General features: G+C 33.4%; 5 protein-coding genes across 9 annotated transcripts in view; 3 read left to right on the top strand and 2 right to left on the bottom strand.

Annotated features, from left to right (window-relative positions):
* The window catches only part of LOC7485240 (formin-like protein 18), a 17,659-nt gene extending 4,443 nt beyond the window's left edge, over window positions 1–13,216 (bottom strand). Inside the window, 13 exon segments of the mRNA XM_024604002.2 lie at window positions 1–17; window positions 5,844–5,925; window positions 6,031–6,081; window positions 6,170–6,250; window positions 6,742–6,783; window positions 7,150–7,248; window positions 8,006–8,077; window positions 8,579–8,702; window positions 8,793–9,691; window positions 9,694–10,218; window positions 10,309–10,530; window positions 11,610–12,310; window positions 12,802–13,216. The exon segment at window positions 1–17 is cut by the window's left edge and continues 78 nt beyond it. Coding sequence (XP_024459770.2) covers window positions 1–17; window positions 5,844–5,925; window positions 6,031–6,081; window positions 6,170–6,250; window positions 6,742–6,783; window positions 7,150–7,248; window positions 8,006–8,077; window positions 8,579–8,702; window positions 8,793–9,691; window positions 9,694–10,218; window positions 10,309–10,530; window positions 11,610–12,310; window positions 12,802–12,874 — 2,988 coding nt within the window. The 5' untranslated portion in view covers window positions 12,875–13,216.
* An 18,508-nt stretch (window positions 13,217–31,724) lies between these two features.
* Window positions 31,725–37,322, top strand: LOC7485241 (omega-6 fatty acid desaturase, chloroplastic). Of its 3 annotated transcripts, none has more exons than XM_024604470.2 (10): window positions 31,725–32,124; window positions 32,212–32,263; window positions 33,276–33,514; window positions 34,148–34,291; window positions 34,398–34,549; window positions 35,052–35,174; window positions 35,292–35,469; window positions 36,038–36,156; window positions 36,686–36,800; window positions 36,915–37,322. In XM_024604470.2, the coding sequence occupies exons 1-10, from the start codon at window positions 32,083–32,085 to the stop codon at window positions 37,074–37,076; spliced, it is 1,326 nt and encodes a 441-aa protein (XP_024460238.1). In that variant the 5' UTR covers window positions 31,725–32,082; the 3' UTR covers window positions 37,077–37,322. The 3 variants fall into 3 exon arrangements, with proteins under 3 accessions (XP_024460238.1, XP_024460239.1, XP_002308396.2); XM_024604471.2 differs by having other exon boundaries at window positions 31,726–32,124; window positions 32,212–32,268; XM_002308360.4 differs by having other exon boundaries at window positions 31,727–32,124; window positions 32,212–32,268; window positions 33,272–33,514.
* Window positions 37,323–39,263: 1,941 nt separating this feature from the next.
* Window positions 39,264–41,609, bottom strand: LOC7465954 (BTB/POZ domain-containing protein At2g24240). Its single transcript, XM_002309308.4, has one exon. The coding sequence runs from the start codon at window positions 40,961–40,963 to the stop codon at window positions 39,623–39,625; it is 1,341 nt and encodes a 446-aa protein (XP_002309344.3). The 5' UTR covers window positions 40,964–41,609; the 3' UTR covers window positions 39,264–39,622.
* An 8,035-nt stretch (window positions 41,610–49,644) lies between these two features.
* LOC7465955 (ubiquitin carboxyl-terminal hydrolase 23) lies at window positions 49,645–57,980 on the top strand. 3 transcript variants are annotated; one of them, XM_052453951.1, is made up of 12 exons: window positions 49,652–50,179; window positions 51,247–51,361; window positions 52,403–52,513; window positions 53,014–53,186; window positions 53,505–53,831; window positions 54,672–54,797; window positions 54,926–55,507; window positions 55,610–55,783; window positions 55,867–56,539; window positions 57,301–57,391; window positions 57,550–57,758; window positions 57,818–57,980. In XM_052453951.1, exons 1-11 carry the CDS (start codon window positions 49,859–49,861, stop codon window positions 57,707–57,709), a joined length of 2,853 nt encoding a protein of 950 aa, XP_052309911.1. In that variant the 5' UTR covers window positions 49,652–49,858; the 3' UTR covers window positions 57,710–57,758; window positions 57,818–57,980. The 3 variants fall into 3 exon arrangements, with proteins under 3 accessions (XP_052309912.1, XP_052309911.1, XP_002308397.2); XM_002308361.4 differs by having other exon boundaries at window positions 57,550–57,980; XM_052453952.1 differs by lacking the exons at window positions 57,301–57,391; window positions 57,550–57,758; window positions 57,818–57,980 and adding an exon at window positions 57,062–57,259 and having other exon boundaries at window positions 49,645–50,179.
* A 3,347-nt stretch (window positions 57,981–61,327) lies between these two features.
* LOC7465956 (probable LRR receptor-like serine/threonine-protein kinase At2g24230) lies at window positions 61,328–64,665 on the top strand. The gene has a single exon (XM_002308363.4). The coding sequence runs from the start codon at window positions 61,884–61,886 to the stop codon at window positions 64,446–64,448; it is 2,565 nt and encodes an 854-aa protein (XP_002308399.4). The 5' UTR covers window positions 61,328–61,883; the 3' UTR covers window positions 64,449–64,665.
* The last annotated feature ends 7,424 nt before the right edge of the window (window positions 64,666–72,089 follow it).

The raw sequence follows: 72,089 nt of genomic DNA, 5'->3' as shown, positions 1-72,089 counted from the left end.
AAAACCAATAGCTGAACCTAAAAGAAAGGGGAAAGAATTTTCCATTCAACTATAGGAATAAAAAGCAGTTACCAGCTGCAAGGGAAAACAGTGTTGCAAAATGAATATCAGGTCACAGGACAAGAAACTGCAAAGGTTTACAACAAGATGTGCACAATACCATGAAAGCAAAACCCTCTTAACTGATATCAAATGTGAGTACACATAAAGCCAGCATCAAGATGCGAAACAACTGGATAAATAGGGTTTAGTAACCCAAGATTTATAAAAAGGTAAAAAAAATAAAAAGAACTCTCAAGTGATCACAGGGTATGAGGTTGAGGAAATCAATACACAAAAATGTAGAATAAGTGGTGGGGATACCAAACCTACACAACTAATTACATGAGTATATGGACGAAAATGACAGAGGATGGCTCGGCCCGTCACTCTTTGATTGGGAGACTGGGCTCATTCAGATATATTTCATTGTATTTTTTTTTTTTTAGTTATAATTTAGGCTTTATTTATATTGGACAGTCTTATTTAGTGGGCTGAGCCCCATAGCTGTTTTTTTTATGGCTTATTATTTATATGTAATTTTTAAAACATTACATTCAGTTTTTTTATGATTCGATAAAATGACAAACTTTTCCTTCTCTAAATTCTCTTTCTTTCTAGCTTTTCTCTTGCTTTTAACTCTTAACTTTTAATCCTAGCACCTTTCTCTAAAAGTTCTTTATTTCCTTGGTTTTATTTTTTTAGTTTATTTCCCCCCGCATCAACTTTGATATCAAAATATAGGCTTTCAATTGTTCTTACAATTAATCGATCTACTAAAAAGATTGTGCAAATATTCAAAATTCAACACATTTTCTAGATCATAAATCATCATCAATCTTCAAATTTGTTTCTTTTAGCCTTTCTTTTACAATCCATATCTTTTTTAAAAAAAAAGACTATCCAAACACACTCTTAGTTTTACAAAAACCCTAAGCTAGTGTTCACCTTCCTCACACCTCAACAGACCCAAGCCCACTACCAAGTCCATACAGATTAGGCCAACACAACAACAATAATCACCCACACCAACAAATCCTCCATCTGTGCCATATCAACAAACAAGGACCTATTGTCACAGTCGTCGTCCAAAGATTCACTCCAATTCATTCCATCAAAGCAACTGATCATCTTCTCCACCCTGTGCAACCAGCACAGAGGAAGATCCTCCAACACCACCACCACAAAAGACAAATTGTCTTTATTTACCTTATTGTATTTAGATTTTTTTTCTATTTAGCTTAAGACTTTTAACTTAATAAGTATTTTACTATTTAGAAATCCTAATGTTAAAAGAATTCTATTAATTAGATAAGTTTTAATTATAATCCTTTTTTTTTATAAAGAATTTTAGTTTTAATTAAGAATCATTTCCCATAAAAGATTTTAAAACTAATATAAATAGACATGTCTAGTTTATTTTGATATGAGAATTATTATTAAAACTTTTAATAAAACACCAGAAAGTTTTCTCTAAATCTCTCTACAACCAAGGTCTATAATCTTAAAGCTTGAGAATCTTAATTTTTAACCACGCTATATACACCACATCAATTGATATCACAGTAGTTTAGCCTCTTTGATGGACGAAGATGACAACAACTCACTCCGCAGTGCAGGAGTTGAGGCCCTCTAGGGCATTATGCGGGCTTAGAAGCATACACTAGATTGTTTGGAGCAAACCATAGCAGATCTAGCTTTGCTAATGGTTAACAGAAACATGGATAGTGAAAAGAAAAGGAGCTTTCCCGGAGACTTACCCCGAGACAGGCCAAACCCCAGACCTATTCCTGAATTTGATGAGATTTCATTATATGATGAGAGATTTTTAAAGAAAAAGGTTTATTAAGTGGTTGATACAGTTGGAAGTTTACTTTTATTTCAACAAGGTTCCTTATCATAAAAAAGTACGACTTGTTGTACACAAAATTTCTTATAGTGCTTGAGAATGATGGTTTGAATTTCTAGACTTTAAAACTCGTATCGGTATACCTTTAATTTCATCTTGGCAAGATTTTAGACGATCATTGATTTTGGAGTTTATACAAAAATGATTATGAAGAGATTTTATATTGGGCAAATAAACAAATAGATAATTATTGTTATTATTATTATTTGTCTTATGTTTAACCTTCTCGAAAAGCAAGGAGAAAAAACATGGAAGAGTTTGGTGAAAGCAAATTATCTAATCATATTGAAGAGTTTGGTAACGTGATCCGCATAGGCTTAAAGTTTATTCCTCACCCTAAATCATACAATGTATCATGGGTTAACAACACCTCAATAGCAATCAAAGATAGATGTTTTTTCCCTAGATGAAAGTTGGTGTGAAGTGTTTCCCATTGATATAGGACATGTCATTTTAAACAGGACTTGGTTATATAATTTAAATGTTACCATCTTTAATCAGTCAAATTCTTGTTCATTCACTTTTCAAGATAAAAAGATTAAACTTATTAGATTACCATTAAGGCCTAACAACAATAGCAAGAAGCAAGAAAATGTGAGAAAATGAACTTAACATAATAAGTTCTAGGGAGTTTGAAAAAGAAGTTCACGAGGAGTATGTTGTGTTTGTCCTAGTTGCCAAGGAGGTTATAGAAAACTCTTCAGATGAGCCACCTAAAGAGTTAAGTGTAGTGTTGAAAGAATTTCAAGATATCTTTTCCTTTGAGCTTTCTGATGCAATACCTTCTATGCATGACATTCAACACGTCATAAATTGTCCCTGGTACTACTTTCCTAAACTTGCCCCACTATAAAATGAATTCTAGTGAACATGCTAAATTGAAAAGACAAGATAATGAGTTATTACAAAAAGACTTTATAAGAGAAAGGTTAAGTCCTTGTGTAGTACCTACCCTCCTGAAATCTAAGAAAAATGGTTCTTGAAGGATATGTGTAAATAATCGATCTATCAATAGAGTTACTGTTAAATATCATTTCCCTATTCCTAGATTAAATGACATGTTAGATATGATTGTAGCAGCTCAAATTTTCTCTAAGATTGACTTAAAGAGCAAGTATCATCATATTAGAATCTGTCCCGAGAATGAATGAAAAACTGCATTTAAAACCAAAGATAATTTGTATGAGTGATTAGCCATGTCTTTTGACATTTCTAATGCACCCCGTACTTTTATGAGAGAGATGACACAGGTGCTTAAACCTTTCATGAAAAAGTCTTTGGTGGTACATTTTGATGATGTCCCCATTTATAGCAAAATCAAAGAGGGGCATTTGGATCACCTCATTCAAGTCTGCACCGTCATAAGAAAGGAAAGTTTGTTTGCTAATGTCAAAAATTGTTCCTTTTTCATTAACAAAGTGATTTTCTTAGGATTCATAGTATTGTATGAGAAAATCTCAGTTGATCCTAAAAAATCCAAGCAATTATAGATTGGCCTAAGCTCGTGAACATTCATAAGGTTTGTAGTTTTAATGGGTTTGCTATCTTTTATCGTCAATTTATCAAAGGATTTAGCACTATTATATCTCTTATCACAAATTGTTTGAAACAACATAGCTAACAAGGCATTTAAAAAGATTAAAAGGAGGATGACAAAGGCCCTAGTTATGCAGCTTCCTGACTTTATTAATGTGTTTGAAGTAGAGTGTGATGCGTCGTAAATTAGAATCTATTTGTTTTTTCGTTTCAAAAGCGCTTTTACAAAAATTTGAAATTTTTTTATTTTTTTCTTGGATTCAAATTAATATTTTTTTGATGTTTTTAGATTATTTTGATGCGCTGATATCAAAAATGATTTTTAAAAAATAAAAAATATATTATTTTAATATATTTCTAAGTGAAAAGCAACCGCAACCACACTCCCAAACAGGGGTGTACTTAATCAAGAATGTCACCCATCAGCCTATTTTAATGAGAAGCTTAATGAGACTAAACAAAAGTACTCAACTTATGATAATAAATTTTATCTTCACCAACACCCTTCACGTAGACAAGTGGTTGTCTAGGTAGAATTTTAGAAATAGGTCTAAAGTAAGGTCAGCCCCAAGTTAAGTCTCCAAGCACGTTCCTTTCTTTGTGATTCATGTATATGCCTCCCATCAGTCAAAATAGACCATCATATGAATACCTATAGTCATACTGACCAAGGGGATTTGCATGAACTAGTTCAAAGAAAGGTTAGTTGCGGGCTTCATCCCCGCCACTTGCCTCTCTTCTTCCCCAGTTCATGTTTCCGCGCAACCCTATCATCTCAAGCCTGAAGGTAAGATCATCAAATCTGGTATTGATGTCGCCAAACCCAGTTTGCATTCGCGCCTTTAAAGTTGTTATCATTTTTGAATGACAATCTAGCTAATTAATAGAATCTATCTAGCATTAGGATATTTAAATAGTAAAATACTAATTAAATTAAAAGTCCTAAGCTAAGTAGAAAACAAATAATTAAAATCCAAAATCAAATAGGAAAACAATTAAAATAGTAAAACAATAACTTCAGGCTTTATATAAGATGCTTCTAGGTTTTGTTGCGAACTTCTTTTCAGGCTTGACCTTGTTAATCTTGTCCATAAACTCTTGGGATAATTATTCTACGCCAATAAGACTCTAGCATCTTCAAATAAGGAATCCTATTCTTGTGAGTAAATGAAAAGCACCAAAATGTCTTATTTCTAATCATCATAATCCATGAACTCCGCAAAAGTAATCCAAAACCTCATTGATAAGCATGATTTATCTTAATGGCTGAGTACAAAGGAGTGCTCATTGAATAGGGCTTAGATAATCTTAGTACAAAGGAGTGGTCCATTGTTGGTCACCCATGCATTTTTTGCATTTCATCAAGTAAATAACCGATTAATAAGCAAAGGTTAGAAGAAATGACTAATTATTACAATAATAATAATAAACTTGCCTTCATTAACTACTTTAAAGAAATAGATAACTGCCTCAAGGTGCTAGTAGAAGCGTGGGATGAAGTGAAGTAACGAGCTTTCAAGAATAATGTTAGAAGAATACCAATTAGCAAACCTTCCTATTTTATGGAAATGAATTAGTCCATAAGTATGAAAGGGTTTTCTCTGATCAACGAAGAAATATTTATCGATAAAGGAGAAATGCAGAAGTATGACAATACAGAGTTTTTATCAGGAATCCTTCTATATAAAAACAAATGCAAAAATAGAGTTTTTCAAATCCAATTTAATATCACAGCTAAAACGATCCTATAGGAAACAAAATCAAGAACTCCTTTCTGTCCAAATACACCAAATAACCAAAATCGGTGCATGTTTCCCAGAAATTTACAAGCTTTCTCCATTTCGAAACCTATTAATGACCTAATAACAAAATCTTCTAGAGTTTGTGCAAAAACCCACCATTCATCAACTACAGATCTCATTGTTTTTATGCTAGAAAGAAAAATCTATTATATATTTTTTTTGAGCACCTACTGTTATGTTTTGAGGCTGCTTTGGATGTTATTGAAATTAAGCTTTCTCATTTTCTCTATCCCTTGTTTTTTTTTTTTTTATCTCTCATCACCTCTCTTTTCTCTCCCTCTTTACTGTGCTTTTCCTATCTGTCATCAGCAGAAAGACTATTCCACATGTTCCAAAAACACCAACTGCATAATTCACCATCTAAAATTAGCAAATGAAATGTACTTTAAAAATTTCCACATGCAGAGGGAAGCCCTCACAGGACCCTTAATAAGTCTACTATTTCCCATTAACATACGCGCCCACATGCAATCATTGGACCAGAAAATCTTTATAGCTCCAAGTATATGAGAACTACTCCATAGCAAGATGGTAGACCAATAAAAGTTTCTGCTTACCCCTTGCAGTTCCCTGATTCAAAGCATTTCCTAGGGAAAGAATAGTCTGCATGATTCTCTTCAATTTGGCAGAATTCTTTATCTGATAAAGAACCGTCAACAAGAGTGGTTCCAACATTTAGAACATGTGAAATAGTACCCAAAAAATAACATAAATAAAGAGAGAGAGTACTATAGTAAAACTTGCCTCTTCTGCTGCAGAGTTCACAACATTCAGGCTTCTTCTTAGGTCAGAAACCTAATATTGCAAACAGAAAAGGATAGGCTCAAATCAAACATGAAACCAAGCACAATAAGGTAGCGAGCACTTGAATGCATTTTTAAACCTGGGAATGAAACTGCATCTTGAATGAGAAAACTCTGAGTTTAGATTCTACTCTTGGCACCTTCATCAACTCTAAGAAGAACTGCCAAAAAGATCCATAAACTTACTAAAAAATAAATACATGCCAAAAACAATTATTTCAATTAAACACAAATTCTCTCATTCTCTGGTTAACTCTTTCTCATGGAAAACAGTGGGTACCCAGGCATATTTAACTAAATAATGTAGCCATGCTAATTGAGAACATGGAGATAGATTTGAATCATAGGAATTGTATCAACAATGCAACCTTAAACTCCTATGAATGTTGGTTTTGATGTAATGAAGAAAAAATATACATTTAAAACATACCCAGGTTACCCTCTCACAAATCTAAACACTGTCAACAAAAGACATGACATCAATACACAACAAAAAAACATTGAGTCCATCCAAAGTTCAACTGAAAGAAGTAGCAATTTTGAAGTATCATAAATATCCATGTGTGATGTAGTTCTGAGAAATTCTTGTTCAACCTTTCAACGAGAGATAATAACTGACAATTGTAAAGACAAAAACAACTTTACTACTGACCTGTTCACATTTTCCTAACTTTTCCTTTTCTCCAGTGTATCCCTGGACATAGAAATGAGAAGGCAATTATAGCCCAAAACACATGATAGTTTCATCTTGAAGCCCCTGACTGTTTGTAATCAACTAGAGCCCAAGGGACAGTCAGCAAAATTATTGAGTGGAAAACTATGATTATAAAATACAGAGCGAAAAAAAGTGCTCTCCCAGTTATGAACCCGCCAAAATGGAGTCATAGAAAGAAGTGAGTGAAGACAATCCTACTTGTGAACATTTTTTAATGGATGGCTGGCCCAAGATTTGAATATGCACCCTCGTGGTTGCAAGTGCAAACCATTATACCTAGCAATAGCCCTAAATGATACATGATAGAGCATAATACTAAACTTTTTAAAAAAAAAAAACACTCACCTTAAGAAGTTCCATCTCCTCTTTTGTTGGACAGAACTTTATGAGGTTATCAACCTGATCAACGTCTAATGCTGAATCCTCGAGGACAAGTACTAAACTCTGTCAATGTATCATGCAATGGAATGAGGACAGTGAAATATTATGTTGTATGGTTGTGACTGAAAGCGATAACTAGCAGAAAATAAAGAAAACCATTGCAGACACAGAAACATTTTATAGAAAGAGCAAGAACAAGAAGAAGGAGAGGACAGGCAATGACACGAATGGAAATTTCAATAATGCTTATTGTGTGATTTACAATTCCTAGATCTCAATAATGCAATCTGACTGTCATTGCAAGGGATAGAATTTCTTTTTCAAAATTGTAAAAGAGATTCCAAATAAATGCGCTGGCATAACTATTGAGAAGATATTAAGCAGGATGACAGTAATGAAAGCTATAGAAATGCTAGTATTGGCATCAGGAGAATCATGATTTCTTAGGAGAACATGCATTTGAGTTCTCTATATATTTTATTTAAGGTTCTTTTATGGCTGCATGAGTAAATAATTGTAGCTACAGTAGTTACAATGTGTTTGGTGTTGTGGTCTTGGTCCACAAAAGCCAATCTGGGTAGTTTCCCCCAAAGCATCAATGGCAGTGCTTTTCCAAAACTCCTAAAATGCATTCATGGTCTTGGAGCATGCCAAACACACGTTCAGAGAATGGCATAATTCACAAACATTATCCTAGATATAACAGATCATTTGTGTTGCTGAGCATATATGGGTAGAGAAAGAGATAATAAAGTTGACTTCTGGATTCATTCATGTCAAAAGTGCTATACTAGTAGCCTTACTCTTACATTCAGCTTACCATTAACTCATGTGGTGGCACTTTCACCTTTGAAAGCATGATTTCACAATTGTATGCTCGTCTATGGTCAACCTGCAAGAAAAGAATAAAAAGGAGAACACACAAATACTTAGATACACACATACAATATACCCCCTCAGTTCCATTTCCATGATACAAAAACTGAAATGCTGAAACTTTTCATAAAATAATATGTTATCGGTTAGCAAAAGAAAATATTACTTATCTTGTATTATGACCCATAACAGGAGGTTGCTTATGTAACCTTTAAACCAAGATGCTTCAAACACTAGAATGACTAATAGACTCTTACAACAAAATTGCCAAGAAGTCTGGATGATAAAAGCAAAAGGTAAACGTAGATAATTTGAGGCAACAAAAAGAAATTGTAGCAGTCATGCATTACACCAGTTATGGGTGAAGTATTAATTTTGATCTTAGGACTGTCAAAAATTAATAAATGACAACAGCAGTCTGTGGATTGAAAGAAAAGGATTGATCTACACCTTTTCAACTGAGAGAAAAAAGGTGGCGATCATGCATTGCATCACTTAAGATAACATATTAAATTACCAGTTGCACTTTTTCAACTTTAGGTCCCCGTGAGCCCCGCACACTTGATTTCCCGCCATGATCTGTATTTGAAACTGCTGCAGAAAAAAGATTCTCGAGTTCTGACATGTCGATCTCTGGGGCCCTATGTGAAGAGATCACAAAAGGAAAGGTGTAATACTTAAAGAATATGAGAGCATGGTATAACATAAATTGTTTGGAAAGCAGCACATACTTGGAGGCTTCACCAGACTTTTGTGCCTCAGCCCATAAGCTTCCTTGTACAGCTCTTGTTAACTTCAACCAATGCAATGGCTTCAACTTTTTTGTTTGACTGGTCCGTGAACTTATAGTACGAGATAAACGTCCCTTGGGCATGGAGGGGGAACCTAAGGGTGGTGCAGGAGATGGAGGCCCGGGCAATTTATTATCTCCATTGGTGCTTGTATTTAAAGTTCCCTTACCATAAGGAACAGAAGGAGGTGCAGAAGGAACACGGGAGGAATTGGTTGACATAGTAGGAGGTAGCGGCGGCGCTAGTGGCATCCGAGATGAAACTATTGGCCCGGTAGTTGGTCCTAAATGAAGAGGAGGGGGAGGAGGTGGAGGTGGATGAGGTCCAGCTCCAATAGCATGATTCTCCTTCAAATGTGGAGGTGGAGGTGGAGGTGGAGGAAAAGCTCCAGCTCCAATGGTGCCATTCTCCTTCAAAGGCGGAAGAGGTGGTGGAGGTGGAAGAGTTCCAGCTCCAATGGTTTTATTCTCCTTCAAAGGTGGCGTTGGAGGAGGTGGAGGAGGTCCAGCTCCAACAGTGTTATTCTCCTTCAAAGGTGGCATTAGAGGAGGTGGAGGAGGTCCAGCTCTAACAATGCTATTCTCCGACACAGGAGGTGTTGGAGGTGGAGGAGATCCAACTTCAACAGTGCTATTCTCCTTCAAAGGTGGTGTTGGAGGAGGTGGAGGAGGTACAGCTCTAATGGTGCAAATCTCCTTCAAAGGTAGCATTGCACGAGAAAGAGGGGTTGGACATTCAGTTTTGACAGTGGAATTATCCTCCTTAAAAAGTAGAGGTGGTGTTGTTGGTAGAGCAGTTGGTTGGAGGCTGACTGATAATGACTTACCTCTGCCTTCTAAATGGTTTCAGTCTCTTTGACTGTTGAAGGATCTGATGGTTCTGAAGCTGAAAGATGAAGAGTTGGTGGTGGATGAGGATGAACTTTTATGACACTAGAAGTCACAGCAAGTCCCAATGGTGGAGGCTGTGCAGGTGTTGATGGTGAGATAGAACCACCTTTGGGTTCCATGAGTTCAATTCCAGCTGAAACTGTCAAAGCTTGTTCTGAGGAAGCTGTAGATACTGTGGCATTAGTGACTGTAGATTGGCCGGCAAGTTCCTTTCTAGGAATCGTTTCCTGCTTTTGAGTGCTAATCTCTACTCTGTGCTGCAAATCTGCACTTGAGTTTTCCTGAGCAATATTCGATGCACTAATTTGTTGGAGCACATTAAGCGCAAAATCCGAGTTGGGGTCTGACCATTCAACAGAACTAAATATCTCTTTAACGTTAGCAAATGCTTCCACAGGAAGGCCTTCCTTCTCCTCAAAGCCAGATAAATTTTCTGCAACTATGGATGCGGCAGCATCCATTTCAGAGAAAAGAATCTTCACCCAAAGAATAGAGTCCATGTTAAAAGATGGAGAAGAAAAGAATTCAACGAGAAATGCCAAATGAAATATGGTTGAGAATTAAACCTCTGCCCTGAAGTTCTTTGGGAATCGATCTTTTGCATCCCATAACATGTCAATTTCATCACGGTTAAGCATCAAGATGTTAGACCTGATAAATGCTGTGTTAAACACGGCTCGAAACATCATCTCTTCAAGTTCCATGTCATCATCTAAGCTGATACACTCAAGCACAACATCACCTTGTATATGGCAATTAATGTCAATTTTAACGAGTTCACATTCTATCTGCAATAAATTAGAAGGGGTTTCAGAAAAATCATAAATATATTTAAAGGCAGGACCACTTTGTTTTTTGTGGAAAACAAATGCCAAAATAAATAGCAGATAGAACAAATGAAGAAAAGTGAATCTTCCAACATAAAGAATAAGAAAAGCATTCAAGTAAAACCAAAAACTCTCAGGCAACTTTAACATCCCAAGAACCAAAACTATGTAGCAGACTCAAGCTCACTACAGATGAAGCCTCTGGAAAATGAGCTCGATAACTAGTACATCATGAATTCAAGATCATCCGTTCTCCCCAACTGATCAGTCTTCAGTTTCACAGTATAGAGACTAACAAATAAAACATATTGTTTAGGTTAGCATGAATCGTATTTTGTCATTATTATTATGGTCACACAGTATTAGGTTCCTACACCTAAAATAACCAGACTGATAATCATGGTGTCTGCTATCATCTTGGGACTGTAGATAAATACATTCCACTAGTTGGCTAGGTGTCACTGAACATAGATCCCAGGAATCAGTGCATCCATGACATAAATTTTTCTATGGATAAGCCTCTAAAAAACAGCTCCAGAAAGATTCAAGAAAATATTTGTTCACCAGTAAACTATGGGACAATAAGAATGCCTGGCTTTAAATATCTACTAAAGAAAGGTCTTATCTTAGTGGATTAATGTTTCCTAAGAATCGTGTCCAGCAGTAATACTAGTGTCTTGTGATATTTTGGATTCCTCCGTCCATTCTGACAGTTTTCATATGGGGTAATTACCTTGTTGCAGTAGAGCTGAACACTGCTTGTTCAATTGAGCAATTATGAGGCCATTTTGGTTCAAGCTTGTTTCTTTGAGATTCTTAGTTGATGGAAAAAACTATTCTTGCACTATAAAATTCCACAATCCAAAGACATCATCACCATCTAAGAGTGCAAAGTAAGCAATTATTGCAATATAAATGTTGTCACATGATGTTTCAACAGTCCGACTTACACACAGAATAAAACTTTGTAAAGATCAGCAAGAACAATGAAGATTGTACAAAAAAACGCAAGCACATAAAACATATTATTATGAAGTTACCTGCTTATAAGCCCGGAGAATATTTCCTTTCTTTGGAGTTGAGTAAAGAAGTTTGGAAGTTTGATCAGAAACAAGAAAAGGGTCCTGCCCATATACCCGAAATAGGGGACAGCAACCCCCCTCTCCATCAAAATTAGGAAGAGATCTTAGGATGACACAATCCAAGGTCAGAGCTCTATCCAATGGAGGCCATTCTGAGGCCGCATTCCTCCTTGTGACATACTGTAGATACCTCAGTTGAGAAGGTACATGATTAAATGGTGAGAGCAGCTGCAACAGCTCACGAGGGGCCTGCCTGTGAATCATGTCCAAGGTCTTCTGCTCTCCACTGTACTGTTTCCTGTAAATTAACAGTCCAGCCAGCATGAAAGCGAGAACCGGCCAACCACCACGTTCACAGTGCATTAACAGAATATTCTGCTGTCCAAGGGAGAGCCAACTTTCACCTGATCTTAGAAAATGGTGGATCATCTCCATCGTGAGCAATGGGGAACCCTCGTATTGCCAAGGGTACTCCATTAAGGTCATATCATTCTTGGACAAAGCATCTGCAATCTGGGTTTGTTTCTCTCCCTCGCGGAAATTAAACACCAAGAATGAAGCATCAGGGAAATGTTCTTTAAGTTGACTGACAATTCCGCCTATGTAACCTTTATAATCTTCTTCTTGCCAAGCATCAGTATTAAAGCAGCAATCAAACACTGCGTTTACACAGAATGTGCAAATGTCAGTCATCAAATCAAAGCTTACCCCAGTTGCTATATTAAGTCATAACTTCAACATGCCACCAAAAGTTTTATCTTTCCTACAGGAACCTTATCATAACCCTCTTGACTCGAGGCATCAAGCCCCAAAAATTCACAATGTCCAAAATCAAAATCCCTACAATATACAAAAGAAATCAATACTTTCTAAATTAGCATTGTAATTAAGCTAATCAGTTTCTAATAGGCGCCCTAAAAAAGAGTACAACTTAAGAAAGTGATGATCAAAATTCACAAAACCCAAATTCCATTTTCTTAGCAGCCTAACAGAAAAGAACAAAATTAGAATCAAATCCACTTCAAAACATAACTCAATGATTCAAACACAATCAACCAATTTTCTCCATGAATAGAAAATGAACTAAAAAACAAAACAAAAATGCAATCTTTCTTAAAAACAAAGTAACAAAATAAAATAAAAAACTGACCAAAAACACGCTCGGAGACCTCAAGAAGGCCATCAGGGGGTTTCCTATAAAACAATTTGCGAAACAGTGACATCTTTCAATTACTCTCTGCCTCGCCTTCAAGTCTCAAGCTTTCTTACAACAAGTACCACAAAAGAAAAAAAACATTGAACGTAACAAAGAGGAGTTTGGTTTGGTAGTAACAAAGAAATATAATTTTCCTTAATTAAAGTTGGCTTTAAGGGGAATAAAAGTGGGAGTTTTTTGGTTGTGGATTTTTTATTTGGTAGATGGCGTTGTTAGTTTTGTTCGTTACCATATAAAAGCTTAATTGAATCAGGCAGCTGCTGCCCTGCCCCTACCTAAATTTCATTTTCACTAATTATTACCGAACTGCTCGATGGGGATGGCATGGCGGGTTGTTTTGTCTTACGTGGATGCCATTTACAACCGACATCTAAGAAATTGTTGAACTCATCATGCATGTAAATCTTATACGAGGCTCTAGCTTTGTTAGTGATTTAGTTTATTTACTGGTTTCCCAGCCCGCACTAGTTTTACAAGCTTCCATTTTTCATTTATGAGTTAAAATCTAACCAGCTTGCAGAAATGTTGGACGGCATAATTAGCACTAGATTAGCAGCACCATTTTCACAAAGTTGGATGGTAATTAATTCGATGAATTGATGGAACATGATTATGCGGGTTGGATCAAAAAAATTTGAAAATTAAAAAAACTAAAGATTATTTAGTATTGTTATTAAATTTAATTATTTATGCTAATTTTGAATTCTCCTCGCCCAACTCTTTACTTAATCCTAATTTAAAATTAACTCATAAAAGTTGTTTTTGACTTGACGGGCTTACAAACAACTCAAATGATGATATTGTTTTTAATATTAAGATAAAAACATGTTATATCGACTCGAAGTTCGAGGCTTAACACATCAAACTCGTGTTCCCAATTGTGGACTCCACTAAATTTAACAACTTTACTTTTTACAACTATTTTTTACTTAATGATATAATAACAAAAGTAGACGCTCGTAAAATTGAACATCAACTAAATATCAAGACGTTCATTTGAGACTGCGATAACTTTATAGAAAGCAAAGCGAAATAAATTATAAAGAATAATTAAAATAAATCAAATATTAAAGGATAAAATTGATTAAAAAAAAGGAAAAAGAATTCAATCAAAAAGAAAAAAAAACAGAAGATGGAAGAATAGAAACTATTTGGTATTGTTATTAAATTGGACCCAGAAGGTCAGCCCTGAAACCTCTCAACTTGATACGTAACTCGAGTTTAAAATTAACCCATATGAAAGTTGACTCTACATGATCAAGTTGACTGACAAGTTTAAAAATAACCTTGATGGCGGGTAAAAACATGATTTGGCTTTAAAAGAAATTCAAGATGGCATATTCTTCTCTCTTTTTTCTAATATTGAGATAACAATATATTGGATCAATTCGGGCTTTACAACTTAACTCACAGAACTTGCAACCTGAATTATAGACTCTAATAGATTTAAAATGATAAAATTAAAAACGATAGTTTAGTGATCCAAATTAAATAAAAAAAACCATGAAAGACCAATAAAAAAGAGGAAAGTGTTCACATAATAGTGCTCTACGAGAATCCATAATGCTTTTATTATGTCTTTTAGTTGTTTATTATTATTATCATCATTATTACCACCACCACCATAACCAATATTTGATAGGATAAAGTTTTCTTTTTTTTTTGTTCTTTTTAATGATTGTAATTGAATTGTTGATAAAATTGTGTTTGATTAATGTGTTAGGACATTAAGAAAAAATAGGACAAAACGTGTTTGATTTAAAAGACAATGATCGATATACACTTAAAATAACTCCAGTTTTTAACACTTTTAAAATAAATTTAAATACTTTTGAAACAATAAATAGAAGAAAATATACCATCTTAATCCTCATAGGTTTTGTTTTCTATTATCTAGAATCAATAACTAATCACCAACTGAAAGATGGTACATGGAATTGTCTTTCAAGAAATGGGCTAAAAGCCTAATTAACTAATACTCTAAAATGCGTGGGGAAAGTACTGTAGCTTTTTTTATATTTTTTTTGTTTTGTTTTTCTTTCTATTTTTGTTTTACATGTTTTTTTCTTCTTTTTTTCCCCCAAAATTGTCTTCTTCTTTTTTTTTGTTCTTTTTTTTTATGTTTCCCCACATTTTTTTTCGTTTCTTTTCTCTCTTTTTTTTTGGGTTTTACATGTTTTTTTTCTTTTTTTTCCAAGATTGTCTTCTTCTATTTTTTTTTGTTTTCGTGTTTTTTTTCAAAGTTATCTTTGTCGATTTTTTTTTTAATATTGAACTGGTTGGGAATTTAGTTCTGTAGTTTTTTCTTTAAAACATTATGGATTGCTACAATGTTTTTCTATATGATTTTTTTCCTTTTTTTATGAATTTTTTCTCCTTTTTTTTCCAAAATGGTCTTTGTTGATTTTATTTTTTTCATATTGAGCTGGTTGAGAATTTTGCTTTGTAGTTTTTTTCTTTAAAATATTGTGAATTGCTACAGTGTTTCTCCATATGGTTTTTTTATGATTTTTTTGTTTTTTTTTTTAGAATTGTCTTTGTCGATTTTTTTTTCATATTGAGCTGGTTAAGAATTTAGTTTTGTAGTTTTTTCCTTGAAAACATTGTGGATCAACAGTTTTTCTCCATATGATTTTTTTTATTTTTTCCATAAACCCATGAAAACGCACAAGCATACTACAAGCCCGCGGCATCACGTGGGCATGGCATCTAGTATCTATTGAAACATGTGTTTTTGTGTATGGAAGTAAAATGACAAACATTTGATGTATTTTGCATATAAAAAAAGAGAGTTTACGGACTACTTTCACTAATATGCATTGAGAAATTTAAGAAAAAATATTTTGGCTAAGAAGTAATAACCCTCAAAAAAATAGTTTTTAGTAATTTGAAATGTTTTTTTTCCTTAAAATTATTTTTTAATGTTTTCAGATTGTTTTGGTGTGGTGATGTTAAAAATAATTTAAAAAATTTTTAAAAAAATTATTTCGATATATTTCTGAGCGAAATGCATTTTAAAAAATAATCATTACAACACTATCAAATACTCCATAATCAGTTGAACCAAAAAAATAAATAAGATGCATGGAATGACCGAGAAAGCTTGCCGAGAAGCCAGGTTGCTAAATCACCATCTATGCAAATATTCATAGACCAAAGATTGATCTCCTTCATTGCAATAGCCAAAAGTGATAACCAGATTTGGATACCTTCCTTTTGCTTTTCTACACATCTCATGAAGAAAATGACTAACTTTAATCCCTTCATTGAATCTCTTGATTGCCGCTCTCATTCCACTAGGCATCATTCCAATATTATAAGTTTTCCCTAAACAAAAATTGTAAATTAAATTCATTAGGTGTTATTTTATTTTTGGGTTTTTAATTCTCTCCTAAGTATTAATTAAATGCATAAAAAATAAAGTATGGATCATACCTGGTGTTGCTATTCAATTTTTGATAAAATTTTTTTAAAAAAACCAAAAATAGCAAAAAAACAACAAAACCTCAAAAAATATGTTTTGATGTCTTTACGTCACTTGCAGCATCTTTTTCCTATACGTTCAGTTGTAAACATGCTTCTTAAGTTGACATTGGAGTTACTCTTTTTCAAATAAATTCAAAATAAAAAAATTCAAAATTTACAAGGGATCAAATTTGAAAAAAAAAAGAAGTTGAGGATTCAATTTATTTTTTTAGATTGCTTCGCCACCAAGCAATTAAAAATAACAAATTATTTTTTCACTTACACGGAGAAATTTTAGGGAAATAAAAAAAAAGGATACTCACACACTCTCCCCATAAAAATAAAAAAAAACCTAAAACCTAAACCTAAATAACTAGCCACCCCCGCCTCACTCAATAACCTAGAATAGTAACCATCTTTCCCAAATTTTCTTGTGGCTTTGAGACCCAAACTAGCCCCCTCCCTTCTCTGACATCCCCTCCATTCTTCTCGGTCAAGAGTCACCACCGTGAAACCACGAGCACACACTTTGACCAAACCATCTCCCCTTTCATCTTCACACGTCTCTCCTTCGTTTTCATTTGCAACCAAGACCCGTCTTTCTTCCACCAACAACAGTAAATCCACCTCATCTCCAATCGATAGCCCCACCTTGTCTTCAACCCAAGCCAACCGATCCTCCACCTAGTCTGGCAACAACCATGTTAGAAAATAATATAAATTATATCCTGGAATCTCACCTAAAAGTTTAAGTTTTTTAGTTGAATTGGTTCTTTGACATGGTATCAGAGCCTTGATGACCAAGCGGTCACGAGTTCAAATCTCACCATCCCCATTTATTTGATAAAAATTAAGCACAAGACAATGTGGAACCGTGTAAGTTTCAAGCCCAAAGTGTTTTCATTTGAAAGGGTGTGTTAAAAAAAAATATAAATCATATCTTAGGACCTCACCTAACAGCTTAAGTTATTGGGTTGAGATGGTTCTTTGACAAACCACCCCTCACAACCTCCATCTCCCCCTATTTAGACCACCAAAAGATCTAAACCTAAAACCAACCAACATCGCCTCCCTCATCTACATAGTGACCCACCATTAGTAGCACTGCCAGCACAAAGAGAAAGAAGAAGAAATAGAAAGGTCTAAGGAAAAAGATGTAAATAGAATTAATAAATTTGATGGCTATATTAATGGCTTTGGCCGGCCATTGAAAAAAAAAGGGGGAGTATTGAGAAGAGTTTAGAGAGAATTAACTTAGAAAAATCTTAGGAAAGACCATAAAATTGAAGAAGAAATCTTGAGATTTTTAGATTTTTCCATCTTTAAACAAAAACAAATAGAAGAAATTAAGTGAGGGAGAGGAGAAGAAGGAGAGGATGGGACGACAAGGAAAGTAGGAGAAGAAGAATTTTGCTTGGTGAGCATAAGATGCTCAAATTCTTGCTAGGTAAGATATGTCAAGTGTTCTTAAATAAATTCTTACAAGTTTGATTTATTTTTGATAGAATTGTTAGGTTCTAGGAGCAGGGTTCTTAGGTGCAATTTAAAGGAACTTAGCATTAGTTATTAATCATTACAGGGGATGAAGAAATAACGAGAGAAAAGAAGAATTTTTTTTAAATGAAGTGGAAATCATGGTGAATTCCTAGGGTACATGGACAACCATAGAGAGAAAAAAAATTGGGATTGTTGTGATATGTTTGAATATTGTGAAATTGTGTAGAATTAATATTTGTAGTTGTGATAAAAATTGATTTGAAGTGAAATGAGAATTTATGTATTTGAGTTTGATGATTTGAGAATTTAATAAAAATTAAAAATAAAAGAGATGTAAGGAAATTATCATAATAAGTTAGTCATTGAATGAGGTGTGGTATATGGAATTAAATTAAAGATTTATGTGCCTTACATTAGGTGCAAATGAATCATTGATGGATACATGAAATTTTTTTATTGAATTAGAGGAGCACTCGAGAGTAAGACACCAACTAGGAGGAGTTGGAGCATTGCGAGCGACGATTAGGTGTCTTGTCACCTTACTTGAATATTTATAAATTTTAATTTATTTTTGTATTAATTGTGGTTCATTTATGATGATGCATAGTAATTGTTGAAAATATAAGGTGAAATGGAAACGAAATTATATTATGAATTTAAATGAATTTATTGGCTACTAGAAGAGGTTAGCTAGATTATTGGTAATCGAATGAATTACCATATTTATTGGCTAACGGGAGGGTTTAGCCGAATTATTGATAATTGTATGGATTACCGGTTTTATTTACTACCAAAAAGGATTAGCTAGGTTATTGATAATCGATGGTTATTGATAATCGCATGAATTACTGATTTATTGGCTACTGGGTTAGCTGGATTATTGGTAATCGTATGGATTACCTGATCTATTGGCTAACGGGAGAGAATAGTTATTGGTAATAAAATGGATTACTATATTTATAGGTAGTTGTGTGGGTTACTGGATTTACTTGTCTATTGTGAGAGAAAGCTGAATTGTATGACAACTATTTAAGTTGACGTAATTAAGGGGAAATCAGATTGGTTAAGTAAATTATTGGAAAATGGTATAAAATAAATGGATGTTTGGACTTAATGATGTTAAGTTAATTTTCATATTATGGGAAATTTAATATTTGATTTATCACAGCAGAGCATTAGGTTTTTGTTTATTATATGTATAGATAGTTGATGAAATATTGTAAGATATAACACATGTTAAACCTTTTAGAATTTTATGTAATTAGTGTGTGTTTAACAATATTTAATTTACTGAATATATATATATATATATATATATATATATATATATATATATATATATATATTAGGGTAGAATGTTTTAAAAATATATAAATATACTTATGTCATGTATGTTTAGTTCTAATTTGGTGATATTAATTTTTATATGGCATGTTTCGAAAAAAAAAAATGATTGCTATGCTTTTGTAATTATTATGTTGATATTTATTTGATGTTAAAAATTATTATTAATGTTATGTGGAATCTGATATTGAGGTGTGACAAGATCTAGAATGGTTGGATTTGAGTTGAGAGTAAAAAATAAAAGAATAATATGAAAATTTTCAATAATTTGGTATTTTTAAAAACAAAAGATATTTTGTTAAAATTTTAATTAAAAAATTTATATAAAATAATGACTCAGTCAAACAATGAGTTAACATTGAAACTATTGGTGTTGGATGTTAAGGTTGCTACATATACTTTTTATTATTATTATTAATGTTGGTGTCCGGATCAGCTTGCGTGCACCTTGATTAATCTCACAGGCCCTGAAGTTAACGACCATGTAAGCCTTTAGTGGCCATCATATTAGTAATCACAGGGTTCGAACCTGAAATCACAGGGAAAATAAACCTCTTAATCCCAAGCTTTTATCACTGAACCACCTCTTAAATGATTTTTTTTTTAACCAGGATTGATTGTTTTATATATATATAAAACACACACACACCCCTATTTTAGCTCCTAGGATTTCTCCTGCGAATCCTCTGTAATTATTGTTGTACGATCTTTAAAGAAAATGCTACATAATCAAAATCTTAAGTTTTTGGCTTCCAATGCTACAGAATCAGCCTGGTTAATCATGCCAAAGTAAAGTACAACCAATACAAATACAACCCCTAGCCAATCGAGAGGGGAAGATAACCAATTGCAACCCTCTAATGATCCTAATTCACCATATTTTTTGCACCACTTGTATAACTCGAAGATTGTTTTTTTGTGATTTGTGTTCTCAATGGAGACAAATTACCCTACATGAAACCGATTCTAGAACAATATGCACCATGGAGAAAGTGTAATTCCATGGATTTTCAATGCCTTGTCACGAGATTCGCATGATAGTACGTATGGCTTATACCAACACTGCAAGAGAGTTATGGCTAGACGAACATCGCACGCATACATGAACTCAAGAAAGAAATCTATCTACTTCATCAAGATAATGAAACGGTTCTTGTCTATTATTCCAAGTTCAAGGCTCTTTAGGGTTTAACTCTAGATGGTTGACACTATTCCATAATATCATTGTAATGCTAAAAAAGAATTTGCAGCAGGTAGAGAGAGAGAAGGAGCATCAGTTTCTTTCGTCTGAATGATTGTTTCAAGACGGTATGTTCATAAATCCTAAAGACTGAGCCCTTACCATCCCTGAGTAAAGTTTATGGCATGATTATTCATGAAGAAAGAAGTCGGTGCACTTGCTGCAAATTCAAAAATCAATAAGAGATATAACAGTTTTTAGAAGCGGTGTGAACACTATAATTATTCAAGCCATACGTAAGTTGAATGATAGCAGCTGATAGGGTATCAACCAGGTTTGAAACACCGCCGGAATAATCAAGAGAAACCAAGCAAGCTTGCAACTTGAAAGCCAACGAATCATGCATATGTTGTGAACTCAATTGATTCTATTTAGCTTAGAGGAACAATAGGACCGAGTGATGGCTCCAACATTTCACCCATCTCTGGTCACTAAAGCCTTGCTAATTATGGTAGTTAGCCCGACAACATGTGGATCAATGGTGCCTCTAGCCATATGGTCGACTCCAATGAACTTTTTGATAAAAAGCTTGTCATTTCAGATCATACTTAGATTAGAATACTTAGTGGTAATAAATTACATGTCACTCATATAGGATATATTGTCATAACTCCTAATTTAAGACTTCAAGATGTTTTTTATGTCTTTGGTTTCTCTTATAACCTGTGTTCTGTTGGGAAGATGACCAAAGATTTAAATTGTGTGGTCCTTTTCTTTGCTGATTTTTATGTCTTTTATGACCTCAAAACAAGGAGGTTAATTGGTTGGATTGGGTAGGTTGCAAAATAGGGTTTGCTAGTAATCTTTTAATGATGGTTGTGTTGCTATTATTATTATTATTAAAAAAACAAAAATTATAAACCTGATTTGAAAAATAAAATTAAAAAACACAAAAATTTTGACTAAAGGACCAAGAAAAAAAAATCAAGAAAAGAACCAAACTGAAATTATTATTATTATTATTATTATTATTATTATTATCAAAACAACAAATATATGAAGTATAAAATTAAAATCCATAAAAACTTTAATAAAAGAGAAAAGAAAAAAAATAAATATAAAAATAGAAGGATTTAATTGAAAAAAATTATATATATATATATAATTGAAGAATTAAATTAAAAGAAATAAAACTTTAATAAAAAAACAAGATAAGTAGCTTGTATCCATATGCTAAATGTACAGATAATCATTCTTAGTGTTTATATTAGAGATACATAAAACCTCTATCGTTGTTAATTTTGTTTTAGCACTAAAGAAGAAGCTTAAACTCAAGACCGTTTAGAAGAAGAAGAAAATATTAGGGTCAATTGAGGTATAACTCATTAGCAATAATGTTAGTTTGTTATACAAAGTAATTTACTTGTATTCACAAAAGGAAAACATTGGAAAGAATACATAAGATTATCCTTTTATGTAATTAATCATTGAGTAATAAAATAAAATAAAATAAAATCTACAAAGCCATATAGTGATTAAAGGGATTTTTTAAAAGTTATAGCCATAATTTAAAAGCAAATAAAGAAATGAGAGGGAGATTAGCAACGGGCTTAAAATTTTACCTTTAAGATCAAGAAATTGGAAAACTGAGACGGCATTAAACTAGACATTTCCACATGGCTTATTGTAGTGCTATTTTGTGCCATTGTACTAACTACAAGTTCTTGCATGCATGTGGATGTGGGTGTGTTTGTTTTTTAGATAGTTTTTATGGTTGTGATTTTAAAAATTAATTTTTAAAAAAATATGGTTAGTTGGATTTAGATACGTATTTGGTAAAAATTATGGTTGAAGTTTATGTGTAGCAAAAAACATGTATAAAATGTTTGGTTAGTTGTGTTTGAAAGTGTGGTTGCGATTGCTTTCCAGAGTGTTTTTTACTTGAAAATGCATCAAAATAATTTTTGATATCAACGTATCAAATTGATATAAAAACACAAAAAAAAAATATAAATTTGAAGTAAAGAAAAAAATAAAAAAAATTTCAAAAGCGCTTTTGAAATGCAAAAACAAACGGCGTTTTATGAAACTCAGTTAAAAAAACATGTTAAAATTGCTTCACAAAAACTATGTTTCAAACTTAATTTTTTAGTGGACCCAACAGTATGAAATGCAGTTTCATATGTTACTAAATATGTTACTGTGTTTTTTTTTTTTCACCACAGACACAAAAATTAAAAGTAAACACACGTGCCCTTAATAATATATGGAAATTTTCGATTTTGTTTTGTAGGCAAACTAGTCACGACCACAACCGGCCAACTTGTACTGATAAAAATCTGCACTGGACAGCCTAGTCAGTTTTCTCTTGCTTTCCTTTTCTTCTTTTGTCGAGTGGAAAACCCACTAAGGTGAATTTTTCTCACACAATTCATGCAATGAATTAATTTGCAACACAAATTCCTTTGTAGTGGAAACCTAAAAAGGGTATGTCAATTGCGGCGGATGGAGTATCCAGATATTTGAAAAAAATAACAGTCCTTTTTATGACATGTGATGCACGGGCATTCTTTGAATAAATGTTTCAATCCACTTTGGTGGAAGTAGTCTTAGGTACTAGGATTATATATATATATATATATATATATATATATATATATATATATATATATATATATATATATATTAAACATTCCTCTTTAAAAAAAAAAACAACTATTCGAAGTTTAAAAAAAAATGTGTTTTAGCATGGATTTCTTAAACACAAAAACTATTTTCTTGCATTTTGGATTTTACAACATGTTTGTAAATTCCAAAGGGTGTTGGCTAATATTACAAAAATATAAAAATCTTATATATATATATTACAATATTTGTATTTTTTACAATATCAAAATACAGACTTTAAAATAAATTCGCAAAAAAAAAAAACACAAATCTATCTCTCTCAACTTGGCCCATGTGGTTGGGCTGGACCTAGCAGGCCTAGTCGGGTCACTTGTCCAAATTAGTGACCCGGCTGGACAAACAAGAGGCACGCGTGAGTTTCCCTCACGCGTACATGCTCAGTTACTGTTCAAGTGAATTATAATTCACTTGAACAGTAAAACGTGAATGAAACTACATGCACAGAGATGAGGAGAACAAACCTGAAGGCGAAAACAAAGGCGATGTCGAAGGCGTGTTGGCTGGTTTGTCAGCGTTTTCGTCTGTTTTAGCTCTTCCCTTCTATTCTCTGTTAGCGTTCGTCTCCTGAGTTTATCTCTGTGTCTTCATCCCTCTCTCTCTCTACTGGTTTTTTAGCTCCCATGTTCTCTCTTGTTCTCTGTGATTATTTTTCTCTTTTTTTTCTTTTTCTCCTCTGTCGCTCCCTTTTTCTGTTTCTTTTTTTTTTCTCTTCTCTGTCTCCCTCTATCTCTTTTTTTTTCTCCCCTTTTTAGGTCAGTAGAAGAGGCTTATATATAACCTATACACAGCTCTATTTAAGAAACAACTCATTACACTAATCTAGGATATAATCTCGAGTGACTTATAATCAAATAAAGCAAATTAGGAAACCAAAATATTCTGATTCCTATTCTGTGATCTCAGTAATTATTCTTCACATATAAAATCCCAGCCATTAAATGATGGTGCGGCTCCTCTATGTGTCTTTCCATAGCTGGCACCATGAGGCACAAAATTGTTTCATTTGGACTGAAACATAAAAACCGTGATTTGCAGCCCAAAAATCGGGTGAGAGAATAATGAAAAATAGCAGGAATAGTTGTGCAGAGAAAAGAAAAGAATTGCAGACGGGGAGGGGTACTATTCTCAACACAAATAAACAGTATCATGCTAATTAATTCCTATGGGGCTGTTTCATGCTACCAAGTTCCAAACGGTGGTGTTTTTTTTCTAAATGGGATATATGAAGGTAAGGAAACGATGCCGTTGGTTTTTGTGAAGAGAAGAAAAATATAATCCAGCGTGGCAGCCCAGTAACAGAAACTATTATGATGTTTTCTGATTCAGTCCCTGTTTTTTTAATTCCTTCAACGAAACCGATTAACTTTTAAAATTGGTCTTTGACCCGATAAATCCTAAAAACATTAAATTGGGTCCCAATATACATTTCTTCTTCATGATTAAATTCTGGCATGATCTAGACCTCAACCAATCCCCATTGCACTGCAAACTAAGGTCAGAATCCTTCTTGCGGCAAGATTCTCTACTTTCACACTAGATATTCAAACAGGAATATCTTGAGCTTCTGATATCGAAATCAGGCGATTCAAAAACCCAAATTCATTTACACGTACAAGGCTAAAACTTTCATGAGGGGTTCAAAGTCATATAAAATCGTTTTGAATAACAGAATCCGGCCGCAATCTGGTTGGTCAAAAAGGATCTCCTGATTTGATTCAGAAACTGACAATGCCGAGCATTCCAATATGACTGAGAGTCTGGCATAAGAACAGTGGGCCCTAGGACCCAATAAAAGTGCATATCAATTCTTTAACATGTCATAAATGACAAAATATAGGTAGGATGGTCGGATATTGCACAAAACCAAGTCAGAATCAAAGTCGAAGTTGAAACAAAGTGGATTTACAAACAAAATTCTGACAGTAAGCAGAATCAGTTTTCAATACAAATTCTGAGGGATTTATCTAACCTTAAAGACCAGATAAAGAAGGAATGAGTTTAGCATCATGAAAACTCCTAATTAATCTAAGAATCTTGAAGATTTTGGCAACAAAGAAGAGGATAAGAAGAGCAGAAGACAACTGAAACAGGGTTCGAAAAACATTTATTTATTCTCTGCTTTTGTCAATCTTCCAATAATCATAAACTAAACTCCTACATTTAGTTCAAGAGGGATACACATCGTCTCCAGCAAGTGGGGCCCAAAAATGAGTAACAACAATGGATATGACATATAACATTATATTAGGAAAACCTATTCTTCATGAGATTAATTCAATGATAAGTACTAAGTATCTAACTATGAAGTTCCTTACAAATAAGGGAGTTACAATTATGAGAAGGAATTAATTGGTCTCTAAAAGGTGCACTACCTTATGCTTAAAAGGGAAAATCGTTTATGGGTAGACTAGACAATACATGTCAAATAGAAGAATGAGATAAGAATAAAAACTATAAAAGACCTGAAAGAGATCAATCTCTATTCATGTTCTGATATAAATACAATCACCAAAATTAGGTCCACTTTTGACATTGGACAAGAAAAAGCCCTAACAAAGCTTTTCAATATATATATAAAAAAAAAACTTTATATTTGATCCAACAAAGATGTAAGGTATTAATCTAGAGGTGGCTTATTATTTTTTGAATGTGTGTTTATCTTTCTCTCTAGTATAATAAAAGAAAAAGGAAATTTAATGGAGAAAGACAGAAAGCTATTTTAAAAAAAATAGATAAATTATTGAAGGTTGGTTTTATTTGTGAAGTGATGTATCTAGAATAGTTGATGAACATAGTAATGGTCAAAAAATCAAATGGAAAGTGGTGAATGTGCGTAAAATTCATTAACCTTAACAAGGCATGTTTTAAGGATAACTTCACACAACTAAAAATTGATAGGTTAATGAACTCTACAACTAGATTTGAGTACATGAGTTCCCTTGATGCTAACTCAGGGTATCACCATATACATATGCATATAATGATGAAGATAAGATAATATTTATAACAGATAAATAGATTTTTTACTATCGAGCTATGTCTTTTAACATGAAGAATGCTGAACCTACTTATCAATGTATGGAAGTATATGTTAATGACATGTTGGTTAAGAACATTACCTTTAAGCAACTCCTTTAGGAGTTGCAAGAGGTATTTTTTATCCTATATATACACCAAACAAAGTTAAACCCTGTTAAATATGCTTTTACAATTAAAAAAAAGGAAAAATATTGAGTTTTCTAGTCAATAATAGATGAATTGAGCCTAATAATCTTGAAGATTCAAGTCATATTGATCATGACCCCACCTTAGCGCATCAAAGATATACAAAGATTTACAAGAATAGTAGCGGACTTTAAAGACTTTATTTTATGTGTTGGAGATCATTGTCTGCCCTTTTTCAAGACTTTAAAGAACATCTCTAATTTTGAATGGACTTTAAAATACCAAAAAGTTGTTGAAGAGCTAAAGTCTTATTTGTCTTCTCTAAAAGTCCTCTAACAACCATGAGAATGAGAGGATTTTTTTTCCTTTACTTAGGAGTTACAAACCTAACAATGAATGTAGTACTAGTATAATAATAGGAAAAAGTTTAAAAACCAGCCTATTATACTAGCAGAGTCCTTTATGATGTTGAGACGAGGTATTAAGATTGAAAATGTGGCTCTAACATTAGTCAATATAGTAAGAAAATCAAAGTCATATTCTATGTATATTAAGTAATTGTGCTTACTAATCAACCTGTAAGGTAGATTCTCCACGAGCTTAACTTATCATGATGAATGGTAAAATGTACAACAAAATTAGGAAAGTTTAGAATTAGATATAAGCCTAGCTAGCCATTAATGAGCAAATTACGATATATTTCATTACTGAGTGTTCATTAATAGAATATTCCATGCCAGAGCAATACATGATATTAAATTCCTATTTCACTTTCAATCCATAGGTGTTATACATTGATGGATTTCTAAATACCAATAGGAGTAAAACACGAATTGTGTTAACTAGCCTTGTGGGTGATTTTCTTATTATGACCTTTATTTTGAGTTTTACTTCTCTAATAAAGTGGTAGAATATGAGGCCTTTTTAACTTGTCTTAACTTGAAAGAGAGTTTTCATGCATACATTTTTTATATGTTCAGTGACTCTTAACTTATTGTGAGGTAATTCCAAGAATAATTTGAACCTAAATAACCCCTTATGATCAAGTACCAATATAAAATGCTTGTGCACATCCACTTAAAGAATGAAAAGGAAAAGGCAATCTCCATCTTCAAATTACATGGAAAGAAAATAACAAATTGACCTCCTCTCAAAGCTAGCCAGTAACAATCTAAAAGATTTTCCCTATGACATATAGATTAAGGTGTTGGATATACACAGCATAGAGAAAAATATATATGGTGGTCACCATATAGATAACATTAAAGGAGGATTGGAGGAATTAACTCAAACAATATCTTCTCATATGAAAGCTACCACCAGATAAAGTAAATGTTGTTAGGCTAATATGATGTGCATTTGAATATTGTCTTTTAGGTTGGGAGTTATACAAAAGGTCAACCAATGCACCTCTATTAAAATATTTGTCTCTAGATGAAAACAAATATATTTTGAGAGGAATACATGAGGGGATCAATGGCATCCACGTAGGAGTTAAAGCTTTGGATGTCTAAACTATATGAGTATAATTCTATTGATCTATCATATTAAAAGATATCAAAAATTTAGTAAAGATATACGACAAGTATTAAATATTTTCATTATTTCTTCGCCATCCTTTAATTCAATACACCACCTTTGTATCTTTATAGCCTTTCTCTTAATAGGAAATAAATATACTAAGAACATTCTCTAAAGCATTAGAAAAAACACAATTCATCCTAGTAGTTGCTGAACATTTCACCAAATGGGTGAAAATAGAAGCCCTAAAAGAGATAATCATCAGTAAGGTTATTTTATTATTGTAAAAGAATATTATTTACAGGTTTGGGTTTTCCTTAAGTGTTGATCATAGAAATAACACGCAGTTTGACATAAAAAATTAAAGAACAATGCCAAGAACTCCATATTAAATATAAGTTCTTTTTAGTTTTACACCGATACAAATAGGCATGTAAAACTCACCAATAAACTACTATTGAATGAAAAAAAGAGATTGAAGGATCAATAACGAATGAGCTAAGCTATTTGATGAAATTTTATAAGCATACATGATCACCTAAAATGAAGGTCACTCATTAATCTCACTAACTTATTATCAAGAAAATTCTTGTAAGTATGAGTGTTTTCAAACATAATTTAAAATTCCTCAAGCATGTTCCCAAGATCGTGTAGTCCAGATATCTATGTCTGAGCAGTTTCAAGCTTAGAATACACCTCTATGATAGTTCATTGGTAAAAGACCAACTATTGTTTAGAGTTGCTGATCTTTTCATAAAGATCAGTGAGGTTAACAAGATAAAAATCTCATTCTTTAACATGGTGTAATGACTCTAGTTCATCAATCTTACCCTTCAATCATCTATAGGTAGATCTTATATCCTCCAAATCTCATTGATACCTATGTGTTATCTTTAGTATCATGAATATGTTCTACCTTTTTGTTTCCTATAAATTGTACTTGAATGCTTGCAAATAAAAGCATATCAAAATGACATCTGATAAAGAAAAGAAGAAAGAAAATACTAGGTATCCTAACCTAGAAAGTTATTTTTTTATGGTGTTGAAGTGCTCAATCAAGTTGGAAGCATAGTCGACATTCAAATTTTCTGGAAGTTATGATATTTCCTTCATGATACCCATAAACTTTATGTTGTTTTCTTCTTTAAAAAGTAGGGATTCTTCTAATAATATATTTAGAGCCCCAGCTTGCTCTTTTGACCATGCAAAGTCAGAAGGAGATGTATAACCTATTATATACATGTTTTTAGGTGAATACAAATTACTCACAAGCTCAAATTAAGAAAAAAACATATCGAGAAAAAGGCAATGAAGGAGCAAGCTATAAAGAAGAATAAATAAGTATGAGCTTAATTAAGAAATGAATTATGGTCATAAAAGAGGATGAACCTGCCTCTCTAGGAGAGCCTAAATCCTTGCATCTCTATGGATCCTATTTTGTACTGCATGTGGCCATCCTTGCAAGTGCATGACTAAAACTTCTTTGTGATTCCATCTCTTTTCAGGATGATAATAGTGTTTTAGTTTTTTTTTTCAAATTATTTCTCCTTGTGCTCTTGCCTGATAAAACTAGAACCATCTATAAACATAGAAAACAAAATATCATATTATAAAAAGGATGTGAAAGAATACATGACATAAAACATTTGTACCCTAATATATTTCTTCAAAGGATGCCCCTCAGCCAATAGCTTGGCATTGTATAAGTTTTGATTGTTTTATAATTGGTTACATAAAAATCTTTCTATATTGGTTAAAAAATGTAATGTGTTGCAAACAAAATATCCTTATAAGGCTTGTTCACCTAACAATATAATCTCTTCAATATATCTTATCATAATTCATTCTCCTTTTCATCTAAGTATGAACTCCAATGCGCCTTAAAATATTTTTGATAATAGACTATGAGGATGTCATCTAAATGTAAATCACCTAAATGCCATTCTCTTTTCCATTTAAGTATTTCTAAATGTAACTCCAATATATCTTATCATAAAATCAAAATGTAGTTTCAAACAGCCCCTTCCAAGACATTACATGGATGGACCAATATGGGTGCATGGCTTACATTCAAGCACAATTCTAACGAAGTCCATCATGGTCTTACCACAATGACATTTCTAGAAAATTCTAGCTCCCATCTCACAAGAAAACATGTACACAATCCTAACTCTACGTACGATACCCATAGATTTTTATTAAGTCAAATTTCAACATGAAAATGTTTAAGAACAAAATTGACTAAGAGCAACTGATAATACATAAAAAAGGTTTTCTAACCATTTGGGCCAAGCCCAAACAATTGGCACATCATGTGGACTAGCTTATTTTATCTCATATTTTCATTGGTTTGACATGCAAAATAATATTACATGAAAATATACAATTCTCGGTCATTCATAAAAATATTATCATGCTATCCTTTTTTAATTAGTCACTAACACAACCAATCAAACAATTGTTTTATACAACTAATAATAAATAATATTTCCTTTAGATTCACAAGTTAAGCATCTTAATAGGCTGAGACTCTCACCTTCCTTGTATATAGGGGCGAAGCCAAAAAATGAAATTAAAGGGGAATTAGGAAAATTATTCAAGGGGGTAAGATTTCTTCTTTTTTTTTTTTTTTTTTACTTTTTGGGTTAAAACTATAAATATTGTTAAGAGGGAGGGTGGAAAAACAATTCCTTGCAAGAGTCGGGGGCCCTAATAGCCCCATTATCTTCATCACTGCTTATAGACACTAGATTATTCACCTTTACCGGATGAGTTACTCTAGCGTTGCCACCTTATTATGGCAATCCATGCTTCATCTTCATATTTCCAATTTACACCGTCCTAAGTAAGTCATATTATAAAGTGTCTAACTATTACTATTTTTCAGCTAGACATGTCAAATCACCCAACTCCCTAATATACATAAACACTTATTTTTTCTTATAGTTTCTGCATTATTTGATCGTCTATTTTTTTCATTGTTTATAATTCTTGTTAAACTCGTTTGTTAAATTATGTATCGGAGAGTTTCTTAATACAAAGAACTTTGTTTAACAAGTTACAATCCATCTAGAATAACCGAGTCCATTGTCAGCTATGAAAAACTTACGAAATCCTATAAAGTTCTTATGTCACTTCATCAATTTGCTCTTAATTCTCTAAAAATATTTTTTTCAAGTCTTATACTGGATATATATATAGACACAAACACTTGAATAATTATATGTCAAACTCATTCCTGTACTGTGTATCAATTAAAATTAAAAAAAGGTAAAGCATAGGAATATAAATTAGGATCGATCCATATGTTATTTTGATTATTAATTAAATTGTAAATATCGTATATACATCGACTGGTTCACACAAATTGCAATATGTGTATGGTTACTGTTATTAGATATGAAACAATATGTTAATAAAAACAAATAAAATAAAGATAAAATTATTTTGATAATATGATATATTATTTTTATATCATATTAGGTTTAATTGATGCTGGATATCAGGTTTAATTGATGCTAGAAACGAGATCATAAAAAGATTTTTACATGTACAAGATTTTAATAGTGTGTTTGTTTTTATATTTTAAAAAAACTTATTTTTTTATATTTATTTTACTTCAAATTATTTTTTGTGTTTTTTAGATTATATTAATGTGCTAATGTGAAAAATAAATTTTTTTTAAAAAAATATTATTTAAATACATTTTCAAATAAAAAAATATTTTAAAAAACAATCATATTACTAAACATACTTTAAATGTGTTTAAAAGTATAATATAGTTAATTGTTATAGTTTTTTTTTTAATATACAATCTGTTTACTAAAAAACAATTATTATAAAAAAATAAGTTTTATATGCGTTTCATTAGTTTTTTTACATGAATAGAAAAATAAACTACCATGTTCATATTCATCCACACTATACTCCCTAACACTCCCTTTGCGTTGTATGAACCACAACCACGCGGGTGTCATGGATAGTACAAAAAAGGAAGGAAAAAATGTAACAAGTAGGTATGAAGGAACAAAAGGCTAGCAGGGCTGCTGGAATTCTATCCACAACATTTGGCGAGGGGCGACCACAGACAGACACAGTGACGGACTTCTCTTTATTAGCTGTTAGCACTATAAATCAAGGCCACGAACCGACTTCCGAAACCCTATTTCTTGGTCGGTTTCTTTTGTCTTAAAACCAGAGAGAAGAGGAGGGGACAGGAAAGGAAAGCCCATCCTTTCTTTCTTCTCTCACAGTTACATTCAGGCTCAAACCAACAAAGGGAAAGGCCAGTTAGTGCCTGTTAAGAGGGAAAGAGGGTTTCTTTTGTGCTGGAATTCCTGCATTTCTGCTAAAACATGGCTTGCAGAATTGCAGACCCTTCTGTTTTCCTCTTCACGGTATGCTTTTCTGGTGTTAAAAATGGCTCTTTGTTTTTGTTGTTTTGGCTCTTTTTTGTGATTGGTGTTTCTTGGTTTGATTGTCAGGGTCCTCATCAAAGAATAAGGAGCCAAAAGATTGCAACCCATTCCGCTCCATGTATGGTAATCTCTCTTTTTATGTCTCTCTATTCCAATTTGGTTGTTTTGTTGATAATTTAGCTGTCGTTGTGCTAAGTGGGATTTAGGTTTTATTTATCTGGTGCATCTCTTTAGTTTACAATTTGAGTTCTCAACTGTATTTTTAGTTTCCATATATAAAATTTAATGTTAATTGCTGGAAATACTAAAATTTTTCTTATACTTGACAATTTAGCTAGTCGGTCGCCTCCCTTCGGCATCAAAGAACCTTTGTGTTCATTCATACAAAAACCTCATCTTATAACTCCCCTCCTACTGGTTTAGTCATTTCATCACTGACCTCTAGTTGAGCTCCCATGTTCCTTGATTTGAGCTCACTTGAATCAGTATCTCTTTCGCACTCAGCTGATGAAAAGAGTGGAAAGGAAATCGGTTCAGCACAGGAAACTTGAAAGAAAGCTTGAAAAGTAATGAATATAAGAGGGTAACACGCTAATCACTTTGTTATTTAGACTTGAAGTTTTGAGACTTTCACACATAATGTGCTTTTCCAATTTCATTCAACTTTGGAGTTGGTGTTGTGAATTGTGCAAATGCTCCATACATACACATTTCTTCAATTTGGTTGCTTTACTGAAGTCATCATTATGTGATTCCCGCATATTTGCCTTCTGTAAACAGCTCAAACTTGTTCTGCAATTATATTTAAATTTCATAATTTTATGAGAAGTTAATTTATCCATTTTTTTCAACATGGCAAACCTGATTTTCGGTTGGATAGCTTGTTTCAGATAGGTTTATATTTGGCTTGTTTGTTCTGATTTTAGAATGTCTATCCAGGTAGTATTTATGAACAATTCTTTTGAGCATCTCTGTTGGCTTCTGCTGTGCATACAGCACCATAGACAATGCTTAACTTTTTTGAAACAGTACTGGCCTTATATTCCTGTAGACTAGACTATCAATGAATGCAATATTTTTCCTGTTTTTGATATCACCAACTTATAATCCTTGCTTCTTTTGATAGACAGGCAACTGGCATTTAACATGGGACAGGCTTCTTGTGAAGGGAGAGAATCATAAGAAATGGGTGATTCCCATGAGAAGAACTAGAACTGTACAAGCTGTGGCTGCTCCAGTGGCACCATCTTCCGCAGACAGTGCAGAGTATAGAAAACAGCTGGCAGAAAGCTATGGCTTCAGGAAAATTGGAGAACCACTCCCTGACAACATTACATTAAAGGATGTCATGGATACACTCCCTAAAAAGGTAAACTTCTCTAAGAATCAGCTACATCATGCATCCAACTTGCCTGTGTTATTTTCCATGAAGATGGTCCGCTATTTTAGATTTTTTCCACTTTGAGCAACTAGGGGAGTTTCTGAGCTAACATGAATAGTTGCAGACCTGCAATAAGTTCAGCTCTTTGTGTCAATTATCTGCTTGAATAATTGCCCTTAACACGTCATCTGGTTTGAAGGGATTATGCCATGGAATGTTGAAAGATGCTTCACTTTTTTATGGCAACCTTTCTAATGCCAATTTCAAATGAACTAACAAGATTACTGAGTACCTTAATGAAGCCAGAAACCATAGAAGTTTTTCTGATGGGGATAATCTGGATTGCCCTGTCCACACTGCTTCTTACAAGTTCAAGGTTTAAGAGCAGCCAGTGCATTCAAAAAGTTAAAGGATTAGGGGACTGTATCTACATTTTCCTTATCTTGATTCTGTTTCTGTGAGGTGCACTATCATAACTGGGTGATGACCTTTTTTCTTTTCAATTAGGAAGTGGCCTCGAATGCCTTTAAGCAAAGAGCTATTGTCGATTCTTTAATGGACATGAGCTTTGACCCCCAAAAAATGACAACTCTAGTACTAATTTCCTTATTTTTCTCTTAGGTGTTTGAGATTGATGATATGAAAGCATGGAAGTCAGTTTTAGTATCAGTCACTTCATATGCATTTGGGCTCTTTATGATTTCAAAGGCCCCATGGTATCTACTTCCCTTTGCTTGGGCATGGACAGGGACTGCTGTTACTGGGGTTAGTTCTGTTCACATCTTGTCTTTACTTATCCATAATCTTGTTTCTTTTGCTTCAATGTTATAAGTTTCATCAGTTTCTTATTTTTGTTTCTCTCTCAATGAAGTTCTTTGTTATAGGCCATGATTGTGCTCACAAATCATTTTCAAGGAACAAAGTAGTGGAAGACATTGTGGGAACTCTGGCATTTCTGCCGTTAATTTACCCATATGAGCCATGGAGGTTTAAGCACGACAAGCATCATGCGAAAACAAACATGTATTAATGATATTCTTTAGTGTTTCATTATTTCTGTGGAAGTAAACTCCATTTCATTTGTCCCAATTATTCCAGTAGTTAGACCATCCTCTCTCATGCTGGGGAGGAATGCTTTATTTGGAAGCTTTTCTACTGAAAAATTGAGTTGCATAAATGAACAGAAAATGCTCCATACTTGCTTATTTTTACTGTCTCTTCTTACATTCTTTGAAGAATTAAGCAGTGGAAAATGTTGCATCCAGTGCTTGTGGGAACATAATTAGGCAATGATATGTGTAGCAACTTCATTATTTATATGTTAGATTTCTATTTAAAGAATGCCTATCCCTTCCCCCCTGTTAGAACTGTGTTATTGCATGCATGTATTTGCACAGTAGCTTATGATTATTTCATCGCTTGGTAATCTGCCGGTTCTTGCTTTTATTAAAATTGATCAATTACCATTGGTTTTTCATCTTAGCTTCTAAATTGTCACTTCTCCTACTTCATCTTATATTTACAGGTTAGAGGAAGATACAGCTTGGCATCCTGTGTGGAAAGCAGAGTTTGATTCCTCGCCTAATTTACGCAAGGCAATTATATTCGGATATGGCCCATTTCGGCCTTGGATGTCTATAGGTCACTGGTATGGTACCAATTATAGAAGAATTATTTGGGAATTAGAGCTTGTAACTTTGTGAGCTTTATGCAATTACTCTAATTTGATATACGATTGTCCTAACATCATTACGCATCCAAACAGGTTGATATGGCACTTCAATTTAAAAAAGTTCAGATCAAATGAAACCCAGAGGGTGAAGATAAGTTTGGCATGCGTCTTTGGGTTTATGGCAGTCGGTTGGCCTTTGATTATCTATAAAGCAGGGATCATGGGATGGATCAAGTTCTGGTTAATGCCATGGTTAGGCTATCACTTCTGGGTATGCTACTTGCTGGTCTTCGTTGATTGTATGATGTCGCACTATGCTTCGGATTGCCACCATCCACAGCAGTTCTTTTATGCCATGAAATCATTAGCTGGAATGCATATCATGAATCAAACGTTGAAATGTTCAATGCCTAAGCATATTACTTCAAATAGGTCTTTCTTAGAAGTTAATAAGAATTGTTTTCCTCGTAAAACACATGCTTTGTTCATGGAATTGTGATGTAAAGATTAAATCAAACTGTGCGATAACTATTCACTCCCAGTGCATTTCCTTTGTCCACTGCAGTTTATGCTCCTGTGTCTGGAACTTAAACAATAAGTTTATTAATACCTTTAATTTGTTGGCCCATTTCACAATTGAGAAAAAATATTAGTGCATCGTACATAACTGCAGAGTTTTATATGTTTTCCTATGGTTCAATTAATGCTTTGACCTGGTGATATGCTGTTGTATTTTTTTATTTTATTTATTTTATTTCCAGAAAACGATCAACTTGATTACTGAATTGCATTTTATCTATCCCAGTGTCTTATTGGTCTGGTTTTCTTGACTCTTGTAGATGAGTACTTTCACAATGGTGCATCATACGGCTCCTCACATCCCTTTCAAATCTTCAGATGAGTGGAATGCGGCTCAGGCCCAGCTTAATGGAACAGTTCATTGTGATTACCCCAGTTGGTATATATCTTCTCTGCTCAGATTATTTCTATTCATGGTAGTTATTTGCTCTTTGATAGGACATACTTCTGATATATTTTATAAACCGAAGCCGTCAGATGGTAGATTTGGTTTGATTTAATTCCATAAGCCTACATAGTTTTGAGTTGTTTGATTCTCCCTCTAAAAGCATCTCAAATTCTTGCTTGCCTGGCCTAGTAATTTTTTAACTGTGGGAGGTCAGAGATTTGTCATCGACTGTCATTTAATAAAGTGCTCTTTTTCAGTACTACTTCACATAATGACTACATGTTAGGAAAGTTCTGATGTTATCTTTTATCTTCAAACAAGATCCTTAGAAAGTTGATAGAGGTGATGTATAAAATAACTATATGTGGGCTAAAAGTCTATTACAAGCCTGAACTTGCCTCAGATCAATGCAGTTTGGCATGGTTTAAAATGTTCCTTTGTTTTATTTACTGGAGCTGCAGGTTATGATAAAATAGTTGCCATGGATAGATTACTGAAGTGCTGTTTTCCCACTCTACAGGATTGAGATCCTCTGTCATGATATCAATGTACACATACCCCATCATGTTTCATCGAGGATACCACACTATAATCTACGGATGGCTCATAAATCTCTTCAAGAAAACTGGGGAAAGGTATGAGCAATCAATATGCCTTGCATTTTGTTTGTTAGAGTGGACTTTCTATTAATTATGAGCATTTTGTACATGTATGAACCTTAACCTAGTTTCTATCCACCTCGTTAACAGTATTTGAATGAGGCTAAATGGAATTGGCGTTTGATGAAGACAATAATGACATTGTGCCATGTTTATGATAAGGAGGAAAACTATGTTGCTTTTGACCAGCTTGCTCCTGAAGAATCTCAACCAGTCGCATTCCTTAAAAGAGTGATGCCTGATTATGCTTGATTTTTTGTGACTCGTCATGTCTGTTGTCTTTGGCGCTTTCTTATCTGTTACCTTTCTATACTGGGTCAAATTAGGTATGCCATCCCAGTTTTTTACATGATCTTGCTGGTTTTGAACCGTTCTTTTTTACATTTCTAATCAAAACTAGAGGGTAATAATCTCAATGAAGAAGCTCCCTGGAAGTTCACTTTTGCTTTTTTGTATAAGAAAAAAAATATTATAAAGAGGAGTGCCATTTGATTGTTAGTTTTGGTTATGCCAACCATTCCCTGCTTCTTGTGGTGAAAGACGGTCCTATAGGACAAGCTCATGTTGAAAAATGGCTGGCTCTAATAATAAAATAACAGACAATTATCTCATTCTGAAGGGTATCTTTCTTCTACAAGTAAATATGTGTAGCTGACATTGGATTTAATTTTGACAAGTTGCAACATATAAATTAGGTTGTGTTCTGTATGACGACAATTGAGGGAGAGGGTCAAACCGCCTTTTTTATTCCATTTTGTGGAATCTAATTTAAGACATTGGCAACCATGAAGCAAAAAAAAGTCTGTTGATATAGTAACATATACTATTGAACAGTTCATAAATAATTCAAGGGAAATTCTAGTTTATGAATGGTATTGGAGGCAGGATTTGGGTGATGATCCTTAATTTGGATTATTTTTTTAAATAATGTTGTTTGCTAAAAGTTTTGGGACAATTGAAAATATATTTTTGTATTTGAAAAATAGTATAGTTTGAATGCCAACATGTTTAAAAATATCATTTTTGTATACAACGGTTAATAATTGTGTTTTAAAATATACTTTTATACACAATTGCTACTATTTCTTGAAATAAGGGTTGTTTAGTCATGTTTCAAGAATTTTTTTATAAATTAATTAATCTATATAAAAATTAATCTAAAATTTTATGAAGATCTAATATCAAAATATAGGATTTAAGATACAATGATCAAGAAAGAAAGAAGAGATAAGAAGATATGACATGAAAGATAAATTAAAAAAAAAAAAAAAGGGATCATTGAGGTTTTGTTTTCAACACATTTGGTACAGTTAGAAAGATTTCAACAAGATAATTATAACTACACATTGAAAGAACTAAACCCTGAATAAAACCCCTAACAATTTATAATATATTTGACGGTTTTTTAAGATGTGGTTAGAATTATTTTGTCGAGGTATGTCGAAACCAGAGTTATGTGTGTTCTCAATGACCCATTAAATCTTATTTTTTTGTTATAGAATCTTTTTAAAATCTTGAATTAATTTTTTTATACATGTTAGTTAAATTGAAAGAAATATAATTTTTTAAACAATTATTATTTTCAATTGCGGTTATGTTTGTTAACAGTATTGTGTTTAAAATTTGCTATTTTCTTAATATTTTTTTATATACATGTGTTACTTTCCTCAAATCCTTTTTAGAGTTAAAATACTCCCTTAATTTGCATGTTTAGTACACCAGAAAAAGATCGGTGGTGCTGAAGACCATAATGCAGAACATCACAATGACACTGCACCAAAGCCAAGGTTCATCAACTTTATACATAAAAAGCATGGAAGCAGCAGTGTGCAGTTTGACCTGCTCACATGGAAAAAGTTCTGACAGATGCATATAAAACTGAATGAGGATCCAAATTCCATTCGTGGGTGGGCTTATATACTAGGGATTTGTTCCTTCCATAGAAGTTAGAAACTTATTCGAGCAGAAAGAGAGAACAAATTATTCCTGGATTAGTATTACATGATGTTATTATATTATAATAACCAAAGAGCAACTGATCATGCTCCACCTGATATAAAGCAATAGGCAATAGCTGAACTTTTGCAAATGGCAAATCTACTGAGACTTTCAGTTGTTGCAACTGCTCACATGCAAAGAGCATCTATGCCTATCCCTCTATGCACATACACAGACACTGCATGATCTGCAATCCATGAGATCTCAAGAGACCAATGAGAAACACTACAACTAAAGAGGAAGGAAACAAGCAGTTGTGAACTTTGTGAAGGGGTCAAAAGAACAGAAGAGGTAGAGGGTCAACAAGAAAAGAAGAATATAAAAGGGCCTCCTTGGGGCAGTTCAAAAATGAAAGACAAGAACAATTAGCTGTGGAAGTCGACCGCCTAAATGATAAAATGCACATTCCTACCAAGCAAACAGATGTGCCATTAGGATATCTAAGGAAAGTTCAACATATTCATTTCTGGAAACACCATTCAATGATCACATGAACCTCCAAGATGTGCCACTACAGCATCGGAACAATCAGTTTCTTTTCTGTAATAATAAGCAATCTGTTTCATTTCTGTGACAATGGACATAACCCTTACAGATTCAGCAACTCTAAATTATACGGTAGTTATAATCTGTACACACACACAACTATTAGAGCTCTCTATTTCAAGGTTCTCTAAGCTGTAATTTCTAAGAAGATTCATCTCTATCTCTTTCTATAATCTAAAGGGAAAAGGAGAGTAAAACCATTTATAAGAGGATATAATAGCATAGATATGAAACCATGCATACCATATCCTGAATCATGAAATTGGTGGAGGTGGAGTCTCCCATACATCAAATACATTTTCCTCACTGTGAAGTGCAAAGAGCCGATCCCCACCAATTGAAAAGTCACAGATTGAACCTCCATAACTCTGGCGAAGCCTAGATGTCAAAACCCAATCAGGACCACAGAACACAGAAATGCAGTCATCCATAGATGAAAACAACTGCCCCTCGTGTAAAGCCAGTTTGGGATAGCAAGGCTCATCAGACAGTTTCCCTTTCATCATCCGACTTCTTGAGCTCCACCTCACACTCCCTCCATTCATTCTCAAATCCATAAACCCCAAATCCTCATATTCATTCACCACACAAATAGCATTATTATCCTCCATAGCTATAGCATCTCGCACTCGCTTCTCGTCCACAGTTATAGGAGCGCCAAAATCAGACCAAGACCATACCATCCTCTTATCCCTAAAGTCCAACATACTAATGTAGCAGTTATCTTTCCTAGGAAACAAAGTAGCCACCAACAAACAATTGCTCCCATTCAACCATTGCAACTTATCAGCATCACCTAATGACCATCCTGGACTCTCGTAAAAGAAATCAATCTGTTTTCCAGTAACTTGATCCCAAACCCCAATCCCATACTCATTACTCCTCCCTTTACAACTACTAAATATCTTATAATCAGAACTAGTACTTAAAGCCCCAGCTGTGAAACTCTTCACTTGATTCTCATGGCAAACCTGAAACTTATACCTCAATTCTCCTGTACTCTTACTAAACAACCCCATCCCTCCGTCCCCGCGGCCTAATTTCTCACAAGCACTAATAATTATGCTCTCGCCATCTACCCAGCCAACATCATTGACTCTTTGATAATCAAGATTCAATGGAGGGTACTCCTCCATAATCCAATCATAAACATGAACAACACTACCATGAGCCACACAGCAGCCACCATCAGGACCAGCACGAATCGCGGTCCCATCCCCTGGTGCCTGTCCTGTAACGGACCGCGAATGGCGAAGCCTGTTGCCATCAAATTGGCCCCATTTAGCTGATCTTACATGGTCTAATAAACCATAAAAGGAGGCCTCTCTGTAGAGTTGTCTTTCAGGGATGTTTGGAGGGATATTGAGGTCGCCGGTGCGAAGGAGATCAAGGAGAACAGAGAAACAATCAGGGTTTCTATCAATGAAGAATTCACAATGGGAAAACGAGTCATTATTTGGTTGTTTTAAGGTCCAGTTTTCATTGAATAATGCACCAAAAAAGGAGTTTCTGCCTGCATTGGCTAACGTTGTTGAGGTAGTTTCAAAGACTCTGCCTCCCACATTGAATCTAACTCTGTCTTTGGGGATTTTCATAGTGAAAATAAGTTTTGTGAGGCAGAATTTTGAAAGAGAGAAGGTTTAAAATTTGTTATCAGTGGAAAGAAAGGAAAACTGGAGGAGTAAGAGTGTGTATAGAATTTGAAAAATAGAGATGGATAAAAAAAATCTCCAAGAAAGTTAGAGGGAATTGGGGGATCGTGTTCTATAAATTTGAATTTGTTTTGGTTGAGCTAAAAATAGGACAAAATTAACCCATTCAAGAAGAAACCAAAACAGACAAGATCATAAAGACAGCAGAAATAGAAAGCTATATTCACATGAATGAAAAGGTCTGATTTTGGAACTGAGAGAAGCTCAGAAAACCAGAACTTGAATAAAAACAGAGCTTGAAACAGGGGAGATGCAGTGATTACAAAAAAAGATTGAAAAATTGATGAAATTAAGAGAAAATAAGAACTGGGTTTTGAAGAGGGATGGTTTTTAGAGGTGGGTTCTCAATTTTGAGGGATTCGGTGGAGAGGAATTGGAAAATTGAAGCTGTTGAACTTCAAGACATATCGGTTCATTTTAATATATATCTCATTCTCTCTCTCTTACATTGCTTTCTCCATGTCTCTCTCTCTTTGTTTTTCCACGTCTATCTGCCTTTCCTTTGGTCTTCCTGTAGAAGGAGCAGACATTGCTGAGCTTTATATAAATATAAATAATGGTAGGCTCCGTCTCAGTTCTGTTCCCTCCTTGTGTTTTGTATCAAAATGGATGAACGGTGATCGTCCGATCTGATCCCATGATGAATGTACATTTAATCTTGTCTTTGATTAATGAAGAGGAATTTTGTTTGCTGAATTGTTCACCACTAGGGGAAAATCAGCTCTTCTCTCGACCTACAAAGAGAAAGCGTGTGTTGTGGGGTATGTTAATGTCTCATTTATTGGTAATATGACACGAAAAATAAGACTTTTCTGAAGAGGCTAATTGTTTTTTTTTAATTCTTCCACTAATGCATTAATGAAGGTTCTTGTCTGTTCATGAAATTAATAATGTGAAAAATCCTTTCTCAAACTAGGAATTGAAGAATCATTCAAAAGAGAGGTTTTTTCCCTGCCTTCAAAGTCAAAATAGGAAAATTATTGGGAGTTGTGTTGGTTCAAGTGGGAAAATGATCCCCCATTTTAGGTTTAAATTTAAATCAAAGATTGCAATTTTTTTTAATAAACATATCAATTTGGATAAGAAAAATCAATTAAAAACTTGTTTAAATTCTCAATATTGCCTAAAAAATAGATTAAAATCGAGAAAGTCAAAACTAACTAGATTTGATTTCAGGTTTTTTAACCTCTTTCTGAATATTTTGAGTTGATAAATTGGTTTATAAGTGTTCTAAGGGTGTTAGTGAAGTGTTTTTGAATTAACTTAATAATTAGTTGTTTTTTGAAAAAATAAGCACTGCCTTGATTTTTTGACCACCATTATAATAGTTAAAATCTGAACTTGTCGACGACACATCGCCAATCTATCACTTGCTTTTTATTTCAAGAAAAAAATCATCCACCCCTTAAAAAATAAAACCAAGCTTAGGCTCACGAGCCTATATATGACAGAGAGGTTAAGTATAAATCTAAGAGAAAAAAAATTATTAATTCCGGTTGAGTCAATGGCACAGCTCACTAGTTTGACGAGTTAAGTTACAAAATTCGGGCTATAATTTTTTTTTCTTCTAATATTTCTTATTTTAGAAATTTATATTTTTTTAATGTCTTTTTTAAAAAATAATTTTTAAATATATGTTTCAATTAATATCCCTTGAATTAATTTTTTGTATATTTAACATTTTTTGGATAAAGATTTTTTTTTAATAGTGTTGCATGTATTTAATTTTTGAGAATATTATTTTGATTCTTTTATATTATTTTTTTCATCTTTTGTATAGATGAAATTTATTTTTTAAAATAAAAATATTTATTTTCAGATAATATTTATAATATGTGTATTATTGCATAATATTATTTTTCCTTTTATGTTATTCAATCAATTTAATATGTGTGTCTATTTTTATTATCATTTGACTAAATAAAAAATAAATTTAATAAATAAATTTAACAAACACAACTGGAAAAATATCACTTCTTGTAAGATTAAATATCTTCATCTATAATTATCCCTTAATTTTTTCAATTTAATTTTTAGTTATTATTAATGGGTTTTTTTCTGTTTATTAACATATATAATTCTTGATTTATTTAATTATATATATATATATATATAAGTTTTTTATTTATTCTTAGATTTTTTATATATATAAATATATTAAAAAACTACATATATAATTTTTTTTAAAAAAAAATATCTGAGTCGTTGCAAAATCACGGTTAAAATAGCTAGTTATTGAACTAAAAGTTGCAAGGGCAGTCGTCCACACATTATTCGCATTAAAATGCAGCTTTGCTAACTGTCTTTGCTGCTGGACTTTACGACTCCATTTTTTGAGCACAAAACCCTGTATGTGATTGCTTCCCAGATCGTGGGCGGCACATTATGACACTAAAAAACTAATAATAAGCCGAACTGTCAAACTTACTGCTCTTCTCTGTTCATCTGCTGAAAGTGTGGACTTTTAGATAACTATTTCTTCCACCATTAATCCCTCTAAGGAACGGTTTGAGTAGATGAGTCGCTAATCTATCTTCATTTCAATTTATGAGCTGGTTGGACATAAATCAGTGATCATTAATGATGGTTTTGAATGCCTTCGGTGCTTAAGCGCCTAACACATTAAGAACAGGACTCGTAAATTATTGACCTGAATCATTCCTATAACATGATTCATGGCCCTATCCACTTGAAAGCTGGCTATGTTGAGAAGAAAAATCAGAGTGAACTTACTGCTAATCTAAGTTTACCAAAGTATTAATATAATCCATGTCAAAAATAGTTGGTATGGCTTACGGCATGGCAACTTTAATTAGTCAAAGAGCATCCAAATTAGCTTAGAAAGAGGGTTATGGATTATGATTGATACCCAACAAAGGAACTTCCTGGTTTCTGTCAAAAAATAATCAAGTTGTTAATTCTGCTCTGTGATGTCATTAGTAGAAGCTATCTTAAAACCTAAGACAGATTACTCGATGGATCTAAAGTGTTCTGATTTGTTCTGTTCTCCTTTGAGTTAGTGTTCCATAGCCTGTCAATACGCATCATGTAAGTGCTTGCATGTCTGTCTTCTTGGCGAGCATGAAGCCTTGATATGTATTCCCTTTATGTGTACAATGACAAATAACTTATTGCTGGGACAATGCCAAGAAAAATTTGAAGCTAAGTAACCTTCTACTATCAAATACCAATAGAAGATGCTAGGGCATATCTACTCAAAGAAATACAAGGAAAGGTTAATCTTCATCTTCAAGTTTTTAAAAAAAAAAACATGGCAAGGCTCACTTCATTTCAAAACTAGCAAGCATTAATCTAGTCGACCAACCTCAGGATTGGAGTACTAAAAAAATCTCAACATACGAGAGGAAATATATATATATATATATATATATATATATATATATATATATATATAGTGGTGACTAGGGGCGGAATGAAAGGAGGCAAGCAGGCCCGACCCCTGCAAGACATTTTTTTTTTGTAATTAAATGTGAGGTGCTGTAATATTTTTTAAAGAAGTGTCTACGTGGAAAGACTTTGCCTTAATTAAATGATACCTACGTGGAAAGAAAAATAAAATAAAGTTATCAATGTGTTTTGCTGTTTTTTCTCTCCCTACAGGCTACAACCCTAATATAAATGCTTGCAATGCAGCCGGTCAAAAACAAAAACAGGAATAAAGATACAAATCACACACATAATTTTTCTGCGGAAAGATTGAAGTAGAGTACTGATTAATTTATCTTTCATTAAACAAAATAAGGTAATTGGGTATCGATAATTCAAATTTAAAATATATTTTTATTTTGTTTTGAGATGTTTATTAAGAATTTGATGAGATTATTTTTATAATTTTATTATTTTTGCTTTTTTTCCAAATTTGCTAGTTCTAACGATTGTTTTTTGAATTCTTGTTATAGTGATTTTTTTCTAATTAATTAGATATATTTTATTGGTTTTATTTTGATTATGTTTGAATGAATTTTTTTTTATATTTTGTTTTTAGCAGAGTCACCAAAATTATCAATTTTTTCTCACGATATATATTTTGATTTTAGGTTGAACCATGAACAAAATAAGAAGAATTGATTCTTTTTTTGAAAAAAAAATATTGATAACTCACAGTCTAGTGAACCAACTCCAATGTGTAATGTTGAAATTATGGTTAAGCAGCCTCAATGTGCTTCAGTTTACAAAGAACTTGCGTTGATCAGTGAGCAGCCTCTTACTAGAATCGACATTACTCATTTTAATTAGAGATCCAAGCAATCGTCCTCAAATTTGAGAATACCCGGTTAATCAACAAGATGAAATTCGAAGGGCATACATTAATTTGGGGCCATATCAACCTTTGATATCTGAATATCCATTGACTAGTAAAAAGACATCCTCATCAATTTCAGTCTCATTGGTTCAAAAGTTATTCGTGGCTTGAATATTCAAAGAAAAATACTGCATTTTGTTTCCCTTGCTATTTATTTCCAAGTAAACCATCTGAAAAGCCAGGATCAGACACATTTACTGTTAAAGGATTTAATTGTTGAAAGAAAGTTAATAATGAGGAACGGTGTGCTTTTTTTTACTCATATGGGAAAAGGTCCAAATTCGGCTCATAGATTTGCTACCAGCTGCTTGGAAAATTTGAAAAACCAGTCATGTCATATTGAGAAGGTAGTTAAGAGGCAAACTACTCAAGAAATTCTGAATAATCGATTGTGTATTAAAGCTTCAATTGATATTGTTCGTTGGCTCACATTTCAAGCATGTGCTTTTAGAGGGCATGATGAACATCCAGAATAAAAAAAACCAAGGTAATTTTCTTGAAATGATGGAACTTTTAGCATCATACAATGAACAAGTAGGTGCTCTTATTTAGGGTAATGCTCCACAAAATGCTAAATACACCTCACATCAAATTCAAAAAGAAATTTTGCATGTCTTTGCTAGAAATGTTCAGTCTTCAATTCGTCATGAGATTGGTGAAGCAAGATTTTGTTTAATTATTGATGAAGCTCGAGATGAATCTAGAAGAGAGCAAATGACCCTTGTTATTAGGTTTGTTGATAGAAGTGGATTTATACGAGAACGATTTTTTGATATAGTTCATGTCAAAGATACAACTGCTGTAACTCTTAAGGAAGAGATTTCCTTTGTTTTATCTCATCACAATCTTGATGTTCAAAATATTAGAGGCCAAGTGTATGAAGGTGCTAGTAATATGCGTGGAGAGTGGAATGGTTTGCAAGCTTTATTCATTAATGATTGCCCTTATGCATATTATGTACATTGCTTAACTCATCAATTACAATTGGCTCTTATTGCTGCAGCTAGAGAAATATTTGATGTTCACACTTTCTTTCAGAATTTGATTTTTATTATTAACATTATTAGTGCTTCTTGTAAGCTTAATGATAAATTATGGGCTTTTCAAGCAGCTACAATTGAACATTTAGTTGGTATTGGTGAGATTGAAACGGGTAAAGGAGTTAATCAAGTAGGTGGTTTGCAACGACCTGGAGATAGCAGATGGAGTTCGCACTTCAAATCAATTTGCAGTTTGATAAAAATGTATGGGGCAACTTGCTTGGTTCTTGAAAACATTGCTTTATATGGATCTACTTATTCTCAACGTGGTGATACGGCTTTTTCATTTAAGTTGCTAATGTCATTTGATTTTGCATTCATCTTACATATAATGAATGATGTTATGGGAATTACTGATGTGCTTTGCCAAGCCCTGCAACAAAAATCTCAAGACATTTTAAATGTTATGCATTTGGTGACTGCCACAAAGATTTTAATTCAGAAGTGAAGAGATGATGGTTGGAAAACTCTTTTAGAAGAAGTGACATCATTTTGTAAACATCAAGACATTGAAGTTCCTGATATGGATACTTGTTTTTTTAGCGTGGGACGATCTCGCCGTAAACAAAAATCAGTAACAGTTGAACATCACTACCGAGTTGATTTATTTACAGTTATCATTGATCAACAATTGCAAGAGCTAAATAATAGATTTAATGAGCAGGCGATCGAGCTTCTTAAGTTAAGCACAACTTTAGATCCTAGAAATAGCTATAAATTATTCAATGTTGAAGATATATGCTTACTTGTTGACAAGTTCTATCCTCAAGATTTTTCTGACTAAGAAAAAATTCATTTGAAACTTCAGTTGCAGCATTATGAGCTTGATGTACCCAATCATCCAAAGTTAAAGAGCATGTCATCGATTGCTGATTTATGTCAAGGATTGGTTGAAATAGAAAAATCAATAATTTATCCACTAGTTGACAGGTTGATTTGGCTTATTTTAACTATTCCTGTTTCGATAGCAACTACTGAACGAACTTTCTCAGCGATGAAGATTGTTAAAACAAGACTTCGTAATCGGATGGAAGATGATTTTCTTGCAAATTATTTGATTGTCTATATAGAAAAAGAAATTGCTGAAAGATTCACAATTGATATGATAATCGATGATTTATATTCTATGAAAGAACGACGAGCACAATTAAAATAAATATGTAAGAATCATTCTTTATTATTTTTTACTTTATTTCAAAGTTTATCAAACATAAATAATGCTTCACTTTAGCTAATGTTTCTTATATATTTTGTATGTTTATATTTGATAGGTATAAAGACCAACAACATTAAAGTGATGGATACATCATGAAGGTGAAATTAACTTCATTGCCTTGACTCAATTTGGTATTGCTCCAAACATTTTACCTTATATAAAGGTCATTATATGTTTGTAATAAGTTATTTGAATAAAATTAAATCATGCAGGTTTTTTTTTACAACTCATGTATAATAAATTCAAAGTTTATCAAACATAAATAATGCTTTGCTTTAGCTAATATTTCTTATATACTTTGTATGTTTATATTTGAGAGGTATAAAGACCAACAACATTAAAGTGATTGATACATCATGAAGATGAAATTAACTTCATTGCCTTGACTCAATTTGGTATTGCTCTAAACATTTTACCTTATATAAAGGTCATTATATGTTTGTAATAAGTAATTTGAATAAAACTAAATCATGCAGGTTTTTTTTTTTACAACTCATATACAATAAATTAAAACAAATATTATATCTTGTTATATTATTTTTAGTCACCCCTAACAAGTAATCCTAGCTCCGCCCCTAACAAATAATCCTAGCTCCACCCCTAGTGGTGACCATACAGATATTAGTGAAGGATGGTGATTGGAGGACTTCATTCATAAAACATCTCCTCACAAAGGAGCTACCACCAAATAGAGTAAAAATGGTTATGATAACAAGGTGTATGATTGGATAGTCTTATAAAAAATTAATTGTATTGAAAAGTTACATTATTATTATTTCTACGACACTTTAAATTTTTTAAGTCAATTTATAACATGTGTAAATGTTAAAAATTATTGAGGAGCAATTTATATACCAACTAAAAAAAGACTTTGGACAAATGATTCTACTCGTCTAGGCCAGGCCCAGGCAAGTTAACTCAGGTTCATTTGGGCTTAACCCGATCTTTTTTCTCTTTATGATTTTTCTCTCCCTTCTATTTTTTACACACAATCCTATAATTTTTATTAAAATGCTCATAAAGTCAAATAAAAATATTTCAAAACCCAGACTCTTTATTGGATAACAAAAAGTCAAATAAAAATATTTAAATGCCATTTTAATTTTGTGTTTTGGATTATGTTTGATTTTTAACCTATTATTATGCAAAATCATTATCTAGCAAAGGAACATGCACTCATCTAGGATCATTTGGAATTATGCACATAGTTTATAGGTAGATGTTGGATAATTAAAGAATTTGGTGTTATATTGGATATAAAACATGTTTCAATGTTTCCAAAACAAAGGGATTTATCAGATTTTTTTCTATTTTTTTATAGCTTGCTCCTCAACATTAACTTACTAAGTACTCCACATGCCATTGATCATAATCTTAGTCCATTTTGCAATGTTTAAACCATGAGTGAATTAAAAAAGAAAAGGAGTAGAATAACAAAAACTTGCTGGAAATTCCAATCCAAAAACTAAATTATTGAGTAGGAAAACACTTAAAACAATATTTTCCCTCATGTAAAGATAAAACAATTACATGATTGTTATATTAATATTTTTTTTATTTTTTTACTTTAAATTAATATTTTTTAGTATATTTAAATTGTTTTGATGTGATATTAAAAATAAATTTAAAAAATAAAAAAATAATATTATTTCAATATACTTTTAAATAAAAATACATTTTAAAAAACAACTGATATTATAATTAATTTTTTATTTTTCATGTGCTGATTAAATAGAACTGTAAATTAGTGGAGATGAAATATAATCTTAATTAATTATAAATAAACAATAAATAGAATTGTGTATATTTTAATCATTGTATATTACAATCTACAAATTTATTTGCCATCTCTCACAGCAACAACCATTTAATTTTGGAATATATTAAAACATGTAAAAAATGCACATAAATATCAAAATCATCATATTCCAATAAGACATTATCATAAATGAATAAAAAAAAAGAAAAAAGAGGGGTCTAAACTCTTAAGTCTTAACTCTTATGTAGGGTTTAGTGTCTTTCGCTTCCTAGCAGAGCAGAAGCCGTAACTAACAGCTTCTTTCCACTCCAAATCACCAAACAAAGAAAATCCACCGATCAACAAGAACCGACCTCTCTCTCTCTCTCTCTAGAGAATCACTATTGTTTAATCATCGATTAGATTTTTATAATTTCTATTATTAATTTTTAGCGGCAGCATGGAAGATATATTGATAAGTAGTAGTGAAACGGAGATGAGAATCGAATCGGGTGTGGACATTGAAAACGGATACAAGGTCGATTGTACTTTGAAACGAAGTGCAAAGTTTCAGCTGGCGACTAAACATTACAGTGGTTTCAAGAACAGCACTGCTGATTTTAAGATTGAGACTTTAAATCCTGATAATAATTCGAGAAAGAGACCCTTCGGGTTTGACCATCACCATCCGGGTCATTCCGGGAAGAGAGTTGACGGGTCCGATTTTGTCGAAAATGGGCTTGATCCGGAGCTTTGTTTTGGGATCACTTTCAGGAGAATTGTGAGTTTTTATTTACGTAAAGTTAATTATTATTTTTTTGCTTGTTTTAGGGTTTAATTTAGAGGATTTTTCCATGTGTTTTTAGGCTTTTATTTTTTTTTAGTTTCCTTTCTACTGTAAAGCCAAAAAAAAAAAAAACAAACTCTGATCTTTATATTTAGCTCTGAATATGGACTTAATGGCTTGATTTTTTAGTAAATTTTAAATGTTGAGGATGTTGTTTTGTTGAAGTTATTTCTTTCTTTTTTCATTTTTAGTTCTTAATTTGAAATTATGGTTTCAAATATGAAGGAATTTACTGTCTGTGGAATCTGCTGCTGTGTATTGTTGAATTCTAAATACTAAATTGAAATTAAAAATAAATAAAATAACTTCAATCAAATAGTATCCTTAACTTTTGAAATACTGAAAATTAAGCTATATATATTATATTTTGGTTTTATTTGTAATTTTTTTCATTTATCTATGTTTATTGACTTTTCTTCGTAGCACAATTTTGGCATTCCCCATGCTTTATGGATGCTTTTCAATTTGTTTTGTTTTTGCTCATGATTTCTCAAGCTTTTTGTTTTAATTTTGCTAATTGGCTTGATTATAATGTCGGTTTGGCTGGGAAGATGGAACTTAAGATGCGATTTTGATTTTAGCTAAAAGATTTCATTTTGGCCTTTCCATTGAGTGATTTCATTTACTTCACATCATTTTAGGGGGTAAAATGAAGAAACGATATAATCTGACAAAAAATGTTTTCTTTCCATTTTCCAATTTATGATTGCTTTGTGGTTACCACCAGGGGTGGCATGTAAGCCATGGCCAAGGGGGGTGCAAAATTTTCCAAAATTCATTATTATCCCTGTAATTTGGTATTTTTCATATTGCCTTCGGAAACTCTAATTTAGCCTCTCCATAAAATTATTGTTTTTATTTATTTAAGGTCCCAATATATCTAACTTGCCCACCAACAATTTTACTCTAATTTAGCCACTGGTTACCACTTTGAGGAACTTTAGTTTGTACTAAAACTTGGCCAGCAGCTTAACTTGGTGGATCACATGGATTATTTTTAGGGTGCTGGCCTTGAAAATCTTGGGAACACTTGTTTTCTCAATTCGGTGGTGCAATGTCTGACATACACTGAGCCTTTAGCAGCATATTTGCAAAGTGGAAAGCATCAAAATTCATGTGAGTGATTCTCCTACACTTTCTTTTGAGAAAGCATGATCTATATTACTGGGTGTCTGGTCCTCTATGTGCTTGATAATTTTTGACTTAATTATGGTTGCCGCCCTAGATTTCCTGATTTATTTTCCATAACTGGATTGGACTGTTCTTAGTGTTGTTGAAGGTTAATTACCCCTGTCATGCTATTTCATCGTCTTAACATTTTTTTCTGTAAAATGGGGGAATAAATTACTTTTTTAACTGGTCGACACCTTTGCTTTGTGCTGGTGTGCATTGATTTCATGAAACTGGTTTCACCAGTTTTTAATAATTGTATTTTGGTATATTACTTCACAAATACCTGCTTTTGACTTGGTGGAAGTGACTAGTTTCTTACATTCTTCTGTTCTGTACGGCCATGAACTATCCTCCTATTGGACTTACCATTTGAAAAAAACTAATTGCTTGAGTGGAAAATTTGCGGAATGGTTGTTTTCTCTATTCAGTAGTGATCGGACATATACCGAGACTTTAGCAGCTTACTGAATAGTGGCAAGAATCAAAATTCATGTGAGTGACTCTCCTACACTTTCTCTCTACAGGCATGCTGTCCATCACTGGCTCTTAGTGCTTCTCAATAATCTATATACTGATTAGTTAACTCTGGGTAAAATATGGTTTCATCATAGTTTTCTTGCATAATTTCTCTGACTGGACTGTTGAATGTATCTGGTGCTGCTGAGGGTCAATTACCGCAAGCTAATAGTTCATTGATTAATTTGTCTTTTTTAACAATCTTTGCATAAATGGGGATTTGTTACTTTGATTTTACTAAGTTTTTCGAAACTGTCAACAACATTTCTTCATGGCTGGTGTGGATTGTTTTCATGGTTTTACCAGTTTTAACACTAATTTTGGTACATGTCTCAAAGGACTGGTTAATTTACTTGATGGTTGTAATTAGTTTCTGATGTCCTTTCACCAATCCTTGCACTTTGTAACTGCTGTAAATGAAGTGGTGCTTTGTTTTTTCCTATTTTTATGTTTGATTTATTTATGAAGGTCATGTTGCTGGATTTTGTGCCTTGTGTGCCATCCAAAAACATGTGAGCCGTGCTCTACAATCAAGTGGGAGGTCACTAGTGCCCAAGGATCTTGTCTCAAATTTGCGCTGTATCCTTCTGATGCTTTATGTCCTTTAATTTCTTGATTTTTGGTCTATGGTAATTTTTTGTTTTGTCGGACAAATATGATTATTTTATCCTTGATGGTTATTTATTATCTTGGTGAACTAAGGAGGAGAAAAACTATTATGGTCGCTACACCTTATATTACACATTTATGGTCTTTTAGTAATTTTTCCAACAACTATTGTTTTTTTTCTTTGGTACTAAGGAGAAGTAAGTTCAAACTTGAGACCTCTTTGAGGGGGGGGGGGGGAGGGGGGGGGGGGACAGTAATGCGAGCTAGATTTTCTTCATTTATAAATTATGGATCTAAAAATACATGTACAAGTAATTTTTTTTTGTTTTTAAAATAGTTGTTCTGCTTTAGAGGGCTTGTGTCATCAATATAGTGACTGATGGAGTCCTCAAATGTTTATACCAGGCAAGGGTTTTCTTGCTGTTCACATGATTCGGTATTTGTATTTGTATTTCTTGACCACATATAAGGCATATCTCGGAACTTCCGAAATGCAAGACAGGAGGATGCGCATGAATATATGGTTAATTTGCTGGAATCAATGCATAAATGCTGCTTACCTTCAGGAGTGCCAAGCGAATCCCCTGCTGCTTATGAGACAAGTTTGGTACACAAAATCTTTGGTGGTAGCCTTTGTAGTCAGGTAAACTTTTATTGTCTTATGGTTGATTCATTGACAATTTTCTGAGGAATGAAGTCCTCTCGTGGAAGCTCCTCTGTGAATTAATATGTGTTCATGGGTGGGTGGTCAAGATGTTGAATTAGTTCTGATTAGATAGTAATAAATACAGCCTTTTAGAAATGGTTTTGCATGGAATTTTTTTGTATTTCGTGATTTGAATGTTCCATTTTTATTTGCAATCTTTTCCCATTCTCAATAAATGTTCCTTCAGAATATTGCTTGTTCAAAGTTCTCTTGAATTTCTCAAAACACTAAATGTTTCTCTCAGTATGTTTTCAGGTGGAATGCCAACAATGTTCTTACTGCTCCAACAAATTTGATCCATTTTTAGATTTAAGCCTTGAAATAGCCAAAGCAGATACCTTGCCAGCTTTACTTCGGAATTTCACTGCTGCAGAGATGTTAGATGGAGGAGAGAAGCATTATCAATGCCAGCGATGCAAGCAGAAAGTTAGGGCTAAGAAATGGCTTACAGTTCACAAGGCACCGCATGTGCTTACAATACATCTAAAACGGTTTCATGCACATGATCCTGGACGGAAGGTTGACAGGAAAGTTATATTTGATCGTTCATTGGACATGAAACCATTTGTCAGTGGTTCCTATGTGAGTATGCGCATTCTTGTTGTAAACTATCATTATTCTAGACTTGATGAAATATCTTTTCTAGCATATTTAAGCTTTCAGGTTCTTAAACCAATTTTAGAATCCAACTTCAAAAATTGTGGCATTTGATAACATTCCAACTTATGATTTATTCTTCTAGACTTGATCAAATATCTGTTCTAGAATTCTTAAACTTAAGAGGAGTTTCATTTGACAGCATTCAAAATCTTCTGGCTCATTTGTAAATGGTGTAGCCTGTTCTATGTTTTTGGCGAGGTGAACTTTGTTACGGCGCGCGCGTGTTTGTGTGTGTATTTTTGTGTATGTGGTTGTGTGTGTGTGTATTTTTGTGTATGTGGTTATGACCGAGATGGTATATGTTTCTCTGAAAGATGTTTTTTGTTTGTAAAATAATAGGCAAGAAAGTTGTTGAAAAAACTAATGAGTGTGGAGTTCAAATATTCAATGATTAATGCTCACTAGAGTAGGTGGAAAATATTAGACAAAGCTGGTTTTTAGGGGCGAAAAAGAATCGTGCTGTTTATCTATTTTCTTTATCCTATGTGTTGCATGGACTTGCTAAACGTTTTCCAGATCTCTTTTCTGTGTTAGTATTTCTCATTAGTACACCCTTAGTTTGGTGTAAATGAGTTTAAATAGGTAAGCAATAGAATACCAGCGCCAAAAGGTTAATACTGGTTCAAATGGAAGATACTTGGCACTTTGTATCGTTCTTAGCATTGTATGCTAGTAAATGATTTTTTTTTGTTACTTTTGTTATCTTTGGTCATGTGCTCTCTTTTTTTTTTTTACATTATTTATTGAGTTTATTCTTGGCAGGAGGGGGATTTAAAGTACAGTCTATATGGTGTTCTGGTACATTATGGTCACAATACCCACTCTGGTCATTATGTCTGTTTTGTTCGGACATCAAGTGGTATTTGGCACCTCCTCAATGACAATCAGGTATGGTGGACATAAGAAGTCAGTATTAGAAAATCTGCTGCGTGTAGAGCTGCAAGCTAGATGCAATTTTTTTCGTATTACTGGTTTGATCAGATCTTTTATGAGTTTTGGCTATCTTGATCTAACAGGTTCGTCAAGTTAGTGAGAAGGCTGTTTTAGAGCAGAAGGCTTATATGCTGTTCTACGTTCGTGATAGAAAAACTATTGTTCCAAGAAAACCTGTTGATGTTGTTCATAAAGAAAGTATGAAAGCAACCTTCGGCAATAACTTTGCTGATCTGGTCGCCAAGCAATTCTCGAACGAATGTGTGGGTGGTGGTTTGATTGGGAATAGATTGGAGGCTACTGACTCTCCTGCTGCTATGAATAAAAAAGATGCATCAAGTGTTGTTACTTCATCAGAGATCCATCCAAAAGACACATCATTTCAGCAAAGCAGTAGGCAAACATTGCTGAAAGTGGATTCTTCTTTAGAAACTTCAAGTGCACCATTGTCAACAGACCCATCAAAATTGGCAAATTCACACCTTGGAGAATGCTTGCCACCTTCAACTGCATCTCTGAACAGCAATAATGTTGGTCCTAAACTTGAAAATGCTTCTGTTATTACTGAGGCCAAAACCAGTGACTGTAAGGAGCCATTTAGCAGCAGCAGTGGCCCCCAAAGTTCTGCTATTGACAAACTTGTCACAAGGGAGACCTCACAAAAGGTAAATAGATGTTTCATGCCCATCAAGAGCCTGTCCCCTTGTTCCCTCACTTGGGTGGCATTTTCACTTGTTTCTAACATGTGAATTCATTGATCAATCCAGATTAATGGTGACCAAAATGTGGGGGTTTCAAGCCAAGCTCCATATGAGGATTCTTGTGGTAAGACAGTGGGTGAGGTTCCAAGATTGGCTCCTTCCGAGGGATCTACTGACAAGGCATTTGATAAATCAAACACTGTGAAATCACCTAATAAGCCAGGCTGTGAAAGTGATCAGGTGATTACGTATATGCATTCCTCTGGATGCTTACAGCTTACATCATTGTTTGGCCAGGTTTTGATTTATTTCTCTATTATCAGGGTGGGGATATCCCCATTGAGAGTGCTGCTTGGAAAACACCTAGTGATAAGGCTGGTGAAGGTGGGCAATATATTGTACATCAGTTGGTTGAGGGTTTAATCCCAACAGCATTTGTCCCATCTGTCATTCAAAATGAATGTTTGCAGAGCAAAGCTCCTGATTGCTTACCTAAAAAGAAATTAAAGAACAAGCGTAGGATGCATCTTGGCACAAACTTATTCAAGGTGTCCTTGGGCCTTCAAAAGAGGAAAAAGCACAAAAAGAGCAATTGCCACACTTCGAAGACCAGTAATCTGATTAAAGAAAACTTGCAGGAGCAGCCGGAGAATGATGTTTTTTCATCAGAATTGGGGCCATCTACATCCAAAATCTCATCTACAGTTTTATTGGCGTCAATGAATTCTCGGAGGAAGATGGCTAAATCTGGTTCAAGAAAGGGAGATAATGTAAGAAACTGCCGTGATATGGGTGTGGTAGATGTAGAATCTGTGGAGAGAATTAGTCCAAGCAGTGCAGTGCTTGCAATGGATGAGCAGAGACGAAAGATCTCTATCTCAATCTCTGAAGTAAACCAAGGAGATCCAAGAGAACCTGACTGCTCAGAAAATAGCAAAAGATATGCATCACAGAACAGGATGATGGGGGTAATTACTGGGGGTGTGAAGGAGACTGGTGAGCACTGTTCTGAAACTCTAATCTGACCATCTATGGCATATCATTTTCAGCAATTGAGCATGCACACTTGTTATCCAATAGTTTGCTTTATGCACTTAGTCATTACTTTTTGGATTGTTTTCTTTTCTTTTTTTGCACCGCACCCTTTATCATGGTGGAACAAATCTGGAAATCTAGATAGATTCTCATTCTTTCTTCATAGTGGAGATCTCTATAATGGGCCTATCAATTATTGGATTCAATCCCCCCTTTAGCTTTTCCCACTCTTGGGCTGGTCCGTTTAAGGAGGGCTGATGCCTCATGAAGCCATTGGCAGGTGCCTCCATGCATAAAAGTAATCTGCCCAGGTTCGTGCCTTCAGTGGGGTGGGACATTTTTTTCGCTTTAGTGCTGAGGCTATAGAACAAAATGCTTAATTCTGAAGAAACTTGTGAAGGACTCATGTTCATAGGTTTATGATTATAATCCCTCGAATGAAAATTCATGCGATTGAGACTTGAAAGTTTGCTTTTGTGGCAGGGGCCAGAAAGCTAGACTGTAGCTCTTGCTTAGACATATTTCCACCTCTTAGCTCAAACCCAGACAGTCATCTTTTCTCCGCTGACTAACTCCTTGCAAAGTAAAGACACATCAAACTAAACAGAAGAGCATGAGATCTATTTGGATGCAGTCATGACTAAATTCTTGATTTGGAAATTTAACTCACAGTTTGACTTGCTGAAAGTTTTTTTTTTTTTGCCTTGTTTTGTTTATCACAGTTTCACCTTGGGATGGAATAGCAATGCCACCTCAGATTGTGGAATCCAATGGGGTAGAAAATCTCAGCACTGGTTATGTAGCAGATGAGTGGTGAGTTTGGATTCCTGACTCTCCCTTTTTAGAATGAAAAGAAAAATAATATAACCCTTACAGAAGGGGTAGTTGCCAAACTGATTAGTTTTGCTTATTGGACCTGCTTTCTGTAATTTTAATCTTGTTCTGCATGGTGCAACTTCTATTTTACTCAGGGACGAAGAATATGACCGAGGTAAGAGAAAGAAGCCAAGGCAATCTATGCACAACTTTGACGGGCCAAACCTTTTGCAAGCATTCGCGACGAAGAAAACCCAAGTTAAGAAGGCCAAGATAGACCGATCTAGGTCTGGAAACCAGCCCTTCAGGATATGAAGCTACATGACTTTCGCTTGTGGGATCATGATTTGTCGACATGCTGTTACATTCTATGTAGCAATTGTTGCTGTGTTTGGCCTGAATTGCCTTAGCGGCCTAACGTCAAATCTATGATGTTTACCAATTTTGTTCTCTTTCCTACTTTTTGATGTTTACTGAGGGAGTGACTTTAGTTATCCACAAAACCTTGGATGACTGATCTGAAAAAAGCTGAAAAATGTGTTAGAATCGTTCTGTTAATAAGAGAACATTGTTTGTGGCGTATAAACTCTGATGAGTCAAGGAAGATGGTGCAATTATACAAGACACTGATGACCTTGCTGGTTTTTGACACAAAGAAGGCGTGCAATCATGGCCAAGGTGCTCACTTGTTGCATGGATCTGGTTGTATCGGTGAGGGTTATTCTTGAATTTCTTATCATGTTGCGTGGCTTTCTATTCATGTTATGGAAAATGTTGCGTACGGATAAAACTTTATTTTGGTCGGTGCATTAAAATACATTTCGGTATTGAGGTTGAATATATATATATATATATATATATATATATATATATATATATATTTATTTATTTTTTAAAATTTATATTTTTAAGATTATTTTGATATAATGATATTAAAAATAAATTTTAAATAATATTATTTTAATACATTTCTAAACAAGAAATATTATGAAATTGAATATTATTTTTTTTCTTTTGATTTTAGTTTTTTTTTTAAATTAAAGTAATACTCTATTTCTGACAACCCTATAGGATTTGGGATTCTTTTTCATTTGTTGTTTCCTTTTTCTTTTCTAGTTTTTCTCCTTCAATAGAAAATTAAAAAGTATGTTTATTTATTGAGAACTAAAAAAAAATATCCTCTCTTTATTTGAAAGAAAAATGAGTAAAGAGAAACCTTGAATAACCTCTAAAATATGTTTTTCAATCTCAGTATAAATCTATTTTTATTGATGAAAAAAATATGTTATATTTGAGCATGAAATTCCAGTTTTTTTTTTTTAAAAAAAAAAAACTATCTTTTCAAAATCAAAGTATTACTCTCTCTGTAAACAACCCAACCCAACCCAGCCCATGTTGTTAATAATGATAAGAACTTATTTTAGTAGAGTGCTTGCAGCGATGATTGATACCGCAGGCAGTTTCATGCTGGTTTATGAACTTTGTTATCCATGTGAAGAGACTGTACTACCCTTCCAAAATGTATATTACCTTTGTTACAAGAGAGGGCAGTTCAGACATGTGATTAATCCTACTTATGTGTTATAATTAGTGTGGATTACATACATGGTAATGATTAATCAAGAAGCCATAATTAATATATTATTCATCCTCAATCCAACAGTCACTCCAAGAGCACAGAAGGATTGTGGGGGCATTAACCATCTCTACGTTCATACGGGCCCCAGATGCGTGTTTGGCAGTGTGGTTGCGGGTGCTTTTCAAATAACTTTTCATGCTGAAATGCATGTTAATGATGTTTTTTTATTTTTTAAAAATCATTTTTGACATCAGCACATCAAAACGATCCAAAAAGTACAAACCGCACTCAATTTTAGCAAAAAAAAAAAAACAAATTCAAATTTTCACAAAACACAGGTAGAAACGCACTACCAAACGCTCCCTAACCGACTTGAACTTGTACTCATGGTGTCCAATTGGATTTTGTTAATATTAATGTCTGGAGATGGCCCACCAACTTCACGGTCCAAATTGTTGTTTTTTTAATTTAATGTTCTCATTCTCTAATTGGGCAGTCCAATCATTTCCTTTTCTATACTATATAGTATAAAGAAGAAGATAATCAAGTCATTAATTAATGACATTCAACTTTACATTACAATTTTGTTTTTGGTCCCAAATCTTTAATCTTGGCCGACAAAATCCCGTGAAGAAAATAGTTCAGAACACTTGTATGAACGGTTATTTTGAAGCGTGTTTTAAACGATGTTTTTAGAAATATTGATTATTTTTATATTTTTAAATTGTTTAGATGTATTGATATCAAAAATATTTTTTTAAAAAAAATATTATTTTAAATTAAAAAACATTTTCAAAATCCAGCTACTACTTCCATTTTCAATCATGCTTGCCCAAATGAGGATTTGTAAGTGGGGAGAACAGTAGTGATAATTATGAGATGTTACCAAAAGACAAGAGGAGTTTGCTAGCTGTTAGTGTTATATGATTGCTACAGACTACAGTGGGCATTAAGGATCTTATGCTGTGTAGAGTTTATACTAAAAATCAACACCTCTACGTAATTACTCATTTTTTATTAAAATAATATTTTTAAAAATTTTATTTTTAATATTAATACAAACGCTATATATATATATATATATATATATATATATATATATATATATATATATATATATATAAGCATGGTTTAATTCATAAAATCTATAATGAAATATATCCAACCAACCATCTTTGTCTTGTAAGCGTGTTTGGCAGTGTGGTTGCGAGTGCTTTTTAAATAACTTTTCGTGTCAAAATGCATGTCAATGATTTTTTTCATTTTTTAAAAATTATTTTTTACATCAGCATATCAAAACGATCCAAAACAAACAAACCATATTAAATTTTAGTAAAAAAAAAAATTCAAATTTTTTGGGAACGCAGCCGCAGCCGCGTTCCCAAACGAGCTATAACAAAACTTCAAAGCACTTCCCCAGTCAGGAAGTTCGGTGCCAAACTCTCCTCCCTGCCAAGAAGATCTGTCTCCTTCATTTATTTTTTTCCACTTTCTTTTGTGAGCTAAAAAGTCTTATGAAATATCATTCTTCCTTTATTTTATTTTTTCACCCTAAACCCTACTTCCCAACTTATATAAAAAAAAATTAATAAAAAGTTGAAAATGCAAGAAAAAAAAAAGAAAAAAAAAATCCAAAGTTTCCACTACTAGAAGTAGTGCAACCTTTAGCTAAATTGTGGCATAAAGTAGTACTAGAAAAATCACAAAGGTCACATTGCTTCTAGAGGTGCAACCTTTATTTTTTATTTTTTTTATTTTTATGAGCTATATTATTACAAGTAATACAATCTTTTAATTTTTTGTTTTATAGATTACATTATTCCTTACTAGTAGTGTAACCCATTAAAATTTTGATAGATTAAGCTGTTAAGAACGGTTCCGACATTATTTTTTGGGTTTTTTTCTTAGTATTAAGTTATATTTTTCAAATTTGCTATTTTAAAGTGAAAAAACAAACTCTATTTTTTGCTAAATGGATGTGTTATTAAATTCTTATAAGAAAATATGGAAATAAACTATACTTTGTTCTTATTAAATTCTATATTCATCTCACTAGACACATTGTATTAGAGTAAAAAAAGAGAGGAAGAAATTTTTTTTTTTTTTTTTTTGCCCCCATTCAAACCACAATTAAGAAAAAGGAGCCCTAAGTAATCAGTAATAAGTATAAAGAAGAACCAGCATGGAAGAAGAATCATTGAATACACCGACCCAACAACATGGATCATAAATTCACCAAACCATGTTGATAATTTATATTTATTTCTTATCGATTTCCTCCACATTTATGAACCGTTGTCCTGTCCGCTTTTACTGTCATTTCTGTTCCCAATATTACTCCTGTCACTGTGTTTCTAGGTTACACCACAAGAAATAAAAATAAATACCACTACTCCTCTGATTATAAAAAACATCCAGCAAAAAGTCTCGGGCTTTTTCTTGCTCCTCTACACACAGCAGAGACAAAAGTGCTTCTTCACTTGGGTTCTTTGTTTGTTTTGCTGGCTTTGCCTTTCTCCTGCAAAACCAGACAAGGCATGCTCACATTCTCCTTTTAAACTCCATAACCTTTATAATTCTCAGATACCTTTTGTTATCTCTGTAGTAGCTTTACACTGTTTTGGTCTTTCTGAGTCCTTTTTTTGGCCCTTTCTGTGCGCTATTACACAATCACCACAAGCTTTTAGTTCTGTGGTTTTGGAGAGTTTTTAGCCCAGGTTTTTATCTTAGAACGCCCCATAACACTCTGTTTAGTGGTGTTTAATGGAGTTGAATGAGCCTGATAGGATGAATTAAGATGGAGTCAGAAGCATGAATGTTATTGTGGTGGTTTTGTTTTGAAGCACCAGAGAGGCCGAGTTGTTTTCGGGGTTTTGGTTCAAGTTTGGAAGTTTTAGCCTTTGATTCCAAATGGGATTTAGTTTCCTTCGCTCTATATTGATTCTCTCACTGTTCTTCAAGCCTTTGGCTTGTCAACAACCCAATACTGATGGGTTCTTTATCTCTGAGTTTTTGAAGAACACGGGCCTAACTTCTTCTCCACTATACAACTCTTCTGCCTCCGTTTGTTCATGGCAAGGTGTGTTCTGTGATGCCAAAAAAGAAAACGTTGTTGAGTTTCTGGCTTCTGGTTTAGGCCTTTCTGGCTCTATTCCTGATACCACCATTGGTAAACTAAGCAAGCTTCAGACTTTGGATCTTAGCAACAACAAAATCACATCTTTGCCTTCGGACTTGTGGAGTTTAGGCACTCTCAAGGTCCTCAATCTATCTTCAAATCAGATTTCTGGGCCCCTGCCCAACAACATTGGCAATTTTGGTGCGCTTGAAATAATTGATCTATCAAGCAACAATTTTTCTGGTGAAATCCCTGCAGCAATAAGCTCCCTTGGTGGTTTGAGGGTTCTTAAACTTGACAGAAATGGGTTTGAAGGAAGCATTCCATCGGGAATTCTGAGTTGCCAGTCACTGTACTTTATTGATCTTTCAATGAATAAGCTGGATGGGTCCTTACCAGATGGTTTTGGTACCGCTTTCCCGAAGCTCAAAACCTTAAACCTTGCAGGAAATGGGATTCAAGGCCGGGACTCGGATATCTCATCAATGAAATCCATCACTAGTCTTAACATTTCGGGGAATTCGTTTCAGGGTTCAGTTATGGGTGTGTTTCAGGAGCTGGTGGAGGTGATGGACCTGAGCAAAAACCAGTTTCAAGGTCACATTTCTCAGGTACATTTCAATTCTACCTACAATTGGTCTCGTCTGGTTTATTTGGACTTGTCAGAGAATCAGCTTAGTGGAGAGATTTTTCAAGATTTCAGTCAGGCCCCGAATCTCAAATACCTTAATCTTGCATTCAATAGATTTACTAAAGAGGATTTCCCGCGAATTGATATGCTTTCGGAATTAGAATATCTCAATTTGTCTAAAACTAGTGTCACAGGTCACATTCCAAGTGAAATCGCACAATTGAGTAGTCTGCACACACTTGATCTTTCTCAAAATCATCTCAGTGGCCAAATTCCTCGGTTAACCATCAAAAACCTTCAAGTTCTTGATGTGTCACATAACAATTTGAGTGGAGAGATCCCAGTGTCCCTCTTGCAAAAACTCCCACGGATGGAGAGCTACAATTTCTCTTACAACAATTTAACCCTTTGTGGCACAGAATTTTCCCGTGAAACCTTCCAAACACACTTCCATGGATCATTAGACAGCTGCCCAATTGCTGCGAACCCAGGCCTTTTTAAAAGAAAAGTCACCAACCACAAGGGACTAAAGCTTGCTCTGGGTTTAGCCCTTTCCTTGGTCTTCTTGCTTGCAGGACTGCTTTTTCTCGCCTTTGGTTGTAGAAGGAAACCCAAAACGTGGGAAGTGAAGCAAACCTCGTACAAGGAAGAACAAAATATTTCAGGCCCCTTTTCCTTCCAGACTGATTCCACAACATGGGTTGCTGATGTTAAGCAGGCAAATTCAGTCCCAGTGGTGATTTTTGAGAAGCCATTGTTGAATATCACATTTGCAGACCTCTTGTCTGCTACTTCAAATTTTGATAGAGGAACCCTTTTGGCTGAAGGGAAATTTGGGCCTGTTTATAGGGGATTTCTACCTGGAGGAATTCATGTAGCCGTGAAAGTGTTGGTCCATGGATCCACATTGACAGACCAAGAAGCTGCCAGAGAACTTGAGTACCTTGGTGGAATTAAGCACCCCAATCTTGTTCCATTGACTGGCTACTGCTTAGCTGGGGATCAAAGAATTGCTATTTATGATTACATGGAGAATGGGAACTTGCAAAATTTGCTCCATGATTTGCCACTTGGGATTCAGATAACCGAAGATTGGAGCAGAGAGACATGGGAAGAAGATGACAATAATGGAATTCAAAATGTTGGTTCTGAAGGGTTATTAACAACCTGGAGATTCCGACACAAAATTGCACTTGGCACTGCTCGTGCATTGTCATTTCTTCATCATGGTTGCTCACCTCCAATTATTCATAGAGATGTCAAAGCTAGTAGTGTTTATCTAGATTATAACTTGGAACCAAGATTATCTGATTTTGGCCTGGCCAGGGTCTTGGGCAACGGTTTAGATGAGGAGATTGCTCGTGGCTCACCTGGTTATGTTCCCCCAGAGTTTACTGATCCAGACAACGACAGCTCAACTCCAAAATCTGATGTATATTGCTTCGGGGTTGTTTTATTTGAGCTAATTACTAGAAAAAAGCCAATTGGAGATGATTATCCTGGAGAGAAAAATTCAACTTTAGTTAGTTGGGTTAGAGGATTGGTAAGGAAGAGCCAAGGGTCCAGAGCAATTGATCCGAAAATTCGCAATACTGGACCAGAACGCGAAATGGAGGAGGCCCTCAAGATTGGATATCTGTGCACAGCTGACCTCCCCTCAAAGCGACCAAGCATGCAACAGATAGTTGGACTTCTCAAAGACATTGAACCAACAACTCATCAATGAAGAAGTGGAAGTTGGTTCCTTGTGTTTTTTTAACTTGTCTACTACTTTTATTTGTATTGAGTTTTTTTTTTTTTTTTTTTTAGCAGCCATACGGAAATCGGAAGGATTGTATAGTAGTCCTCAAAAATCTGTTCTGAGCTTTTGATGTTTTCTCTTTGCCTTTCCCTTTGTTGATGGCATAAAATTTAATTTATACAAGAGAGCTTGTTCCCAGAAAGTTAATTCTTCTTCCAAGTTTTCAGATGTCCGACCTTAGCATTTATTTGACTCTTTTTCTGGTGAGTAAATAGCAGAACACATGCAAAGGCTTTTAACTTGCTACATCAGTGAGATAATGGAACAAAGAGTTTTCTATCCTGTAGTTCAAGTCGAGAAAGGAGATTAATCACTGCCTTTTAATTATTGAAGCAAAAGTCTGTTGAACTAGCTTTGTTAGCACTTGTTGTGTTGGCCTTTTTATGCCTCACCCTGAGGCACTTGTTTCTGGCTTCTGCTGATGCAGATTTGATGGCCCTCGGCAGTTAGCTGGGTGCACAAGAAGAGCGATCCATACTGTAAAATGGATTGATGAAACCATGGACCACTGTTGCAACCTTAACGGCTCATGGGTTCTCTGTGGTTATGCATATAGGAAAAGAAAACGTTAGACGTGCTTTGCAAGTAACAGTATAGTGTAACTGGTCTCACGCTTGCCTATTCTACGGGCCATCTTGAGAGTAGAGACCAGCGCCATAGATTTACAGGGGACACAGATCAGAGAGATTAATCTTTAATAAAACCAAGGGGAGAGGGAGAGAGAACCATGTGGCAAGTTCTCTGTAGCATATAGCAAAATCCATTTTTGCTTTAACTAATAGCACGAGCAGCATGTTCATTTTGATTTTATATATGGTACTAATTTTTTCCTGCCACAAGAATGCTTTACCTCATCATTATACGGTATGGAGCTATATACTAATAATGTGTAAGGACACGTTCCTGATTGCTTTGAACATGACTGGCATAACTGGTTCGGTTGTCACATGCTCGATTCCCTTGACCCTCAGCTGCGTGAAGAATGACACCCACAAAAAGAAGAGACCATCTTCCATGATGTCCTTAACCATGGGTTATTCCAAATCAATTACAGGCTCAAGAAAGAACTCACTTTCGTTCTCGGACAGTAATAAAAAATTCTCTCGGAACCACTAGAGTTTTACACGGTCGTTAACTTCAGAGCTCATGGGATTAATCACGATATGCACAAGCTAGCTCGTATACCTATGTTAACAAAAAATAAAGGACAATAATAAAAAAAATCACAAGTTGCATTGTTCTATATTCTCATCATGTAAGCAAGTGTGTCCAGAACCACGAAGGATCCTGTCATTATCTATAATTCCAATTGGGAAGGTTGTGTCCATGCCCCTTATGCCATGTGAAAACATTGATCTCTGATCTCCGATCTCCTCTCTTTTGCAATCTATCAGAAATTAATGAATTACGAAGTGCAAGTCAATATTTCTTTCTTGCACGTCTTAGTTGTTATAGAAAAAGCTGACCCATACTTTGCATATGCTAAACTTTCCACACCAAACAACGAACCCCACCAGCATCGTTGGAAGTCCAGGATATTAAAATGAAGAAAAATCGTCGAAAATGATGTGTTTTTCGCCCATACTTTTGTGCACCAATTTGTGGGGACAATGGCCGTCACCCCAATAAAAACATTTTGAAGAAAAGTTTAAACAACAAACATGTAAATTAATAATTCATGAAAAATATATTTTTAATACATATATAATTAAAAAATAAAAGCGTGGATATATCCAAACTTGTAATTAATATGAAATTAAAATCCTAGCATACGTACTAATAATAAAATTAATTATACTTAAATTAAAATAAAAAAAATATTTACACGTTGAAATACTTTAAAATAATGAATCTTTTGTTGTTGTCAAGAATGAATCATTTATCCTTAAAGTTTTATTACTCCTTACTTGTGCAACTAGAAAGTTTATAATATGCATTCCAAGATTCTAACAACACCACATTGATATTTAAACCAAAGAATATGAAACTCAAATATATTTCAACAAGATGAACCTAAACTCTAGATTTAAGAGGAAAATCAAAGCTTAAAATGAGAAAAAAACACTAAACTATGAGGTGAGGAAATTTTAAAAAAAAAATTCAAGTTAGAAACTCTTCCTTCATCCCATCTTTTATAGTGAATTTTCAAAAATAAAATTTTGAAGAATTAATAAGAATTAATTTCATCGTTGTCAATCTTTGATTAACTACTATAAATCAAGAATTAAATTTAAAAAAACCAAGGGTTCTTCTAGTAGAAAAACCAAGGGTTTTTTTAGATTAATTTATCATTCACCTATAATTTTTTTAAATTATGTTAATTAAAATAAATTCCCAACAACCTCCATGTGAATAGAAATTGTCTCACCAGTTTAAAAATGACTCAAAAATTTATCGAGAAATACTACATGAGGATGGTTAGTTTTGGTTGTAAACCTTCCTCGGTAAAATGCTATCGAATTTACTTGGCTAAAAAGTGAACGTGATGTCCTAGACTCTTCATTCTTTTGTGTAAACCAATACAATCTTACTCATATAGTTTTCTACCTAGATTTTTTTTTTGTTCTCACTATTGTGTTTATTTTGGCCTTGACAGCTCTTGAATTCATAAGTACTTTAAATAATTCAGTTTTTATTAAAATTATAAAAGAAACAACCATATTTTTCACTCATATAGGTGATATTTTATTGAAAGTATTTTGTTATACTCTACTTGGTGTACCAAGATACAAAAATCATTAAGAGTTCAGCTCACCTTTTATCACACTACAGTTAACACTTATTTTATCATAGAAATAAGAAGAAAATAATAATTTTCTTGTGCTACCGAGGATTTTATATGACTTAGTTTTTCATTTGAACCTAGATCTTGAGATCTTTAATCAACTAGGTATGGTTATCATCATTATATCCTTTCATTTTTTAAAGGCTTTAAGTCCATTTCTCTTAATGAATTATACACAATCTCTCTTGACAAACATTTGGTTAGCATATCTTCAATATCTTCCTTTGACTTTACATAGTCAATGGAAATAATCTCATTCGAGAGCAAGTGTTTAACGATATTATGTCTATGATATCTATGTCCAGACTTCTCATTATATATGTTATTTTATGCATTTCCAATTGTTGACTAACTATCATAATGAACACAAATAATTGACACTAGTTTTGGCCAATATTAAATATTATCTAAGAAATTTTGAATCCATTTGGCTTCATCTCCAGCTTTATCAAAAGTAATAAACTCTGATTTCATCGTGAATCTAAAGATACATGTTTGTTTGAAGGACTTCCATAACACAAGTGCTCCACAAAATGTAAAGACATATCTACTTGTGGATTTTGAATCTTTTGTGTTAGATATTCAATTAGCATCACTATATCCTTTTAGTACTATTGGGTAACCAATATAGTGTAGCACATAATCCAAGATGTACCTCAAATACTTGAGTACTTTTTTTATTGCCTTTCAATGACTCATACTTAGATTACTTGTAAATCTACTATGTTTATTAACTGAGTAAGCAATATCAAGTCTTATGAAGTTCATAACATACATTAGGCACATGCTTTTATATTATGATCTCCTCTTTATGAATGCATTATTTGGTCCCTGGTCTAATTGTGAAAACCACACCTTAAAAATGGTTCAGGCTATGATTTTCAAAATTGATTGAACGTTAAGTTGAATTAAGAAAAAGTATCCAATATATAATTGAAAAATATAAAGCAAAACAAAAAGGTCTTCGCAGATTTTAATTAGTTTGCTTCGATCCATTCAAGTTGGATAAGCACCAATAGCCTTACTCTTAATCCAAGTAACACATGTTCATCCAACAAGACGAAAGAAACATAAAGGCCCCTGTATAGTAATTTTTTTTTAGGGTTCAACATTGTTGTTATCAGGGGCCAATTTACACTATCATGTCATTGTATTTTTGTCTTGGTCAACTGCCATCAATTAAATCAAAGGTGGTTTGAAGTAATTATCTTGTAATTCATAGAGCTCTAAAGTATAATTTGAGTACCTGCAGATAATCTCAAGTATTCATTTTATTTTAAAAAACTTAGGTCCTCATGTTTTAGAAGATTAGAAAACAGCTAGATTTTTTTTGAAGTTCTTCAAACTATTTTACATGGTTACATTGAGATTTTTTAGCTCGTTATATGTGACATCTGATTCTTTCTTTCATGAATTGATTTCTATGCACACAAGTATATCTCAACTTTGTAAAATTAGAGATGTTTTTTAGGTGACATGGAAAAGAATATGATAAAAAAGTATAAAAAATATTAGGGAGATCAAGATAAACAAGACTTTTTATTGTATGTGGTTGTTATGTTAGATTTATGTTTTAAATTAAAATATGTGAGATTTTATTTTTAGCGAGTATATGATGATGAAAAGGGTAAAAGTTTTACAAAGAATGTTAGAGATACTTTGTTAAGGTTGTATGACTATTATTTAATGGTTGATAAGGGTGTTAAGGTTATGCAAGATGTTGCAACTAGTAGAAATAAATATGATGTTAATGTTGATTTGATGGTGTAAATGATATGTTAGATGACTTGGCTTCTTAATTCAAAAAACAATTAGAGAAGATGGTCTGGAGAGAAAAAAATAAGATTGAGAAGTATTTAAGTGATGGTTAAGAGAATCTTATTAATTATAAAAAAGATATTTTAGGTTAGTGAGTGTTATAAAATATAAAGATTCTTTCTAAAGTAGCACAACATGTGTTAGCTATCCCGATATCTACTATTGTTTTTAAAGCAACCTTCAAAATTGGTGGCCGTATATTAGGTTTATTTTGAAGCTCTTTATCTCCTTTAATAGTGCAAAAACTTGTTTGTTGTTAAAATTGGTTGTGTTTAGCGTCATTTACAATTGAAAATTCTAATATGATTGATCTAAGTAATTTGTAAATTTAAAATTAGTTATTTTATATTATCATATCTTTACATATGTTTAATCTAACGTGTTTAATTTATTATTTTATAGAATTTGATGCAAGTTTTAAAATCTCTACAAATTGTAAGTCGTATTGGCGATCTTGGTGAAATGTTAGAATGAAATTGTTTTGGGTAATTGAGTTACTTTACCTAGTTAATTCCCTTTTAATTTTTCATTGTTATCTTTTACTAATCAAACTCTAATTTTTTCTAATTTGCTAGTGTTTCTTTATAGCATTAACCTTGCGAGATCTTTGGCTTTTGTTGTTGTTGAATCTTTTGGATGTTGTCGTTGCTGGATCTTTTTCTCTAAACTATATAGTATGTTATTGTTTAATTTTCTCTAATATACATTTGTTTGTATTTGATTTGCTAATTTTTTACTAATGTATATGTTTACTGCTAATGTGAACACCTCTGTTAATTTAAGGTGCCCATAATTTCCTAGTCTCCACGGTTTGGTCTTTTTTATTGGACCAAAATTTTATTTTTATGTGCTATCAATGGATAAAAATAGAAGGCCCAGCAGAGTCATAATAAAATAAATTGATCATTTATATAGTGCAATGATTTGGCCTAATGGGAAAAAAAATACAAATATCTAATTAGGTTCCTGTTAAATTCAATTTCTAATTTAGTAATGGAGTTCGGCTAGTTTTGTTAAAAAACCTACAAAAAAACTAAACTTAACAAGAAATTATTAAAGCTTGATTTAATATAGGCCCGTTTAAAAAAACCAAAAACAAAAGCTCATTTAATAGGTATTAGGTTTTCCAGTTTTTAATGTCAAAAAACCAACCTTGATCGAACCAAACTAGTTTGATTTGAACTGGTTTTCGGTTTAGTCTAGGTCATATTCTCAATAAATAACATCTCTCGGTTTGGTTGGATTTTTAGGCCCAAACCAAAGTGAACCGAAAACACCCCTAGTTGTTGCACTTCCAGATCACTGTAAGAACCCAACCCGACTTAGTTGGTTGACCCATGACCTGAGTGACATGGGACCTAGGTCGGGCTGAGTTTCAATAAAAATATAAGGAGAATTGACTCGGTATGACCTAGTCAAAAATTTATGTTAGCCAATAACCTTGTCAGCCTAGAAAAACCCAGTCAAAACTCAATCAAAATTCATTGATTTTTTTAAAATGATATCATTTTTATTTTTTTTATAAATAAAAAAAATGAGTTAATCATAGTCAACTCACCTAACCTGTAACCTAAGACCCGAAACTTGCTTCAGGTGAGGTTGAAAGACTATAATCCATATCATCAAAACTGTTATCATCAATTTTCTTCCTTTGAATTCGTCTCCTTCCGAAATTGAGATTGTAAAAATTAAGGTTTTGAAAACAAAAGAGAACGAGAAAGAGAGAATTGTTATCTTCCACTTTTTTGGTGACCTGGGAGTTGTCAAGGGAGAAGATGATAGTCTAGTTATCTTTTCTCCTGTCCGATATCCGATTCCCCTTCCTTTTCTTCTCTATTAACTGTATGTTTTGTGCCTATCATCTCTCCTTCCTCTTCAGTTTTCTCTTCTCCGTCGCAGATCCCTTTTCTTCTTCCTAACGCCTCCTTCACCCCTTGCATTTGTCAATTTGGTTTTGAACATCCTCGCCCTCTCCCTGCTTTTCTTTTCCAATTCGCCCTGTTTTTATTCTCCTTGTAAAAAAAAAAAAAAAAGGAAAAAATACTCTCAAGATCCATCCACATCAAATATACAATTTTTTTTTTACTGGACCACAAATTTTAAAGGGCAGAAAATCATCAAACTTTGTGAGGCAGTTTTCCTTTAGCAAACCATGCCAGCCCTTTTGAGATTGTCGGTCAGGCTAAAGAAGCCAGGTTTTCTATGTACTGCAAGAGATTTTATGGGTCTCACTTACATGGGCCACATGGAAACAAGGGCTGTCAAAGTGATCCGAAGCTAATTTGCTTGGACACTTTATTTGAGAACATATTTGGAATGGTGTTTATTAAAAATCTGATTTTTTATTTAAAATTAATTTTTTTATATTTTTAAATCATTTTAAAGTTCTATATCAAAAATATTTTAAAAAAATTATTTTAATATATTTTTAAATAAAAAAACACTTTAAAATATTACCGCAAAACCTTTTAATCCAAAACTTGTTTTCGGTGTTTGCCTTGAAATGGGTACAAGACCTTCAGTTTTCATTTTTCCTAGTACTTTTGTCTAATTTAACAAGAGACACACACACACACACACGACCACGCATCATTAGTACATTACCCAATATAATGCGTGTCATAATCTAGAAGTCATATCATTAGAAGCACGACAAGACCACCCACACTGTCGAGTGTTATGTAGTTTACAAAATCATTGGATTGATTCTTTTTATGTAAAACGGTTTTTTTTATAGTTTTGATACCAAGCAATTCACAAAAGCAGCAATAGTTTTGGGCTTCAGCTTGCTTGACTGCTATGGAGGTTTCAAAAGCTAGCCTTAACTTCCCTATTCCAAACTGTCTCCACTCTGCTAAATTTCCGTACTTGAGGGTTTTTTTTCTTCTTCTTCTTTCAACGTTGGGTATCTTCAGCCAGCTTTCGCACACTAGACTAATTGGCATTGTGTTTCGGAAAAACTT

This window comes from Populus trichocarpa, chromosome 6, assembly GCF_000002775.5.
Source record: "Populus trichocarpa isolate Nisqually-1 chromosome 6, P.trichocarpa_v4.1, whole genome shotgun sequence".
NCBI classification, from domain to species: Eukaryota; Viridiplantae; Streptophyta; class Magnoliopsida; order Malpighiales; family Salicaceae; genus Populus; species Populus trichocarpa.
The sequence above is the reverse complement of the archived record's forward strand: the minus strand, read 5'-3'. Positions and strand labels throughout refer to the sequence as shown.

What these genes read in the sequence shown, in the direction of transcription:
- LOC7485241 (XM_002308360.4), top strand. Translation starts at nt 32,083, where the DNA reads ATGGCTTGCAGAATTGCAGACCCTTCTGTTTTCCTCTTCACG. An exon ending in CCCATTCCGCTCCATGTATG is followed by an intron (nt 32,269 to 33,271) that starts GTAATCTCTCTT and finishes TTCTTTTGATAG; the next exon opens with ACAGGCAACTGGCATTTAAC. An exon ending in TTCAAGAAAACTGGGGAAAG is followed by an intron (nt 36,801 to 36,914) that starts GTATGAGCAATC and finishes CCTCGTTAACAG; the next exon opens with TATTTGAATGAGGCTAAATG.
- LOC7465954 (XM_002309308.4), bottom strand. Translation starts at nt 40,963, where the DNA reads ATGAAAATCCCCAAAGACAGAGTTAGATTCAATGTGGGAGGCAGAGTC.
- LOC7465955 (XM_052453951.1), top strand. Translation starts at nt 49,859, where the DNA reads ATGGAAGATATATTGATAAGTAGTAGTGAAACGGAGATGAGAATCGAA. An exon ending in GGATCACTTTCAGGAGAATT is followed by an intron (nt 50,180 to 51,246) that starts GTGAGTTTTTAT and finishes GATTATTTTTAG; the next exon opens with GGTGCTGGCCTTGAAAATCT. An exon ending in CAAGGGAGACCTCACAAAAG is followed by an intron (nt 55,508 to 55,609) that starts GTAAATAGATGT and finishes TGATCAATCCAG; the next exon opens with ATTAATGGTGACCAAAATGT.
- LOC7465956 (XM_002308363.4), top strand. Translation starts at nt 61,884, where the DNA reads ATGGGATTTAGTTTCCTTCGCTCTATATTGATTCTCTCACTGTTCTTC.